Source organism: Thunnus maccoyii, chromosome 14 (assembly GCF_910596095.1).
Source record: "Thunnus maccoyii chromosome 14, fThuMac1.1, whole genome shotgun sequence".
In the NCBI taxonomy this organism is placed as follows: domain Eukaryota; kingdom Metazoa; phylum Chordata; class Actinopteri; order Scombriformes; family Scombridae; genus Thunnus; species Thunnus maccoyii.
Window position 1 is genome coordinate 27,910,866 of NC_056546.1, and position 60,948 is coordinate 27,971,813.

Here is a 60,948-nt window from a genome sequence, read left to right on the forward strand (position 1 = left end):
TTAACCCTTTCTCCCACTGCGCTCCCAATTGGTAAGTTCTCCCAATTTCATTTCACAAATCAAATGGGTGTTTCTCAGTTTCTGTTTGGTATATGTGTCATGGTACCTGGCTACCCAGCCCAGAGGCAGAGGTGATTATGCACCAACGAACCTGCCTGACATGCGCTACTCGTCACTGTGCTCGCTCAAGCCCTCTGTTCCACTCAGTTTGCCACTGAAAATGGATGAAATAGTTCCTAAGAAAAAGAAATACAGACTTGCCAACATGCCTGTTTTCCCCGGGTTTCTCCCGTATTCTCACCCTCTTTCCCGCTGTGATCCCGTTTTGTTGTTTCTTCCGGGAAACTCCCATAATCTGCATGGTCCTCAACCTTTATTATGAATAATCGTCATACACGCAGATCCATAAGTTTTGTATGTTTGACTGACGTTACCCAAGTGGTCAGATCGTCTGTGAAAAACACACATATACACATCTACACACATAATCCACACACAACATACAGTTTCAACCCATCTGTCACCACAACCCAGTTCAAGGGGCGTGTGCACAGCTGCACATTCTGTGTAGGCAGTCTTCCCTCCTGTCCTCTGTCCTCCTCCCTCTGCTGCTGATGTGATTCACTGCCTGCAGGTACTGCTGGTAGAGAGGAGGGGCTGGTTTGTCTCAGCCAGCAGCTAAGTTTACAAGAATTTGCCAAATTTTAAGATACATGGCGAACTGAGATAAAAAGTTAGGCTACATACAGATAGCTTCTGTGTTATTAGCTAAACCAGTGCGCTGTGGTTGTGTAAAATATACTGACGACAGATGTGGAAATATCACTTTTATACATGTTTATGCTTGTTGAACAGGTGGTGTGATTCGAAGCTATTGAGCAGAGTTTCAAGAACAGGACCACACCTCAACCACGCCACTTCCAGCATTCCTATAAATACCACCTAACCCTCTCCTCTTCTTCCACTCTCGTATTCTGCACCCCCCCCCCCTATTTTTCTCTTCCTGTTTCTTCCTGATTCTTCCACTCCTTCGTAGGGTCCTTAGGGGGTCCGCTGTTGCCTGGGCTTCCCCAAAACGCAGTCAGCAATCGGAGGAACTATGCATATCTATTGTTTTCCTTAATAAATCATCCAAACACATTTTGTTGATGGTGTGGTCCTTGCTAGTGAAAAAGTACTATTTAAAAAAAACTACTGTACCCCTCCCTTCTGGGAGACAATTCCTCCTGACCTCTGTGTTGTAAGGTAATGCCTCCATATATTGTCACCATACATTAATCAACTACATCAGTGTTTTGTGTATTATTTCGTGAGTGTTGGGGTTTGCAGGCAATTTCCACGACAAGATGAGTTCAGAAAACCGTGAATCTCAGCATCTGCCCAAATAACTGTGGGTTATGTAACCATTTGCACCCCGGCAGCTATTGAAATAGTTTTTTAAATTTGTATTTTAAACATTAGTATTAATGCAATGCCCACTTCATGCAGGTATAATTAATATGTTTCTCTTGGAATTAACAATTAATCTTCTTTGAAACATATCAAATTAGAATTTCTTGTGGTAGCAGAGACTGCAGCTTGTCAACGTACGTTTCTGATGCAAACTGACAAGCTGCTGTCTCTCACACGCCTACACAACCACCCACACACACACACACACACACACAATCACAGTAAAACACACTAAAATGCACACTCCCCTAAGCTGAGAAGCTGTCCTGCACCATAACTTGCTGCTCCCTCTGAAGACATGACGAGGGACAGAAGCACGGCATATCTCACATGGCATAATGCAAGATGATGTCACTATTTTGCATCCCATCATTTGACATTCAGGATATAAAATGTGATTGAATCTGTATCTTTTTTTCTGAAGACACAACCGCCTGAGAAAAGATGCACACCGTTTCTCCAAGTCAGAACTGTTTTCTCGTCGGCAAATTATTTGAGTTTTAGGAGCAGTGGCATCTGGGAAAATGAGTTTTCACAATCCAGGATTAGTGGAGCCCAGTGACTGAGACTAAACTAGTGGAAACACTGATAATCACATCATGGCACGGGAGGAGAGTTTAGGTCTGTTTCCATCGTGACAGGGTCATGTTAGCCAGTAGTTGTTCATGGCTCAGCAGACAATTTTGTAAGAACAAGCAGGGTCAATGAGGCAGAGACGAGTGTATATATGTGTGTGTGTGTGTGTGTGTGTGTGTGTGCATGTTCCAGTGATGTGAGGGACTAATGTGCGCAGGATATATGCCTACATTTAGCTTTACTCTCTGCGTCACTGCCCATTGCTCACTTGTGACTGCCCATTCAGAACAAAGAGAGAAAGAAAGAGAGCAGTATAAATGACATCAAACTGCCCACTTCTCCAGATCTGCATGCCAAAACCCAAAATAGGCCCTCAGCCTCAGGGCTTGCAGTAGGAGGGCCAAGCAAATCAGTGGCTTACACACTTGTAAACTAGATTCAAATGTAAGTTGGGCAGTTGGCATGCCATATTTTATTATATCATAATGTATATAGTGCTGCAATGATTTTGGATACAAGAAACCCCTCATATTTGTACTACAGGTCTTTGCAGTTTGAACTTATGTAACTCCATCAAGACCCTTCAGAAACCTTGAAATACTGAATGATTTTTTTCATGTGACAGTGGAAATATGGGATTTTATTGCAATATCATGTTATATATGGTGTTTGTAAGTGTCATATTAACATTAAACCCACCTGTTCACCAAGGTCAACTCTGTCATCCACAGCAATCATTGCTATTATTATTTTCTGTTCTTGTTCTATTTGTTTTGTCTGCCTCACTGTGTAAATTGTCCTTGGGTGAAAGGTGCTACATAAATCTAAGTTTTTGGGGTTTTTTATGCATGCACCATATTTTCATATAATAGAATGTTTAGTTTATTGTGTTCCTCATACGGTGGTGCAGTAGTGAGTGTTTGATGAGAGCTCTGATGCTGGCAAGATTCAGGTTAGCATTGCAAAGCAGAACAACAAAGCAGAACAGAATGGCTGCAGTTCTTGACCGGTTGTAATGTTGAATGTGAATTACATGTGTGTAAGAATAACTTAGTTATGGTTCAGAGCAGTTGCTGTCATCCCTCTGGATGAGACGGCGGTTGCCACGGTGCTGTCAAAATTAAAAACCCCACAAAAGTAAAATAAAAAATAAATGATTACAGTTATGATTTCCATGGGTAGAATTCTCATCTTCACAACATGTAACATTTTAAACCCCCTCTAAAACAAACTAAGATCATTTTATATATTGTGTGATGGTAAGTGTGATACTTTTGCATAATAATAGAACAGACAAAACGACAACTGCCAAGATGATTTGTGTTCTCCATTACAGTTTGTCAATATCGCTGGTGAACATTTCCCAGATAATTAACACTGACATCCATAAATCTCTTGTTGATGTGAAAAATCTCAGGTCCTCATTAGTCATCAGCCTCTTTTGGCTCTCTCTCATTTAGTAGACCACAATCTAAATATGTTGTTCCCTAGTGAGATATCAATGACTTTATTAAGACAGAAGTGATTTGTGTTCAGGACTTTTCATTCCTTTATTTAGAGAATTTACCAGAAAATTCCCTTGCTTGCCCGTGAAGAGGATGTTGCTGCTCTTCTCTCTCCCCTGCTGGTGTCTTTCTTTTTTCTCACGAGGCTGAATGAGTTGTAGGTGGTTTTTCCATCAGTCCTTCACTAAAAGCTTAAACTTGGGAGGTTTGCAGGTTTCCTGTCCCAGTTTGAACCGAGCCACTCTCCCACCCTTCCTCTAAACTCACTCAGTGACTAAGATAACACAGGGAGATCTTTTAAATTACAGGCTATAAGGAATGATGAGATGTGTGGGTGTTGGGAGACTGGGACAGAGACAGACAGTTTAGCAGACAGGGTGAGTCACACATACACAAGTCACAACGGAACTGGGATAGACTGGTATACTGGCATACTGACAGAAGAACCAGGAGCCCAACACTGCTGCATTGCAGAGTGAAGCTACAAGTGTTGTGTGCTGTACACTGTGTGTGTGTGTGTGAGAGAGAGAGAGAGACAGAAAGTGAGAGCTTGTATATTCTGTATTGCTAACAGTGACACACCTTAATAAGAAAGTCACTGCTTCTACTATGTGTGTGTGTGTGTGAGTGAGTGAGTTAGTGAGTGAGAGTGAGAGAGAAATAAAGAAAGAGGGAGTGATGGGTAAATAGGAGAGCAGGTTTGCTATATTATGCTGCTTGTGTGTGTGTGTGTGTGTGTGTGCGTGTGTGTGCGCGCGCGTGCGTGTGTGTGTGTGCGCGCGGCTGAGCGCTGCATGAATTGCTCATATTTAAATTTGTTTGATCCCTCGCCATCGCAGCTAATAAATAATAGGGGACCATTTCCTCTGGCAGCTTTCCAGCCAGAAATCAATCTGTTCACTGTACGGAGAACACACACACATACAGAGAGATACACATACACAACTGCTATAATTGAATGAATAAATAAAGAATACCTGATCTGCTTACTGTACACACACACTTCAAGTGATGTTATTGATGGGGGAGCAGTGTGTGCTCCACAAGCTAACTCCTACATTGCCACAGAGCAGCGAGAGTCAGCATCATAAACTAGCACATAAATGGGTCCTGAATTGATCAGGTGTTGATAAAGAGCTGTTATGCCATCATGTTGATACCAGAATTGATTCTGGAAACTTTGTTCTTAGCATTATTTAACTGGAGGTACAAATGGGTGATATTTTGTGCCAATACTCCCTTTTTTAAATTCAGTTTTCCCTTAAGCTCTTCTGAGAATTTAAAAGCTCTATACCAACCAATACTGGGCCCAGATACTCACAAATTACTCACTTCTAATATTTTAGGACAATAACAATACTTTTATCATATCACAGTTTAGATATGTTTTATACCTGAATACCTATACATTACGAAAATATAATGTTCTGAAGTATGTTCTATAATATTCATAGAGAATGACAGTGTGGATCTTTCTTTCTGATCTTGATCCCGTGTATTGGCTAAGGATATCCTTATTTTAACTTCAGAGTGTAGAGACAATTGTTACTCATTATTGGCTTTGATTGAACCTACAGACTACTAGGCTACATGACTGGAGTCAAAGATGCACCTGTGCACATAATACTTATATCCTGGTTATAACCCTATCCTGGTGTGGATGATATTATGATTTTTGCATGTAACCTAAGTAACCTCATGACATGATACACAGTGCTGTGAGCAAATGAAGCACAGGGCTGCAAAGCAACAGAATATTTCTGATCCCACAGTTTCACTGAAGTCCATAAACCATCAATAAGCTAAATTAATCAGATGGATAGCCTAGTCTACGAAACTATGAGTGATACAGAATCATAATCAGGCATTTGTGAGGTCAGCTACGTTTCCTCTCCATGGTTGGAATATCCACCATCACCATGAGAAACAAACAAACAAAGGTAACCAGTTAAAAGGAAAACCAGTTGATTTGTAATACTGGATAGGTGGCTTCACCATCAACTGGTGAGGATGGAGACAGACTGAAAACTCTGCACTGCAACAAACTTTGCAGTGCTTTGGTAAACCTGACTTTGTTTCCTGAATAACTCTGAACACAAAATAGCACATCAACGACTGTGTTACCTGTAACCTGCAGCTGCATCCAGCTTTAAGCACAATCTGGTCCAGCTCATCGTTGTCCAAAATAAGTAAAAGAAACAGTGGTTAGGGTTAGAAACACCAGTATGATATATCCAGACTCCAAGAGGAAAAATGTTTTTTAAATAAACTTCAGTAAAAATATATAACACTGCTCATTTTGTCTTTGCTAACTGGCTGGTTGTAAACACACTGTGCGTAGCTCACTGGGAGCTCATTGGCCAAGACGCATGCAGTGCATTCTGGTTGTTGTAGGATTCCCCCTTAAGAGTGGTATGTAGAGTGGCTACAGCCTTTTTCACAGTTTTCTCTAGCCAGAGCTCAGATCAACAGAAATGTAAAAGCAACAATTTGTGGTTTCCTTGAACAAAAGCCAGGTGCAGTGACTGTGTATAGCTTCCCAGAGTCTGGTTTTCCCAGTCGTCGTAGTGACTGTATGGATAAACTGTTGTTTACTGTTGTTCACTGAACAGAAACCAATTAAGCATAGTTCCCAAAATGTTGAACTATTACTTATGGAATGATTTCCTACATCAACATACAATCTACAGTGTATATTCCTGTGTGTGTAGCCAATAAATGCATAAAGACACTTTCAGCAGAGGAGTCGTTTTTACATAAAGACACTTTATTAGTTTCTACATACGTCTCTGGATATAATAATTAGTTATATAATACCAAGAAGTCAAAAATAATAACTGTAGTTATATATTTATAAAACTAAGCAGATATACTACTCTTGACTTTTTAAAAACATAAAGGTCTTTGATAATATATTATAATTCCTGTCTTGTTGTATCTGTCATCAAATCTAAAAAAAACCCTCACAAGGTAAAGAGGTTATACATTATGGGTTGGGGATAAACGTATATGTGTGTATGTTGTGAGTCACTGTGTGTATGCATTCCAACACATCAAATCATCCAGTTTTATTTGGACAACAAATCTTGATTATTTCTCCACATGGTAGTAAAGATCCCGCTAACACTGGCATAAATAACCCCCATATCCTGGTGGAGACAGGCATCCCCTCACACTAATCCTGCTGAAACTGAGCTTCCTGTCATGAAACACACAGGCAGCAGTGGATCTTTGATGGAAGGCTTTGAACACATTTCTGACACAAACCTCAAGTTCTGCTTTGCTAAGTCAGGAAGTCATTTCTTAACTGTTGACCTTGGATTTGTTTCATTTGTGCTCTCAGTGAGTTCCTTTTCCTCTGTGAAAGCAATGCACAAAGCACAGAATTTGGAGGGTGTGTGTATGTGAGAACATTTATTCATTAAATCCAAGGTCTCCACATACTCCCATCCAATAAAAGTAGGGCTTTAGTTCTGTCATCAACTCAAAAGATGCTTCTATGACTTAGAAACCTTAGAACCAGTGGGATACCAGAAGTTGAAAATGAATAGTTTTTATATTGAAATTGGAATTCGAACAAGATCAGTTTATATTTATTTTATTTACTATAATTTTCCACATGAAGCCATTCATCGGCTATAATGATAACTGTTGTTGGTACATTCACTCAGCTGCAGCTAATTAAAGGGGATCTATTATGCTAATTTCCAGCTGTATATTTTTACTCTGGGACTCCACTAGAGTAGCTTTGCATGATTCATGATTCAAAAAACTCCTTATTTATCTTATACTGGCCTTTTATGCAGCCCCTCAGTTCAGCCTCTGTCTCTAACAGGCAGTCTTAGCTCCTGTCTCTTTAAGGTCCCCCTCGACATGAGCCCACTCTGTTCTGATTGGCTAGTTTTCTGGATGCAAACCCAACATTTCCTGCTTTACTGCTTGAAATTAAAAGCTATTAAATGACTAAATAATGGGAATAATTTTTATTGTGAAGAATTTACAGGAAATGAAATGTGTTCCTCACTGAATTAGCAGAGCAACACAACAACATATGGAGATATTTGGAGCTCTTTGTTGAGCAGTTAGAAATAATGCAGTGAGGAATAGTACAAGCAGAAACAGCTACAGTGATGATGAAGCGCTGCAGACGACCAGCACACCTCCAACAGGTAAACTTCACCTTGCTGTCGAGCTGGCACACTCACAGTATGCCAGCTTGACTCGAGTCATGGCTCAGCGTGACTACCCCCACAGTAATGGCAAAATGCCATAATGTTAGCAGAGTGGAGCAGTGAACTTGCGCCCTGTGCATGGAGCAGATCAGAGACCACATAAAGAAATCCGTCAAGAGCCGAAATTGGCTTGGGCTGAGAGTATAAAAAAACATTGGAAACCGAGTGTTCAGAGCAGTCTGAGGCCGGTGCTTTTTGCTCACAGGGATTACTTCTACATATATTAACCTCATTGTTTGACTCTTTGACCATGTTTAATATGAACATCTGACATTGTAATATTATATATATGATTGAAAATAAGGAAAAGTATAATAGGTCCCCTTTAATGAAATTTTTTTAAACCTGCCAAACAAAAGAGATGCATTCTGTTAAATGTTGAATTTTACTTGGCCAAATGGGTTTTGTGGAAGAAGAAACACCTCTCCTTTGTTGTGTGAAAAACGATTATGGTTGTTCTGTGTCTTTTTGCTGCTCATAAAAGACCAACAGAGTGGTGAGTCTTTTTCTACTGTTGGTGATGGCCGGATGTCAATTTTAGACTTGCTAACTGGTAGCTCTACAGTAAACAAGAGTAAATGACAGCTGGTGGACAGAGTTGTCAGAGTCTCCCTTCAAACTTTTATGCATATCATTTTGTTTTAAGCTTGTCACTTTAAAAGCTCAGAACGAGACCTCCAGGGTAAGTGTGAGGTAGCTCATCCTGTAAGTCTGTGAAGCTAATGTTAGCTTAAGCAGCTACAGTGCAGAGCTGTGAACATTTTCGTAAGGGGTCAATATCAAAACATTGCCAGAAGTAACAATTTAAATAAATATAATGCTACTCTTGAAGTGGAATTTTATTAAAAGGGAAAGTACACCACCAATGTAATATACTGATAAATGTGAGCTATAGCCTACTGTTCAGTTTTTCTTTAGGGCATTAGCCAAGTGTACTCAGAAGTTGACTTTTATCTGACTTACGGCAAGTCAGATAAACATGCTGGGAGGAACTTGATAGTAACTGTATCATTTTATCTGAATCAATTAATGTGGAAACAAGATAATATATTGTGTAAAACTATGAAAACCACAAATATAGGCCTGTAATAATAAAAAATAATTTCAAATTCAATTGCAAAAAGTGGCAAGTAGATGTTTTACTGAAACTGTTGAGCCCTAATCTAAGGTTAGCTCTCCATATTTAATATATTATCAGAACTCTTTCCCACTATAGACTCATAAAAGAAAATATGATTAAGTGATTTCAAACCTTGAGTTGTTAAAAATATTGAAAAATTGAAAATAGTGTTGAAAGTTAATATCCACTGTACAACCCACGTCCTTTCCTTATCTCTCTGTGTCAACTCTTCATCTCTTTAACATGCTGTAATAACATGCTGAAGGCATGTTGTCCATGACCAGATACTGTACCTGGGAGTGTGGAAAATGACAAGCACACACACAGGCACCATATATATGACTAAACGCTGACACAAGGTTTAGAATACTATAACACTGTCGGTATAGGAATAGACCTTGACACAAAAGCTGAACGAGGAGCAGAAAATTAGCAAACCTTTTCTTCTCCTCTGAACATGAACATATTTATATCCCCCCTCTATTTGTTCTCTCTGCAACCCTTTAAATTACAGCATCCTGGCTAAATGCCTCATAACTACACTGGAAAGAAAATTCACACAGAAGCTACACATACTTCCAAATATGGCAACTGGAACTTGTTTGCTTCTCTGTTAGCTTATTTTCTTCAGACAGGAGGTAAATGCTAGCTGTGCTGGTAACTGCTGTGTCAAATTTGAGCAATTTATATTAACTGTGCAATTGTAATTTCAAACTGATTGTATGCTGAAAGAAGAAAATTGTTTGCCAGACAGGGTCTTAAAAGGATAATTACTTTATTATGTAGTTTTGGCCAGCATTCTTATCCATAACACTATACTCCCCTTGTTGGGGTTTAAGCAAACTCTTATGTTAGCCAAATTACGTAAGGCAGAATTTAGATTTTTTTTAAACAGTAATAAGTCTGAGGCTGCAACAAATAATTTTTATTATTGATTAATCTGTCAATTATTTTCTAAAATAATCATCGGATCTGTATAATGTCAGAAAATGGTGACAAATATCCCATCCAATTTCCCAAAACCCAAGGTGACATCCTCAAATGTCTAGCTTTGTTGGACAGTCGCAACAGTTTGAAATCCACTGATATTCAGTTTGCAGCAGTAGGAGGACTGAGGAAACCAGGAAAAAGTTGGGACAAGGAAATTTGGCATTTTATTAAATCAATACTCAAAATGAGTGATGGTTATACCACATTTTTGCTGAATAATTTTCAGTTGATCAACTATACGACTAATAGTTGCAGCTTTAGATGAATGCAAGAACAGGAACACGTGGGAGTGACACTAAACTCCAAACCACATAGATGGACTTTGTTGTGGCAATGTCCCATATCTCAGCAATTACTTTGGTGAGTACAGTAATATTATAGTATAGTAATTATAACTGCTAAGAATGCTGGCCAAAACTATGAAAATAAGACTCAAGTTGTATTAAACTGAAACTATTCTTTTGTATATCTAATAAAATGTTTCCTTTAAAGTTAAAATGACTAAGTAACAGCTTTTGTGCTTTATTTCAGGTCCACAATGACTTTGTAAAAGCAGTTACTATTATCATATGTTGAGTATTAAGTTTTAAAATGATCACTGGCATTGTGATTTTGCAGAGAAGGGGCTGTAACCTCCGGTCTTACTCTTCCATATACAGCATCTCTCTTCCAGAAGGTCACTGTCTTTCCAAAGAGGTAGGACTATTTTGTTGGCAACACAAAGATTCTCAGCTGTCTTAATATTTTTCCCTCTCTTCATTTTGGCAATGCAGGAATGAGCCTCTGTCCATTAGAACAATGACATTCAGTCTTTTCTGGCAGTCCACAGGAAATGCATAGCAGCAGCAGCAGACAGGGCAAAGAGAGTGTTCAAGTGTTTCCAGTGTTATGCCACTTTGTTGCCTTGTTTCACTCATCTGCTCCCTCGCCCTTCATTGCTTGATTTTGAATTTCATGATCATTTATCCAACGAGTTATGCATCGATCCACTTATTCTTCCATCCACCCATCTGCTAATAACCTTCCTTATCTCTCTTTAGGGTGTGTGTTGTTGCAGCAGCATCTGATCAAGAGGCATGTCATGGTCAGGAGGCATCAAAGCTGGAAGACAAGAGGGAAACAGTGCAATTACTGCATGTGTTTATGTATGTATGTATGTATGTATATGTGTTTTTATATGTGTGTATGCAGATCCTGTGCTCAGCAGCATGCAGGGATCTGCCCTCTCCAGGAAAAGTTGGAGGCTGATTTATTCACCCATTAAGTACTGCTTTATCATTAAATATTAACTCAGCACCATCACTCACCCTGCGGCCAATGCATTAAAGCAGGGGTCACACCAGGGTGACCTCTCATAAAGACACACATATGCGAAGAGTCTTGTCCTTTACTGCCATGGATGTATTAAGACAACTGGATATGGCGCTGCCACTCAGCCTTGCTGCCAAGTTTTTATTTATAGATTATTTTTTGGGCTTTTTTGCCAGTGGCAGACAGGAAACAAGGGGAGAGATAGGTATGACCAATGGTGATTCTAGGGGGTGGCCTGGGGTGACCACAGCCCCCCCCTGAAATTTCACTGGCCATCCAAGTGGACACCACACATCTGATAGGTTGTTGGTCAAGTTCATCAACACAATAAGGCAGGACAAACGCAATCAATGATGACAGATGATCAGCTGATATAGGGACAGTTTACCATTTCTTTCTGTATACTATAGTAATGGTATGACTGAGGCAGTTAGAGCTGATCTCTAGTCAGCAGACTTTTGACCGTGACTCAGAAAAAAGCAGGTCTCAAAATTGGAAGTACGTGCTGGCCATCAGGACTCAGGACTCTGGTCACAGTGACCATAAGCTGAGCTAACGGTTTCCATTAATCTATTTTTATGTGCATTTTGAAGTATCGCATTAAAAAAGGCTTTATGGAAACACCAACATTCGAAAAAACTTCCTCAATTTTGCAAGAAAATTTTTATGCTTGCTTGAGGTGGATTGTGGAAATGTCAAAAGAGTTTATGCACAAAATAGGTAATGGAAATGCATTTGTTGAATAAATAATGACATAGCGAACATTTAACTCGCATGACTGATCAGCTGTTTCCGCTCTTAGCATCTTCCGGCATCTCCAGATAGCATGAAGCATAGCCAATACTAGCTGACATGAAAGAACAATTACTTGCCCAATTGAAACAAATTCCTGCTCTCCATTTTTCTCTCATCAAGGCAATATAAGAATTTGTTTTGTTTCCAGTTGGCAACCACTACTTCTACGCTGATTACTGGCGGATTATTTAAGCCTATACCGCCATCTTCTGATGAAACTATCCGTTGCATAGCTTAGATTATTTGCAACAGCTTAAAATTCTCTTGTGAATCTAATGGAAACACGGCTAATGATATGAATAATAGCTGACAACCGTTTTAAATATGTTTCGGTAAAATAAGTTTAATGAGACTTTTATGGTGACAACATAGAGTAAACTCCAGTAAGTGTTGTGGACGTTGGTTTGGGGTTGCACACAATGTGAATTTGAATGTACATGTGGGGCCAGGATGTGTGTATACGCTGGAAGCATTAGCGTTTTGTGCTAGTGATTAGCATTAGCGATTAGCATATGTAATTCACAGACTAATGTGTGTTAATAGATAGCATTAACAGCCATTTTGAGACAACAAAGCCTGTGAAATGTTTAGTTTATCTACACCCACCACAGTAAGTTTGTTCAGTTTAGTTTAATAGCATTTCACTGTGTCATGTAGATAACGTTATCTGTAGGGGTGTGCCTGAATACAAATACGTTATTCGGCAAAGCACAAATAGTGGGTTTTTTACGAACATTTATTTCATACAAATATTTTAAAAATTATTTGTTTTTGGGAAGAAAAAAAAAAGGTAATACCAGCGTGCAGGTCGGTTACATTGCTATCTCAGTCTCTCTCCTCTGTTCCGCTGTTACGTCTATCAGCAGGTCTCAACTAGGGGGGCCACATCCACCTGCTACTTTACAAACATTTCCTTATTTGGACAACATTTCAAGAGTTGGGGGTGTTCCCCAGAGATGAATCTGAGCTACTGACACAAGCGAAGTGCTCTCAAGGGACTCTCCATAACCTGTTGTTCCATTTCTCCTTTCCACACAGTTAGGTTGTAAAAAATAGATAATAAATAAAAACTGCAAAACAAGAATCTTCTTTGAAGTTCTTCTCTATGCATTACACACTGTGCTGTCTCTGTGTTATGAGTGTATAAATAAGTATAAATAACCACTGCTTCCCAGAGACTATCTATCTGTGCATTGGTAAGCAATGTGATGCACTGAACATCTGTATTTACACATTTTGATCACCTGCCCTTCATTAAGGTGCGCTACGCCATGGCCACTCCACACTAGCTCTGTCCCATCTTGGCCACCCCAGTCACTATGTCCTGGATACATCACTGGGTATGACGTGCAACACAGGTCCCTGGCTGGAATCAAACCAGGGACATTGTGCTTAAGTGGCATGTGCAGCAACCATTCAGCTACCGGGGTGCTCCAGCCTTGCTGCCAATTTTTCCCAGTGGCTACTTTTGAGCATTGCAGTGAAAAATCCCCTGCGGCCTTAAAAGCATTTCTCCATACACCACCATTATAAAAGAGATGTCTGTCTCAATGTAAAGTATATGGGCCAAGCAGGAATTGTGGGTGGGCAAGAAAAACACACCTGTGCTATTCAGTGGGCTGCACAGTGCAGAAGTAAACCTGGAAATTCAAAAAGAAAATTGGCTTATGCATAATTAGAGTGAATAGCCACCTTTGGGCCTGTTATCGTTCCTATAATACATCCAATTTACTGCAAGCTACCTTCACCAGGTGTGCCCCATCTTGCCCCAAAAATTGCTCCATGTGTCCATAGCAACCACTGAGGCCATAATCTCAGTATTGTATCTGGGGAATTTGGAGGAGTTAAAAACCTTAGGATGAGTTTATATTCTAATACTAATGCACATAAATTACACACATTTAATTTTTTAAGGCTGTTTCTAATTAGTTTTTAGAGTCAATATTCCTGTCTGCATCACTTCACCAGAATTATATTCTTGTCATTGTGGAAATAGCTTTAAGACAGCATTTAGACCAACATGTAGAGAGGTACATTTTATAGAAAATATATTTTACATATTCTGTGCTCTCCTACAGCCAGCCATGCTAGCAGCTCTATGAAGCTGCACTTAGCACATTGGTGCACTGAGCTAAATGCTAACATCAGCATGCAAACATGCTCACAGTAACAATCTTGCAGATGTTTAATGTAATTAAATATAGTGTTAGCATGCTGTTAAGGCTGATGGGGAAGTCATTACTTTTGCAGGAATTAATCATAAATCAAAGTATTGGACAAATTGAAATTTGACTGATGATGGCGCTAGATGAAAAGTCAGTAGCTCATCAAAGTTGTTACAATTCATCCTGAAGGGAACATGAATGTGTGTAGTTAAGTGAGAGACTCATTTCAGTTGTTGAGACATGTCACTAAAAAACAAAAATGTCAACTTCATGGTGGCACTAGGAAAAAATTAAGGAGATCACCAAAGGATGAACCAATGAAACTACAAAGCAGTCCATTCTTGAGATCTGGACCAACCAACCAACAGACTGACATTGCCATCAATAGAGCTCCGCCATTAGCATGCCTAAAATTCTGTACTTAAAAAAAGTAGAAATTTAGGTTTTAGATTTTTTGGTTTCATAATTGTGCAATAAAACAAACATCCACATAGTAAAACTGCATTGCTAACATCGTATTGTAGCTTTCCAGTCTGTCAGCTGTAGTGCTGAGAGAAAAAGAAGCATTTCTGACAGTTCCCCACAGACCATATCTTTCCTCTTCCTTTTAATAATAAAAATATTAACAGTGCATTTAATAATCACTTTGAGATTATTTTGTACTGCAAAAAGGAAAATTAACTGTGATTTCAATTTGACTTAAACCATTAAATGGATATAGAAAATGCAATGTGTGTTTTTGGTAGATAGTGACAATGTGGCAAAGTGCTGGAGGTATTGGGGCTTGTGACCACTATCTCTAAAATCCTGGCGACAGCCCAGTCATGTGTTTATTGTAACATTAAAGAGATAGTGTGTGCACATCCCATACCATATTTTTAGGTCAGGTGCAGGACAACAAATGAAATGAAGGAAAGAAAGTGTCTGCACACTGGATTGTAGCTCCCAGTCTTTTTATTACTGACTGAAAAAGGCGACATTTCGATCCCACTGGGTCTTCATCACTTGCCTGATGAACATTAATCATAAATTAAAGCTGCACTACTCATTTTTTTATTACAGCAAAGGAGCACTCCACCACACAAAGGTCAATTTATTAGTCATGGTTTTCCATCATGCTACATGCAGATTTCCCACATCTCCCGCAATTCAGGTAGCATACTGTTAGATAAAGGATTATTTAAACTCTTTTCAGCATTAATGTCCATAAATAATAAATAAAATAATCATTTCAAATAGAAAATGCAAATACTGTACCTCAAAAGGATAGGCTACACATAATTTCAATTCAAATTCCTACAGGTAAAAGCAGTGGAAAATCTGGATGAAAAAACCTGTAAGCTTTTAACAAGTCCTGTTTGACATTCTACTGGCTAAAATACCTTAACCTGAGTCATCAGCTTGGAACTGGTTTCAAAGGGACAGATTATTATTGCATTTAATAAACATGACCTCACTTTCAGAAACAACTGTTTAATTAAATACAGAACTTTGCTGATTAAAACACGATATTAACACTTTTATCAAACTCCAAAATGGGCTGATTACATTATCATAATAGTAACAAAACATAATAGTGCAGGATGCACACACTGTGTGTTAGGAGTCACACATGCACATGCACTGGCGTCTGCATGGCTGAGCTGTACTAATCACACACAGACGCGCATACATACACACATGTGGGACTATTAGTAAATAATTACATGAGTGTATGTACGTGCGTCTTGTTGTCCGTGACTCATTCCACCCCCCACAGTGTGTGTGTGTGTGTGTGTGTGTGTGTGTGTGTGTGTGTGTGTATGCATGTGACTCACCTGTCCCAAAGCTTTACACTCCTACAGGAGTTGGTGCAGCAACCAGCAGATATCAGAGCTGCAAAAGATATCAATAGAAATAGTCAATGATCCGATCGATGGCACCACTCATAGCCATGTATGTGCGTGTGTGTACATGCATGTGTGAGAAAGTATTTGTATGTGACTTTCAACCACTAGCTGGTGGCTAGGCAGTCTTTTAATGAGCCAGATTTCTGCTAGTTATTCCAAACCAACACACACACACACACACAGTGTAACACCTCACTCTGAACTGCTTCTGACTCTTTTCCTGTCAATCCCCCTTGATTCCTGTCATGGATGGGCAGGCACTGGCTCCACTTCCTGTTACTCATCATCCTCCCCTCTGCTTTCTTTTTGGGACAGTTACCATTGATATGTCAGTCTGCCTGAACTAGTTCCAGCTGCAAACATAAAATCTTATGCATTAGTGAAAGAGAGGAGCTTCACTGTCAGCTACAGACATTGATAGGCTTCATCTATGCTGTATATATATATATACACTCTTAGGACAACTCTTGTATGCTGACAAGAAAAAGTGGCTGCTGGTTTTCCCTCTGTTCTGTGACCATTTCTGTATTTCAGCAGCACACCTCCAGCTGACTGACGTGGCAGTCGGTAAGAAACATAGCCAGTCACGCCAAATACTGTCACTGTCTACCACACACATAATTACACTGATTTATGAAAAGAGAAGCTGTAATCTTAATTGCTGGAGAATTCTGCTCTGCGTCACTGCCAGCAGCTCTTTTGTTGAAGCAGAAGAGGAACAGCGTCTGAGACGAGGATGTCGGCTCGGTTTGATCAGGTAAGATTACGTTGACATTATCAAACTGCTCGGCAATCTACACATCACATAAACATTTCTTAATTTAATTTATACATCGGACCAAGTTGTGATATTACTCAGTTGGTGCTCATAACAAACATCGGGCGTGTCAAGGTACAGTATAGGGGTGAGCCAAGAACTCAGATTTTGCAATAAATGTTTTTTGGGGCAAAAGGAGGCTATTGGTCGAGTGTTGAGGATTAATATCTGAAATCAGAAAAACAAGCTCCAAGTGTGACAACAGCCCGAGGAAGAAGCCAAGGACAGTCTGATGACATGTTTTAATATCACAGAGATGAAGATCAACTCAAAGCACGCTTTCTCTCTCTCTTTCTCTCTCTCAGTGACACACAGGATACACATTGCTCTGTTAGACCATCAACTTGAAAACACATCCACAAAAAATCCACAATGAAAATCAGATTGTAGTACAGTCATCAGCTGATCAGCTGATCCATGCATAGTAGTAGCCTAAATTGGATCAGAGCTCAGTACTGATTAATATCACATTATGATAAATGGAAAAAAAACAGCTGTTTAACAAATTTAAAAAGCCTCACTTTGTCTTTATGTAAGAGGAGCAGATAACAAAAAGTACAAACACTCTCCAAAACATCATCAGTATCAAATCTATCATTTAACAAAACCTCCAAATCTTCACAACAGTCCAGACAGAAAACAACCTCCTAATTTTCACCTAATGGATTCAAATTCAGCAACTGTTAAAACTTCTGCCTAAAGTATTTTACTATGGAATCATCATTAAAAACACTGTGGCGACCTGCAGTCTTTAAACTTTTAAAATTTTAAACTTCGCCACCCTTAAATCCACATGTAGGTGAGCAAAATATCCAAAACTTCACAGAGAAAAGTCTGCAAAGAATAGAACTGCCTATCTTCATCAGGTGGCTGAAAATTTGGCGACTGTCAGACTACCTACCTACCGTACCGTCTACCTACAGTATTGTACAGTTATATTTACAGACTAATCATCCAAAACACAGCCGTGAGCCTCTTGTGTTTCACCTGTCTGGGTCGTAAGTGTGGGGGCGGTGCAGCTGTAGTACAGTGAGACTGTGATCAAATTACTGCTCTTCTAGGGAGTTGACGTATGTCCGCAATGGGAAAATAGGACAGTGCTGCATCCTGACACGTCAATTCGCTGTGCAGGCTTACATAGAAAACAATGGATGCGTGTGTTTTGACGCACATCATAAATGTGTTACCCTTGAATGACAGCATCAGCTCGCTGGTGGATGCAACTTTGAGAGCAAAAATCTTCAGCACTCCACCGGAGAAAAAAAAACAGCACCGATACTGCTGAGAAACACTAAAGCACATAAAGAAATACTGTTTAACAACTGAGACTCTTGTTTTTTTTGTGTGTGCCTTACAGAGGAGCAGGCTTGATGATGAGTTGGATTTTTGGGGCTAAACAAGTGATGAAGACCATGTAAAATGCTAGAAAGTGCTCTGTCTTTCTCCGTCTCTGTCTATTTTGTATTCATATTAGTGGCTTTATCCACCATCTTGGTTTTAATCTATTACATCACTATGATATTATAGTGTCCAAATCAAAATGCTCTCCAGATAACAGGGGGCAGATCTGTCTGCTGCATATTCGCCCTGCAGCAGTCAAAGCTGGACAGTGTAGGTGGTATATTCATAACACACACACACACACACACATCAAGTTTACCACATCCAGCATAAACGGGAGAACACACACATTGCTGCAGCATTATTGGCTGCTTCCGCCAGCTTACCACGGTGACACAGTACAACTTGATGTGAGCATGTGGCAGAGCAGCTGTGAAGAGGAAGAGAAGCTGACCACTGACTGTGATCATTTATCAACCCTCAAACACACTTCAACCCGTCTGTGTGTGTGTGTGTGCGTGTGTGTTTGAAGGTGGTGAATATTCTAATTAAAGCCAAACACAGACATTTCTTTGGATCAACCAGTGCTACTCCACCTCTCTCTCTCTCTCTCTCTCTCTCTCTCTCTCTCATACACTCATACTGCCCTCGTTCTCATGTTGACCTGCTTACGCCTCTGGTTGTGTCCCAGTGGTCCAGGCTGTCAGAGAAACACACACACAAACACACACACACACACACACAGAGGGAAGGACAGGCCTCTGGGCTGGTTCACAGCTGTGTGCTCTGCTTCGCTTCAATGCACCTCACTGTGTGTGTCAGAGAGAATGATGGACGGAGGAAAGGAGGGATATGAAGAGTATGTCAGGAAGAAAGAGAGAAGAATAGTCAGTGTGTGTGTGTGTGTGTTATTTTCCAGCATTTTATTCTGCAATTTTGTTTTTGTTTTTTATTGAAGAAAGCCGGAATAGAAAGAACAGAAATGAAGGATCTCTTTGAACGAGAGAACTGGCCGTCAGTCCACCATCAAAGGGCGCGCACACACACACACACACACATAATTGGTGTTGGTACAGAGCAGCTGCTTTTCAGAATTTAAACAAAGTCTAATTTCTGTGGTGCACAATCAGAACCACCCACGCTGCTGCTACACACAAACATACACACACACAGAGACAAGGTGAATATGCTGCATTTATTTGAATACATAACACATAAAGCAGGCTTGGAGCCGACACCTGGACGCTTGTGTTTCGGTGTGTGCACAGTTCTACAAAGGAGTTTTAAATACATGTGTGTGTGGTGTTTGCATGTGTATGTGTGGGTGTGGTGGTCAGTGTACTAGAATATAAGCTCCATTAATATGCAAAATGTTCCTGTGTTGAAATAATAGGGAGAAAAAAAATGGCTTCAAAGCTGACTGGAGATGAATTGCCAGGGAAGCAGCTGTTGGCCTAGTTAGCAGGCCTGTCCTTAACACAGGACCTCTGATCACACACACACACGCACACACACACACACACACACAGCCTTATATTACACAAGCTTGTGCATGCTCACACATGTTTACACAAATAGCCCATACTTGCACACACCAACACAAGCTGCCAGCTTCAGCCTAACTTTGCCAGAGACCTTCCCTGACCTCCCGGACTGTCTCAAATCGTGTGTGTGTTATTATGCATGTATGCATGCTTTCATTTGTTCATCTGGGCCCATGTGTGTGTGTGTGTGTGTGTGTGTGTGTGTGTGTGTGTGTGTCCCTGATCTTGCTGTACTATACCATCCTATAATCCACCAGGCCCTCTGGTCAAGACTTAATGACTTTCCTGCCAAATATTCTAAGGCTCCACCACCTTCTGGACCTACTTCCTCATAAGAATGGAGGCCCCACATTACATATCATATACAGTAAACCTACAGCAGACAACATCTTTATGTGAAAATTCACCAGTTCTATCAGCCAACATCATGAAGTGAATGCTGTAAAAAGAGAGAAGAGTCCTATTTCACCTAATTGAGATGCAGTGGATTCATTCTGTTTGGCCTAATTAATTCTGGTGTTAAGTATGGTTACTGCTGGGAAATGTATTCCATCCACAGGAAATGACAAATTATATTTTACATGCAAAATACAAAAGCAAATTAACATCAGTGAGCTACATCTGGATGGCTGAACTATGTCCCATCACTTGATGTCATTTCTGGCTAATAAAGTCCTTGGATAGCTATTTACACTTTAATAGCTTGGCGGCAACTCCAAGACCAGTCGGTCTATCTTAAAAACAAATCTGGATTCTCACATCATTTATATGGTCCTTAATTATACATCAGTGTTTGTAATAACAAAACTGAAAGCCAAATCAAGATAACACTTTGACTGTTGATGATGAATCAGTCAGATGAATGATGAATCAGCATTTTGTTTCCTAATAACTGAGTTGTTGTGTAGTGTTAGTGCCTGTATTCAAGGATCTGTAAGTCCTTTTATAGCAGGGTTTAATCTTCTGCTTTCACTTCTGTTTGTCAGGATGTCCTTTAGTTTGGATAACAGACTGTGCCTCTAAAAATATTTACAGAACAGTACATCTAAACACAGGAGGAAGTCAGACCTTACTTGTTCTGCCTCCTGGTTCAAATGTATTCATGTCCCTCCATCACCTGACACCTGGGCCGCCTCTGTGTGTTTCTCTTTCCTCCTTAAACTGCTTCTTTAAAACTTTCTCCTTTTTTTTCTTTCAACACCATTAACATGACATCCTGCAGTTCTTCCTCACTTCTGTCTCCTCTCTCCTGATTCCTTCACTCACTCTGGAAAAAAGTCTGACAGAGCATGAAGCAGAACTTTAACTTGTATGGTGTTAATTACAGTAATAGTGGACAAACGACACACAGTGGGAATACATCAGCAGTCAAGTTATCCAAACTATCAAGCTACAGTAACATTAATGTAATGTAAAGCAGCAGCAGCAGCAGATAAACTGGATGGTTAAAATAACACGTCAATTTAACAAAGCATGGAGGGTTCGTTTATTTTAAACACCCACGTAGCAGGAGCTGGTGGTGGTTTGTTGGTCCTTGTTAACAGTAACAGCCGTATCTGGGTCTCAAACAAGCATACAAACAAAACAAAATGAGCGTCCCAGAAGCTACAACAGTAACTGCAGTAGGAAGCCGGTCTGAGCGAACAGCTGTAAAGTGATGAAAGTCTGCGTTACACAAGTTACACTATTTCTGAATTTGAGAGATGGCTAAATGGCATCACACACACGCTTACGTGTAAAATTTTATTATAGGCTACACTCAAAACATTCACGGCTGAAGCCCCAGCAAAATTACCTGGTGACACTGATGTGTATAACCTGTTTTTCTGAGTAACCTGGTTACTTAAGTACATGTAAACGCACTGATTGTCCTCATGCCCTCAAAAATCTGTGTCTTATCAAGGGCAAAAGATGTGACAAACATTTATTTTTTTAGCTTATGCCAAATGTGTCAAATGTACTTGCTGAATAAACAAAAATACAATAAAATACATAGTGAATATGCCTACTTGAACTTTTAAAGTGTGTTCAGGATGAATGTGAAGCAAGTTTTGGAGGCGGTGCAATCACATATACTGTCAATAAAAGCATGCAAGTGGAAGTAAACCGGCACACAATCGCTCTGGGCAATGTGAATTTAGGAAAACTTGTGTCCAACTCATGAATGTACAGTCAAGAAGAGAGTTCTGAGGACGTCAGAGAGCAGTACTCTGCTAGCTAAGAGCTAAAAGTGTTGTCTGTAGGCTGCAGTCTATATATTAGTTGTTTGTTGCAAATAAACACAGACTGCAAGCAAGGTTAAAATATGCTTTACATTCAATCTGAACTCTATTGTCTGTGTGGCCCCGCCTGTCCACCTGGATGGAACAGCTGGTCAGGTCTAGCTGCCCCTTGACATCTTCAGAAAAACAATTTTCACAGCAGATGCATCAAAGTGTTTTGACGTATCACTAAGGGCTGCCTGTTCTTCTGGGTGCAATTAAGTTAGACATGCATTAAATTCACTTTTTTTTTAAGGGGATCTACTGGTACCGTAGTGAGCGTCCTTAACCACAGTGAAATACAGTACAAAGAATGAGCAGGTAGGGTAATGAGCATACCATACCATACAGAGACATCCTGCTGTAATCTTCGTTGCTGCAAATGTTCGCTCTGATATTTCAGATCTGATTCAGGCTCAAACATGTACGGATGGATTTGAGAAGTTGACATTTGGACTAAACAAAGAGAAAAAGTGAAACTTCTACTATAGTTTGTTTACGTAGCCTCCAGAGCCGAAGGAAGCTTCCTGAAGCTGGCCAATCAGAACAGAGTGAGCTCATCGGGAGGGGGGCCTTAAAGAGACATGCTAAACGGCCTGTTTCAGATAGAGGCTTAACTGAGGGGCTGCATAAAGGGCCAGTATAAGATAAATAAGGATTTTTTTGAACTGTGAATCATGCAAAGCTATTCTAGTGGAGTCCCACAATAAAATATAGTGCTGAAAATGAGCATAATAGGTCCCCTTTAAGAAAGAGTGGCTATAATACTAGCAGGTTGAACTGGTTCAAACCAAACATCACTGCTGTATGAACCTTCACACAAAGTTGCTGACATATGCATTAAAAGGTACATTTTATGCTGGAGTTTGAGAAAATGCATTGTAGTGAATACTGGAGTCCACAGAGGATACTGTGCATCAGCTCCACTCTCACTTTCCCTTATTAATCTGTCTTTTCCTGAATGTAAACTGCTCCTGACAAACTGCTCGCCTGTATCTCACTTCTCTTTATGTGGTAATTACTAATAGGCTTGCTTGGATTAAGTTACACAGAGGTAAGAAAGTACCAGTGGAGCATAAACCACTGTATACCACACACACACCCAGTGAGCCTGTAGCAGGAAATTAGAGTGTTGTTCAGCCATGAGCATACCCCCACATAATGCATTCACTACATCGCTCTCTCTCACTCAATCTGCATTGATGCTACTGTCAAATTAATTGTCCCTAGGTAATATTCCCCTCCATTAGCAACAAAGCAACTGTGTTTCTGCAGGGTTTTCACAGACACACACATACACACATCCATACATACACACATGCGCAGTACAGCAGGCTGGATAGAACAGGATAGTGACAATTAATCAGGTGTAAATTTACTAAAAATAAATTGGTATCGGTAAGTGCCTAATAGCAAATGCACCTAACTATCTACTGTAATGATGGGCTTTTAGAGATGATGGTATGAATGTTACTCTCTTCAGTGCTCTTCCACTGTATTGATTTGTCAGCGTATTTCATCCCTGCAAGCGATTGCAGTGATTCCATTGAAATGAACTGATTCTGTGAAAATGTGCTGTTTTAAGTGTTGGCGTGGCCAGGCCCTATGACTGGGTTTAGGGTTTAAGATTAAAATTAAAGATTTAAAGCTGTACTCTATTTTTAGCTTTGGGGCATGACAACAAGCTGTAAATTTAACCTTATTGTCACCTTATGAAGTCGATATGGCTAATGTGTTAGCAAACACTTGCCTATTTACACATCCAGCAGACATGTAGCAACATTAGCATTCATTTGGAGTTATGTTTCTTGCCACAAAGGCCAATATTCACTGTCCTTCTAGCTCTGTTTTGGTGTCAACCAACTCTTGAACACTCCACTATGTTGCTAACTTTGTACAGTGGGTTTATCAGAGCTTTTTTTCTGAAAGCAGCTGGAAATTAGGTAAATAAGAGTGCTGAGACTGAACCAAAACAGTGAAGTTGTGGCCATCAACTTTGAACCAAAACAAAGCTGAAAGACATTAAAACACTCAGTAGAGTTGAGGGGAACTGTGGTTTCCTCACTTCAAATCAACCCCTTTCACATTACACATAGTTTGATCCATTGATAACATAAAAATGTTGATTGGTGCAGCTTCAGTTGTACAGTGGTTATGTTTGGGTATCTCGTTGAAAGTTGTTACATAGAGGTCAAGGTTTAGTGGACCTCAGTAAGGTTATGCATATGGGAGGGACTTCTATCTCTGCCTGTAACTAAATAGGGACTCATAAGAACCAAGCAGCAACTACCATGGGTTGAGGCTGAAGCTGATGCAGAAGTACTTTAAAGTGCAATGCCACTGACGGCCGCTAGATGCTGGCTCCAAAAAAATCCCTGCCTCCCATTCAAAAAGCATCAGCTTCTCTCTAGAAATACTATGTCAAATCATTTTTTCCAACGACTCATTATGGTCTCAATCGTCTAACAGACAACATCACATAACCCCATTTCTGGCATCCCTCCGCTGGTTGTCAGTTCATTTTACAACTGATTTTAGAATTTCAATTACCACTTTTAAAGCTATTCATGGGCTGGCCCTTTCATACACTGCAGACCTGCTGACTCTTTATGAGCCAGTGCACAGCCTCACATCCTCTGGCAGGTCTTTACTTACCATTCCAAAATCCTGATTTATAACAAATCCTGACCAGGCCTCGGTCAGGGCTCCAAAATTATGGAATACCCTGCCAGAGGATCTGATGCTTGCAGACTCAGTACACACAAAAGTGATATATAAATAAAGATTATTATTATTATTATTATTATTATCATTATTATTATGATTATTATTATTATTATTATTATTATTAAATTCAGACCCTCTAATAAGTGTTCTGGTGGTCACTCTGGAAATTATTGCTTTCATTCATAAGATTTGAAGACTTATAGTAGCTTTGATGTCTGCTGTGTGGACGTTGATTGACAGCTGTGATTGATATTTTGCTCTGGGACTCGCACTGAGCCTGACTGTTGTCACAATATTTCTCTAAGTTTAATGTTGATTACGATACCTGTCCTGTTAGTACAGTTTAGCTTAATTAGCTAATGTTAGCCAAAGTGTACACCCCTCGGTGTTCCCACTAAGCTAGCGGTAGCTTGGGTCGGAGATAGCAGGTCGTGTTTCCAGAGCGTGAAAGGCAACACCCTGCACTCCTTACTTGGAATTTCCTGGCTCCGAAGGGAAAAGATGGCACCGACCATAAGCTGCAACTCTGGCCTTCAAACTGGCTCCAATTAAACCAACAGGTGACATCACACTTTACTATAGTCTATGGTAAGAACACGTGCTTGACAGCAGCTGACTTTGCAGTTGCCTAGCAACATCAAAAGAACACTTCCAGTGTCACCTTGTGTGATGGGCCCTTAACGTGTTACAGTAACACACTAAGCCCAGTTTAGAAATATTTCTTGTTATGTATATCCCAATGGTTGTATCTGCCTTTTGACAAGAAAAACTATAATTATGTATCTGTGTGTTAAACAGGCGTCATATGATCTTGAATGCAGCACATTCAGCCATGCTCAACTGCGCTGTACCAACACACCTACAGAAGGAAAGCTGACTGACAGTGATAACAGGAAGTGAAAGGTGTACTGAAGCCTCCCCCGCACACATCCTTGTTTCACAGCTTTGCCACTTTAGCCAGGCTCCAATCACAGCCTTAAAAATATCCTGACGCTATGCAGTGTTTGAAACCCAAGGGAATAAACTACACTCACACACTTACTGTTCACAAACACTCAGATGCATTTACTCAATCTCTGCCCGTCACTCATACACACAGATACGCACTCTGTTTGTGCTCCATCTCTGAGGGAGCTGCAGGCTGTACAGGGAGCAGATGCAGGTGTGTTTAACCCGTTGATGTCGAGGGAAAGAATGTTACATCATGTTCCAGTACAGTAGGGCTCAGGAACACACCACAGGCCATGTCATCTAGACAACATAATACTGAGAATCTACAACCAGTTTCTGTCATCAGCTAATTTGAATGATTAGTGTCTAAAATAGACTGTGTCATATAGAGTAGCAGGAAATTGACCCAAACACCAGACAGCAAGTCAAGCTATACTGAAGAGACTTCTTTTTTGAAGAATCACAAGCAAAAACACAAAGCTGGCTGACCGGAACAAAACAGAATGCTTAACGAGACTTGAACAGAGTAGACATAGAACAAAACAGACCAAAGGATCCTACAAAGACTGACTCCAAACGAAGACTTAAATACTAACTGAACTAATAAGGGAATGGGGAACAGGTGACTAGACACAAGGGCAGGCTGGGAGTGATTGGCTGGGAAAGACACTGGAAGCAAGGCAGGGCTAATGAGGATAATGCAAGGCAGGTGTGAAGGGACAGCAGATTGGGGAAGAACACAGGGCAACCAGAAAACCAAAAACACAATAAGCACAGTCCAACCAATAAAGGCAACTCAAATGACACCATGTCAGAAAATCCCTCAAAAAGGCAAACTCAAAACAAGCCCTCTCTCACACAGTCCAATCTTCACAAAACAGAAAATGTCTGCGGGCATCTGGTGGATAATGGCAACCAAGGAAAACAAAGATAGACTCACAATCTCTAGAGTCAATGACAGAACCATGACACTTTGGAATTAAAAAGAAAATCCAAAAGACTTGTCCTAATTATATGCACAGTACTGCTTTCAATGATAGCAGTATGCTGTCGTAAATGACTCATTTACAAAGTGTTGCAATGGGGGCAAATGTCAAAAAGGGAGAATTAAATGGAAACAAACAGAAATATGAGTATTATACAAGAATGCTGCCATCCTTATGAAAACATCCACTTCTGAGATGAAAAAAATAGACCGGGACAAAGGGCTCCATTATGCAAAGCCATGTGTGCTACAAATAAACAGATGCCTACCAGTCAATGTGATCCCTGGCCCTGTTTTCCTTTGCTGAGCTCCATTATCTGGGGGTCATATTTAATCACTTTAAGTTGCACCCAAGCTTCAGAGTGTTCACTTGTCAAACAAATGTGGGAAGGGCTGAGCATGTTCTTCATGTGCGAGAATATCTGCTCGCAGAGATATGTTGATCCGAAGACTGTCAGCAAATCTAATGCAATGTTCCTGACAGCTAAACTTCTCTAACTACAACACCCCCAAGCATGAACATGCCAATGTTTTAACCTGCAGAGACCACAGCTGTCCTTTTTTCAAAGAGCTACCACAGTGATGACTAGACAAGCTCATTGCAGAACTGACTCATTGAGCCTAAAGTTTGCCAGTTTTTAGTCTACAATCAATTCTTTGGGAACTGCACTAACCTGGAAAAAACATAACTAGTTTACAGTATTCCATTTAGTATTCAGTGTAACTTCATATTCCATGTTTATTATTGTTACTCCGTATTTCACAGCATTCAGTTTAACTCAGTATTCAATGTTTCACAGTTTTTAGTATTTCAGTGTTTAATATTTCAGTACTTTCTGAATTCAATCTAACTCTGTTTTACTTCACTGAAGGAGAAAACACACACAGGCTCTTCAGTTTCATCCACATTCACTTTCAGACAGCACGTCTTCGGCTGAACGTATTCGCTATATTGCGTCACCTGACCTGAATACTGTGTACTGATTCGCTGAATGGATTGAATAAACAAACTGAATTTGTTTAGTAAATTATGCAATGTGATTATGTCATAATTTCTCTTGTGTTGGCGCTGACGACCATGGCACGTTAGGATGATGGTCACCAAAAGCTTTCAGCATCATTCTCAGGGAAAGATACATATCCACAGCAAATTTCAAGGAAATCCAGCCATTAGTTTTAGAGATACCTTGTCATAAACTTGTTGTTCATTAGAGGGAAATTTTGGACTGATGGTTGTGCTAGATTAAAGGTCACAGGGGACAAAAAAATGATTAGAAATCTTCCTGTATAATCTGAGGTTTATAGCTTTAAATTAAATTGCATTGCAAATACTGTTTGTACAACTACTATACGTGCTTTATTCAGCTGTATGTCATTTATCTGTGTATTTCTCCATGAACAAAACCTATGGCTCAGGAGGTAGAGAGGTTTGTCCACTCATCAGAAGATCGGCAGTTCAATTCCTCCAGTCCACATCTCAAAGTGTCTTTGGACAAGATAGCGAACCCCAAACTGCTCCCGATGACTGTGCCATTGTTGTGTGAGCATGTGTGTGAATGATTAGATCCTTCTGATGAGCAGGTTGGCAGCCCCTGCCATCAGTGTATGAATGTGTGTGTGAATGGGTGAACAAGGCTTGTAGTGTAAAAGCGTTTTGAGTGGTTGGAAGACTAGAAAGGTGCTATATAAATGCAGTCCATTTACCATTTACTCACAGTGATCCTGAAAGACGCAGTGACCTTCATCTTGGCACATAGTTGTTATGACACATCACCAAGGTAAATACTCACTGCTCTTCTACACACAGCCTGCGTCAGCCTGTCAACATGCGTCACACACATTGTTAGTTGTCCTGCAGTCCTCTATTCTGTTAGATCCAATCCAAAGGTCTCAGTGGTTGAGTTGGAGGATGACATATTCTGTCTCTGTTGGTGTAAAACAACGAAGCCACACACACATACACCACCATATTGACACACTCACACAACAAATTAAATTTTTTATTTTCATTTTTTTTCAAACACACACGCAGACAGTTGTCACTAGCTGGGAGAACAGATTGTGGGGGCTTAGCTGGCATTGGCATTCCAACCCCCCCACATGGCATCCAAACTAGGATAAGAGCCAGTGAACTCTCCCTCTGTTCTGCCCTGCTGGACCTTCATCCTAACAGACCACTGCTGGATGAGACACACACACGCCCACATGGTGGAGATGAGATGAGATCAGATGTAAGTTTAATGATGCCCGTGGGGAAATTTCATCATTACAGCAGCAGATTTTACGTAACTATGTTACTATGAAATCAACAAATTGAGACAAGATAGGAATGAATAAACAAAGGAAGAGAATTGGATACAGTTAGAAACCTAAAAATGGCTTCAGTATATCTTGCCTTCATCAGGGTAGTGTCTGAGGTTGTTTCCAGCCTCCTTATATAAGGGAATTTGCACTGAGGTTCACACTAGTCTGCACCTCACTGTGTGTGCCTTCTAGAGTTAGAAATGGAAGGCTTTTGATTTGAAATAAACAGAATAAAAAGCTTGCATACTGCAGGGCTGCAATTTGCTTTTCAGTTTTCAGTTTCTTTGACGGTAACTTAACTGGGTTTAAAAAAAAAACGGCAAAGTAGAAGCCAACAGAATTCATTAGTAAATGAAAACAGTTGTGTTAAAAAGAGAATGTGAGAGCAGCGGAGTAGTGAGCATGAGATGACTCTATTGTTGTACTGATGGACTGTGAAAATGTTCTTTATGCTGAATTTACCATGTGATCTGTTACTGTGTGTTCAGAATTGCTGTGCGATAGCAATCAAAGTCAATAGACAGAAGTGATTAGACACAAATGTGTCCAGGTGGCATGAATTGACGCAAATAAGCATCCACGCGAGTTGAAAATGTTTCAACTTGAGTGAAAATTTTGTGTGCATTCTGGGGCTTTACGAATCTGTTTCATAACTGTACAGAGATGAGAGGAAAAAGTAGAGACTGAAAGACGATGAAGAGGAGAGTTTTGGCGAGCTTTAAGTCCACTCTGAGAGGCTGAGATGTCACACAACCACACAGGCTCACTGCAACAGACGGTCGATGCGTCTGTTGCTAGCCTGCAGTTAATGTAAAGTTGGAACATCGGCTGTTTGGAGCGAATAAAAACACCAGGGGTCAAATATGTGCAAAAGTATTATTTAAGACTAAAGGCCTTTATACACTGGGGACATTTTTTTCATGTGATTAATTAAAACTGTTGTTTTTGTCATGAGTATTTGCACACAGAACACAAATATTATGCAACAAAAAAAGCAAAAAAAAATTTTTTCAGAGTGAGGTTGATTTTTCTGAGCTTTTGCACAGCGAATAAAGGCATCAACCAATCACAAAGCGTAATCTGCACAGACAGCTGTTTATTTTGAAGGCCCACGTAGGGTGTGGGGCTGGTCTGCCATAATGGCCAATGGAGGGTTCCAGAATCCATCCATGCACCCATTATCTATACCCTGTTATTCTGTGCAGGGTCATGAGGGGACGAGTAAGAGGCAGGGAACATCTTGGACAGGTTTCCAGTCTCTCACAGGGATGGGCTCTAGAGTGTTTCTGCAGAAACTGTACTTTATGAGCTACTTTTCCATTTCAGGAGCTGGTTTCACCAAAGGACACAAATGACAATGGTGGGTCTTCCAGAGGACCAGAAGGCCCAGTTGATCCTGAGCCATAAATGAAGCATTTAGGGGTCAAAAAGACCAAAACTAATGATGTATTCAATTGATCCTCATCAACTTGTTCAGTCAACAAAGTATAAGAACCATTGGAAAACAGGGCCTTGTCAGCCATTTATGGCATGTTTAGTCTAGATATCCAGACTTCAGAGGATCCAGTCCCTGAATGAGACAGAGCAATATTGTTTTATGTACAGACACAACTGCAACATTCAAAAATAGCGTCTTATCTTTAGCCAGTGCTTTGTGTCTGCCATTGTTTTCTAGGGGACAAAGCCAGACATTGGCTTTGTCATTACAACATGATTTCGAGCAATCATTTTTATGATGGCAGAGGAAAATGCTGTCTCAGACGCACTTAAAGAAATCCCTCACTGCTGGTGAAGCCTTATTGATGAGGGCATCATCATACAGGTCTTGACCCCATCGAGACAGGAATGCATCAAGGGAGGAAGGTCAGCCCCAGAGTCATTATACTGGTAATAATTATTTATTTAAGGAATTTTATTTCAGGCACCAGGGACCCTGAAATACTATAGAACTAATTTCTATGCAGCTTTGTTTCCATTATTTTGAAACCATGTTAATCTCAATTATAAATACACTACATGTCTACATGTAGTTACGCAGTGAGGAAAATGTTGAGCATATAAACAACAGAATGCCTGTTTGAGAGACGAAGGCTGTTGTGCAAGGCTGCGGTGAAAAGAAAAAAAGTGCCTCAGTGTCAGTGTCTTGGCAAGGATAGGCACTAATGAGAAAGGAATATGGAGCGTCTTGTTTCAGAAATGTTGCTTGGCATTTTCTCAGTTCCAATGCAACAGTAATATTCAGACAGAACACATGAAACAAAGCACACCTGAACATGTTATCATGTATTCGCATCTCTAAGATAAACAGCAGCAGCACTACTTCCACTGCATACTGTGATATGATGTATTGTAATTGAGTGGACTGAATAATGGTATTCAGTCCTCTCTTGACAACTCAACCTTTACATGTAGCCGAGGATGTTTCTTTAAGTTTCTTTAGGCCAAAGGTGCCACAGTTTTGTTCAGTTGTCAGTCTCATATGAGCTGTGTTTGTATGTTTAAAAACGTCTTATCATCATATCATTTTTAGCTGAAATCTTTGAACCTGTATGTGTGTTGTGTGGGTGGGCTGAGTATGGGAGATTGCCATAAAAAAAAAACCTAAGAAAGAGTGCTATGGTTTAAAAAGGTTTGGTAACCACTGATCTAAAGTAACTAGGACACTGTTTCTAGAAAGAGATTGCTGCTGTGCTGTCAGGAGCATAAAGTTCACTTCACTTCCACTGAATGGAACAAATAAGACTATAACTATCCGTATGGATAAATGCCACTAGAGATACCTATGCTGTGGGGTTTGATTCATAGTTCAGCATCTCATTTCATTTGCTGATAGCAACACTACTTACAAAATGGCAATCAAGCGATATTACGCTTTCATTCACTTTGTGATATACAGTAATGATGGGAAAGTTTGCCTTGTCACATTTGTTATCTCTGTAGCCCTGACATGTAGAAACATTTTTAAGGAGGTCAGCTTTGGTGTAGGCTCTAATGCTATGCTGTAACCCTTTCAAACACAACTATAAATCCCCCCTTTTGCTGAGAAAACATTTGTGATTTGGGTGAACTGACCCTTAAAGCTTAAAAAGTCGGTTTGCATTGGAAGTGCCCTCTCCCTGTTTTGTACAGTAAAGCCATCCAGCAGAATGTAGAACCTGGACAGGCTGTCCAACTGTCTGTGGTAATAACACTAATATCTCCGACTTAATATGGAAATCACTTAGTGATGTGAAAATGCCACATGTGACATTTCAAGTACCAGACAAAGTAAAGCAAAATCTGCTTAAGTGGTTCAAATGGTCACAGCATCTCTGAGTATGTTTGTGCTCAGGTTTATTTCAGTGACAGCCCAAAAGCTGCAGGTATCCAGAGGTGTGATGCTTATGTTTATTAATAGCAGCAGCAGTGTAATGTATTATGTGCTCCCTTGACAGAAACTAAATGACTGACTGTGTGTGTGTGTGTGTGTGTGTGTGTGTGTGTGTGCTTTGAGTTCGCCATGAAGATACTTTCTGCCTATACACAGTAATGTGAGCTCAGGCCAGCTGAGCCCAACAAAAACTGCTGTGTTTTCAGTTGCTCCGAGGGCACTGATGTACAGTTATACACACACACACAAATAGAAACACACAAAGACTGTCATACACAGACACACACACATAAACATGCATGCAGGCCATCTGTTGCAGTAAACACCATACCTGACCCTTGTAAACGTACAGCAGCACACTGAGAATGCATGCACTCAATGCCCACATGTGCCACACACACCTTCTTTCCACACACACACACGCACACCCACACACACAGAGCCAGGATTTAATCGAGGAAGGTCATTTTGAAACTGTGCACAGAGTGTGTGTCCTCTCAAACCGATGTGGTGCTAACGTCAGTGAAAATGTGCAAATGTGAATAGAACCAGTTTATTTCTGTGGGACTTACACTCAGTATAAAAGGTAAAAATGATAGCCCTTTGAAGAGAACTGAGCCTGTATAACTGCAGCTCCATTAGCAGATGAATGACGACAAAAGAGGACTTTCTCATTTCCTAAATCAGCTGTCAAACTGATACTGTCTGGGTGTGATGTAAGAGCCACAAATCCTCTAAGCCATTTGCTGGAATTTTAGATAGGCAAGGATGTAATGCAATAACCAACATTCCTATAAATCATTACCTTTTGGTGACCCTACTTTACCTCCTCACCGAGGCTAATGGGTAGATGCTGAATACTGCTGCACAGCATTTGTAGGAAACAACCCAGGAGCAAAGAGGCAGAAAGAGCAAAAAAATAAATAAATTAACATAATGCTTCCAAGAAGTGGGCTTTCATAAGCGCAACCTTGCAAACACATGGTCACAGAAATCTGGACTTCTGAGAAACTTATTGCAGTTTCTGAGACTGTAATGATGGCAATAAAACAGAGCCATCAAAGGGAGGAGAGCTAGACAAAGAAAGATGGGAGTGATGTAGTAGCAACTACTCATACTCAAAAAATATGAGAAAGAATGGAAGGCAAAAAAAGAGAAGATAAAACTACATTTACTGGTTCAAAGCAAGTATAAAAAATTTAAATTCCTTAAAATCTATACTGCTACTAATACTGCTACTGCTACTAATAGTAATGTCAGGAAATGAAGAACCAGACATCTACATGTATAGTAGAAATTTTGATTGAGGAGACTGATTTAAACATTTAAATTAATGATTAAAACATAAACATTTAAGTGCAAACATAGCTCAGAGAGGCTTCAGCAGATGCAGCAAAGGCAGCGGAGAGTAACACAATAGTGGATGTAAAGGAGTGGTAGGACCCAAACACTATGACACTGACCCAACACTGTAAAATACAAGCTTAGTATTACTACTGTTGCATGCTCTAAATGCTCTAAATGACCTTCAAAAACTCTACACACAAACTCTATATGCTTACAGTTGATTTCTGTTATATATATAGAACATATGTATATATAGAATAATAAAAAGGTGGATTTAGTGTTCAATTTAAGAGAACCTGCGGCCTATTGCCAGCAAAATGAAAGTTTGGTCTTAGGTTTGAGTGTAAAGTCAACACTTTCATACTAAACTTGCTAATTTGTTCACCATACTTGTGCTACAACTTCATGATCAAAACATTGTTGCAGAAAGTGATGCATCTAGTGCATTAGAGATGTTTTGAAACTGACTAGTTAGAACCTACTGTTCATTAGACTGATGCTAACATATGTTACAAGGTCTCATTAATAATTCAGTGATTTTAAAGATTATTTCAGTTGCTTGTGTTTGAGACTTCTAACTAACTGTTTTTACTAAGGTGAGGAGAGCTGTGTGTGTCACACATTAATATAGAGTAAATAACAACCTTCTGGAAAACTTCCATCACAAATCAGTTACAAGTTTCTGTCACGAGCAATCAGGTGGTGACAGTTCCCATGTCATGTGAACGCAGCATGAAATCACCTTGTCTTATCCAAGTAACTGTAATGCACAATACTGAGTGTGTATGTCAGTGACATCATAATTGTAAGGGGATGTAATCTGTCACAGACAATGACTATCAGTGTAAATCTTTATATTTATCTTAACTTCATGTTGCAACTAACATGTATGGTGCAAGCTGTTTTTTAAGTCGAAGGATGATGACTTTAATATGTTCAAACTAGGGCTGCAGCTGACGATTATTGCCATTATTGAATAATATGCCGATCAATCCCTCCATTAATCATTTATTCAATGAAATGTTAAAAAGTAGTGGCATTCACAATATCTCAGAGCTCACGGTGATGTATTCAATCTGCTTGTTTTGTCTGACTAACCTAAAGATATTTCATTTACTGTCATATATGATAAGAAAAACAGGAGATGTTCACATTTGAGGTGCTGGAATCAAAGAATGATTAATGATTAATCAAGTATCAAAATAGTTGCAACTATTAGTTATTGACTAACTGCTGCAGCTCATACTAATGCTAGGTTTGTTCTTACACATAGCTGATGCATCTAGCTGCCAAACATTATAAAGCCTCACAAAGACAGTATTTATTGAAGCTATTGAGTGTGACTGCGCTTCAGAGTGTAGAGGTACATAATAAATTGCTGACTCTGGAGCCTCCTCTGTGTGCAGGATTAGGGTTCTTTATTGCTCTGAGGTCACAGCAGAGAGGTGCTTGAGCTAACTAGAGTGACACTCGGAGAGCTCTTTGGCTGCACAGAGCAGCACTTGGGCCACTGATGTAACTGATTATATATTATGTGTTTTTTTCTTTTCTTTTTTGGGCAAGAATGTGGGGTTTAAATGCACTGCCAAAGTGATGGATAAAGGTACCAAGAAAGAAGATAGAACTTCATATAAAGAACTATTGAAAAATGTGGAAAGGGAGATGATTTATAGAAAAGGAAATGATAGGAGGAGGAAGGATGAGTGAGTGCAGGATGGATGTGGTGGATGGAAAATGTCAGCGGGTAGACAGAGCCAGCTCCAGCCCTCCTTCAATCTCTGGAGGGCACAAATTACATTCCAGTTTGACACCAAAGCAGCTGAAGTTCACATTATGCACTGACACACAGAAACACACACACACACACACACACACACACAAATCACAATCATTTCAGTCTGGAGCAGACAAATTCAATTAGAACAGCACTGACTAAATGGGCTTATCTGAACAGCACAAGCTTGTTACATGCATGGAGCCCTTCAGCTCTATGACACACAGAGAGAGAGAGAGAGGAGAGAGAGAGAGGGGGGGGGGGGGGGGGGGGGGGGGGGGTATGAAATCACAAAACCTGAATAGGCATGAGGGCATGTTGTGTGTCAAATCTTCCATGCTAATAGGAAACCATGAATGGAGAATGATTCTGTCCATTTACACATCAGAGTTAACTGACTGGCAGACTGAGGGTGAGACAGCAGAACCCAACAGAATACTGATGACCATCTCTGCCTGATATAGAAGCATTATGGCTGTTTATAGAGCTGCTGTTGTGCTTACAGATGTTACAGATGCAGAATTCATTTCCAGTAAGATACTAAAATGACTGTCTTTTTCTTACACATTCAGTAGCACTGCATGTCTTAGTTAAGAATATGAGTGTTTCAGGAATATAAGAACCAGGTGTAATTCTCTATGTTATAAGTCTATAATTTCAGAATAATTCCCTAATAATTTTGAAGATGTTTGCTGGAACTTGGTACAACAAAGAATGTTCAGTTGTTACACTTCCAGTTGATTATTTTAAATTAATTGCTAGTGTAACCTACAGAGTATTTTAGTCAGTGCAAAAAAATAGCAAAACACACTGTAACATTACAACAACAAAAAACAATTTGCTTTAATTAGCATCAAATTACATAGTTCTTTCCAGGAACTGATTAGGTAGTTATTGGCCAATAAAATGAGAGAGGGACATAATGTCAAATCAATTTATTCATGCTGTAAAACAAAACAAAAAAGCTAATTTTCATGGGTTTTGTCACTCATTGTTTTTCTCATTTCTGGGATAAACATGTTCAAATTTTGGAACTACAGTTCCCATAATGTGTGGAGTGAACCATGAAGTGTAATGTCACCATGGAGTCAGTTAATCAACATGTCCCAAATCCATGCTACACACTAATTCTAAGCAGGTTTAGAGTTTGTAGTGTGTTCACACTGAACATGTGAGAAAATGAAGTGTACTCAAGCCAGACAGCATGCTACTAAATATGGTTGATTTCTGAGTGTGTTAATGATGCATACTGTTCTCCCACAATGCAGTGCATCAGTATTAAATTGTAGGAAAAATATTTTTCTGCATTTGTAAAGTTTAAGTCTGATTAGCATGCATATATATTGGTACACTTGTAGTGAGTTAGCTGTGAGTTGTATCTGAGCTGCACTTTTTTAAGCAAATTTCTTCACGTCAATAAATCTGCACCATGGAAAACCATGCTGCATTAACTACAAGCAGTTTCAGTTTGCACAACCATTAATGTCTAGACAACAATTAACCAGTCTTGATACTGAGAGAATGTCTAAATGTGATGATTATGAGGAAAGTTCTTAATTTTTGTAATTTGTGGATGTTTATCTGGATTGGAGACATTACCGCTGGAAAGAGTGAATTGTGCTGACTCCAGTAACATTTGTATGACCCCTGTGCACTCCAGCCGAACTGAGTTATGACTCAGCAAAGAACAGATGTGATTTCTTACCCAAAAAACGTCAGTCAGGTTAATTAGTGTCCAAGAAAACTGCATTTCACTTATTGTATACAGAGTCTCTGAACAGAATATAAACGCAGGTAACACCTCACTCTATTTAATATCCTCACACTCGCCAGTCTTAAAACAACTGCTCACTCTTTAGAGACGTGTGATCACCATCTCACAGCGGCGACGGAGAAATGATGATACTGAAATGAGCCTAACAGCGGCAGACAGAGTCGAGTCACTTCCCAGGCTGAACTCGCCTGGCACGAGAGGAGCAGTCACAGAGACGAGTCACAACCTATCACATCCTCACCCATCTAATGAGCACCCTGGACATTGGTACGGTGCTTTCCCCCTGAGGAACCAACGTGAACATGTGTGTGTCCAAGTGTGTGTGCACATGCTGTTGATGAGTACACCAGGAGTGTGTCTATATTGCATGTGAGTGTGCTTGCGTGTGACAAAGCTTTCTCATGTGCATGCCTCCTTGTGTGCATTTCCAAAGGGTTTGCATGTGTTTACATAAGCTTGTATACATATGTAATGTGCGTATGTCACTGACTCTGCCCTGCGTGTTTCAATCAGGTGAGATGTTGGGCTCCTAATGAAGCGCACAGAATCTTCTGTTCTCTTCTTATGCCAGAACAAAGACTTTATCCCAAATCAGCAGTCATTGGTACTGGAGCCTGCTTTGGGTTCTTGGCTGTGTGCAAAGCCTAATGAGTTTTGCAAACTAATTCTTCCCATCTGATTCAGCACATATGCACCAAGGGCTGGCAGCAACGCCAGCTGGGCTCAACAGAGCAGCTTCACCACAAAGAGGAGAAAAACTAATAGTAAAAAAAAAAAGTTATGCTTCTGAGTGAACGCTGCTGCAAAACACACAATCAGTTTACTAGTCATGCAAGTAGAAACTTTTGTACAATATCTTCTGAGGCTCTGGAGGAGCTTTGTCGAACATGAAAAAAAAACATGATGACGTCATAGTGATGTCATCTCACCTGGAGGCTTGCAGACTAAAAATTTATAACAGAAAGTCTGTGTTACAAACTGGAGGTGTGGAGTTTGAAAGGTGTGCAGGTTTACCAGATAGGGAGCATCAAATAACGATACGCTATCGGTTGCATTATGGGAAATGTAGGACTGAACAGATACACTTCTATTTTAATCAATACAGCTGTCACAGCCCACATAACTGCTCACATGTCACACGCTCTACATGTGCATAACCATGACCTGAAGCATATTTTCATGCTTCAAATCTATTTTCTTCTGTTTTATGCGCATAATACAGTGATTTTATGTTGGCCACCTACACAACACTGTACCTGAACTCATCCTGTTTGAAGCATAAAAATATGCTTCAAGTCATGGTTTCGCACATGACATGACACCACATGACATGTGTTCACTCCTTCAACAGTATACATGAGGGAGGCAAAATATTAGGATCACTTTTCAATATAATGCACTCCAGTACAGCAACACCACCCACTACCTCCTCAATGATAAACATAAAGTAGAATTATCACCTTTCTGACAATGTCAACAAAAACTGAAAATGTATAAGCTTCTTATAAGTAGAATTTATGGCAGAGCTAGCACTGTTGAGCCTCAAGACAAATAGTGTAACCAGCTGTCATCTATGAAACGTTTTGACTAAAAATAAAGCTTTCGTGCAGTTTTTAATGACTTAGTTTTCACAATTCCAGACATTTTACACATTGATCAAAAACAAAAGTTTCAATTAATGAAAAAACTCTAGTCCAAAGTGTCACCACCACACCAGAACCACCACAGAGCCCTGTTGTGTTCTGCAGGTCTGTCCTTCGTTTGCTGATGACGGTACTTCTGACTGTGTGATGGTTCCCAGTTGGCATGAAAACACAGCAGCCACAGCACTTCTTGAAATTGTTGACTACATACAACAGACTGCTGTGTACAGGAGCTCTCATTCTGCAGTGTTATGCTGTATATACATGTATCGTATCTCATGATGCACAGGTATCTCATGAAAGCTCACAGTTAAAGTCAAGCCCAGTTAAACTCCAGCAGACAGCCTGAGGGTCACATTAGTTTTGGAAACAGCATGTATTGATACCAGTCCTGATATAAAAGGGGAAAATCACCCAGGGCCTTTTCAATTATTTAGTGCACTAAAGGCTGCAGTGCAGAGAGCCCATTGAAGTTAATGACCTCAATTTGTAAAGGTGCTGGCCCTTGATGGAGGAAGCTTAATGAAGATTTACACTGGCTGTGAGCAGGACAGCAACATGAGATGGAGAGCCGTAAAGAAAAGGTATTACATGCTGCTGGAGACGGTCCAGAGATGCGGAGTAGACAGATGTTAGCAGGAAGCAAATGGAAGTGAAATGAATGAGAGGTGGAAGAGACAGATGAAGGCAAGGCAGAAGATGAGGTGGGATGAGGGAGGAGCAGGGGAAAGCTAGCGACTGCAGAGAGAGACAGCGAGAATGAGCTACAGAGAGAATTCAGTCATTTACAGAGCAGATTAAAGAAGCAAAGGAAGAGCTGCGACTAATGATTGTTTTCATTATCGATTCATCTTGTAATTCATTTTTTGATTAACAGATTAATCGTTTCATCCATCAAATGTCACAACATTGTAAAAATATTCATCACAAGCTCCTAGAACCCAAGGTGACATTGTTAAATTGGTTGTTTCATCTGACCAACAATCCCACATCCAAAGTCAGTGTGTTTACATCAGAGCCTCAGTCAGGAGTTTAAATACTGAGGTCATGAGTCCCCACAAAACACCTGCTTATACATTCAACATCGCTACCTTAGCTCTAACTAAATAACTGTTTCCAAAGTTGGCTCAGTGTATGTCCATGTAATGCGTATTAGTAAAATTTTCCAGATAAAAAAAAAATTGAATTACATTTTCTGAGTTTGTATTTTTCGTTCCTCAGATCAATATATAATTAAGATTTTGCAATGGTTTATTTTTAATTTTGCATTTATGGACTGTTGGAAAAAAGAATAGAAATCCAAAAATCAAAACATTCAGAAAATCAGAGTGCTTTTATTTCTACTCGTGTCTTGGGTTGCCTGAGTCGTGGGGGATCGAGGCACCCGACTCAGCATGTGTCTGTCATGACGGGGCCGCCCATCATCACACCTGCTTTCAAGCATTACATCTGGTCTCCTGACAGTCACGGCCGCTTATAGACAGCTACTGTAGGTGAGTTACACCATTTTTTTTTCCAACTAATTGCATACTGACGATAGGCACCAACTCACATGAAGGTGTGCTCATGTAAATAAAGACATATACCATGTAGCTTGAGAGCTATATATTAGGGATGCACGATATTATCGGCATGTCATCGGTATCAGCCGATAAAAGCTCTAAAATGAAATATTGGCATTGGCGAATTCTGCCAATTATGAGAGACCGATATGTCGCCTTCTCCAACGCCGCCTGACTGTGCGTCCCTCAACGGACTTTGACACCCTACCGGTCACTCAGCTGCCCGTCAGACTAGCTGAGAGGCTAGCGGAGCGTTAGCTGCAGCACGGCCTGAGGGAAGCACAGTCAGCTAGCCTCCCAGCTAACGTTAGCCCCGGCTCTCCATGTGGATCCAACCGGAGCACCGAGCCCTGGTTTTTTATTCAAGTTAAAGTGGGAAGAAGCAGCGGGTCTGATGGGCAGCTTGAGTGAAGCGAAACCTGCGGAGGAAACACCGGGACCGTCAGGGAGAAACAGTCCATCGAGGAGCTGCTATGTTCAGCTGCACAGATAGGAAACACTTCGGCTGACAGGATGTACCACTCTGTTTGGAAAAAGCTTCTTCTTTTTGGTTTATAACGGCAGTTGGCAACCAGCGTATTAGGTGCATGACCGCCACCTTCTGCTCCGGAGTGTGAACCAGAGATTAAATCCTACACATTAATCCTGTCTGTCTAATAAACTCAATGAAAACTCTACTGCTCCACCAACTTGGCAGGTTCATTAAAGTTTTAATGCTGAGCTCCTGAACTCCAGCCTTACTAAGTTCTTCCTTCATATATTATCTTTCTTGATCATACTTACTACAATCTATGATTGCATGCATAGCTGGAAAAAAATATGTGCATATATTGGTATCAGCAATCGGCCACAATGAGTTGGAAATAACGACATATCGGATATCAGCAAAAAATCCAATATCATGCATCCCTACTATATATGGTGTATATATAGCTTTATATATTGTATATATTGGCTGGGATGAAAAAGCTAAATACGCTGGCCTATTTTTTGCCATGTAGTTTATCCATACCTAATAAACACTTGCAGGTGCAGCTGCTGGCACCAGAACAAAATAGCACAAACAGCCATTCAGGTTATAGCAATTCACTATAAAATTAATTAGCCTCCATAAATGCCTAGCTAAAAGCCCCCCACCCAGCTGAGATCACTGCATGCTGTAAGTCAGACTGCAAGTAAAATGTTTCTCCAGCAGCTCAGTGATGTCTGATCATAGCTGGTTAAATCCAAATCTCTCTGTTCCTTGACACGTCTCCTGTGGCGATGCTTGCCAGTCCAGATGTTTTGGTGCAGCTGCCTCCTGCAGATGCTCTCATCTCAACTCAGGACATTCCCTCAGAACTCCTTCAGCATTTACACCGGTCTTCATAAACATGTTTCAGTAAAAGTTTGTCTCTGCTCAGACCTGTGTCACTTTGTTCTGGAATATTAAACAGTGACAACAGTGTTATATCAGAGCATCTTGAGGCTGAGACGATCTTAGTCCCATTGTAACTGTATGGGCTACAATCATCTCAACCTTAAGATGCTTTTGGGAAACAGGGCAGGGGTTAGGAGGTTAGAGAAACCTGATTTCCCAGATACATTTCTCCAGGAGAAAGACAATCCCTTGGTGATGTATGTATCACTGGGTTTTTACATGTGATCCACAACAAGTATGTCCATTTCAAAGGCCTCAAACAGGGAACGTTTCCCTGTGATACCAGAGGAGCAGGATGAAACGAGACATATTACACTTAGCAATACAGCTTTGTATTTTAAATCATTTAATTCAAAGGTCGACAGAAATTTAGGGCTGAAGCTAATTATCACAGCCGATTATTTTTTTGATTAATCATTTGACCATCATAACATCAGTACAGTACAAAATGCCTATCATAACTAACTAGAGCCCAAGATGATGTCATCAAATATCTTACTTTGTCCAAACAACAGTCCAAAACCCCAAAATATTTAATTAACTACAATTTTAAGACAAGGGAGAGCAGATTGTGAAACAAATTATCACATTTCAGAACCTAAACAAGAGTATCTTTGAATTATTTACTTTAAAATGACTTCTGCCGATTTATTTTCCATCAACTAACATTGAGCAAAAAATTAAAAACTCACACAAAGTTGCTTCTAAATAAGTTGGCTTCTACAGCTGAACTTTTGACTTTTTGTACAAGTCAGACACAGAAAATAGTGTGTATCAGTCCAAACGGTCTGAAGCACACACACACACAAACACACACACAAAGAAAATCTGGAAGCAGTGTCTTGGATAACTAATACACTTCAAATACATAAACCATGATTCTAAAATGAGGTCAGGGGTATATGACCTGCTACATGTATACACAGACTTACAGTAACCATGTCACTGCACTGCATCTTAACACATTGTCCAATTTCCTGATTTCTCCAAGTAACCTTTGTAGGTGTAAACACACCGACTAATGATTCACTTACTATCCACAATCTAGCCCCTTTGATATCTACTACATCACTAATATTAACAAATGGAACAGCTTGCTACTGGAAGATATACTTCCTGATCTCATTACCTGCTGCTGATGAACACTCGCTCATTCTAGAGCTCAATTGATCAGTCTGGTTGCAACTGATCTTAAAAGTCATGTTGTCCCTCCCCTGTCTTATATAAGTGATGGGTGAAAGTAGAGCTGCAACGATTAGTTGATCGACTAGTTTAAAATTAATCACCAACTATTTTGACAATCGATTAATCGTTTTGAGTCATTGAGTCATCAAGAAAAAAAATTCTCTTGAACCGACTTCTCAAATGTGAATATTTTCTGGTTTCTTTGGTCTTCTTTGATGGTGAACTGAATATAATTGGGTTGTGGACTGTTTGTCAGAGTAAAAGACGACATTTGAGGTTGCATCTTGAGCTTTGGGAAATGGTTTTTCACCATTTTCTGAGCCCTAGGTGAACGACAAAACAAGACTGACAGAAGTGAGGAGAGTGTTCGGCTTGGGTGGAACCTGTTGCTTCTTTTAGTATCAGACAGGAAAAGCTCACTTTCTGACCAAGATTTTTATGCTCTAATAAACCCTTATTTTCCACCAGGGTGGAGAAGAAGAGGAGGAGGAGGGGAAATGGCAGTGTCAGGAAGAAAAAAAAAAAGATTGATTGAGATGGGTTTTCTATTCAACAAAAGAAAGAAGCAGATGTGTTAATATGTAGACTCTCACCAAACGCTCAGCTACAGCAAACTGCTTGGATCCATCATCTCTTCGTTTTAATGATAAAACTCATCATATTTGGACTCACTGGAGATAAGTTGTGGCAGGTGACACATCTTATTAAATTCAATGAACTTCCATGTTACTGCCACCCACAGTGTTCCAGAAGATGCTAATTTCGTCCTCTGCATCCAAAAATTTCAGCTCCATGTGACATCCAGTGTCTGAACATCACAATTTAAACTGTGCTCCATGTCAGCAGGGCGTCAAACGAATCTATTTTTCACTGAACCGCACAGTGTTTTCTTGCAAGAATCCCTCTGAGCGCTACCAACCAGAAAAAGTGAGGAGAGCTGGGATTTACTCCACTTTTAACTCTTAACAGCAACTACTTAAAGCATGTATCACCTGGTAGTAAAATGCATAAAAAGTAAATGCATCATCTCAGTTTACCGTACAGTACATCCAGCTGCTATTGTTTCCTGGTAATAGCTGAGTCAGGGATCCTGCGTCCACCTACAGTAAGGTACAAAGCTATTTCCCATGGCCTCAGCTGTAATATAGAGCGCTTCCACTCAGCACTATAGAAATCATTACGGCTGCTGGACTTCCACAGTACAGCTCCGACACGCTCAGATTTCAGTAATACAGACAATTGGGCTCAACTGTAACCTCCATGTGCAGCTGTGAGTGTTAGTGGTTACAAAGATTTTCAAAGGTGCAAAGAGCGTTACATCATTCAACATACTGCAAACTAGTTAAAAATGCCCTGTTCAGTTTGCCACCCAATAGCATTCCTGAATTCCAACATTTCCTCCCAGCTTACTGTTGCTGTTTCAGATTATCAGCTTCACTGTGCAGAATGATATATGTGCAGAGTTTGTTTTCACATTCCACTGCTGAAAGTGGAAAGTTTCTCTGTGCTCACTGTTTGGAAGCCAGTCCTGGTCCAATATTCAATCCACACAAGTGTTATGTGGAAACTTGAAGCCTCCAGTGCACAAACACTGAGAATGGAGCTTACAGTGAAGGGTTAGGGTTGGAAATATCTTGTGTCCAGCAATTGAACTTTTGAAATGAACAATATTTGCATATTTACAGATTTTGGATTTTTCAATGATGGAGAGGGAATAGATGGAATTTTAAGGTTTTTAATGAGATAATGGTATTTTTTGAGGAAAAACCATATTAGACACACATTATTAGTCCAAAAGAATTTTTTATATATCTTACAACACTCCTGAAATTTACGTGACACAAATGTCTAGAGAGAACACTTGCAATTGATGAGTCAAGTAACAGAGTGGAGCTTCTTTCCCGACAAATGATATTTGGTTGAGTACAGACACCAGCTGCAAAGAGCACACAAACCCATGAAGTTAGTCACAGAATTAACACCAACAATAGTCAATGTTGACATTTGTCATTTTAACCGGAGGAAGCGATGGTCAGCGACAGCTAAAAAAGAGAAGTTGCTAGCTTAATGTTTTGTACATCGGAACTCTATGCCAATGAAAAAGAGAGAGTGTTTGGTGAATCTGTGTATTTTGCCAACCAGGATGTCAGAATTCAGAGTCAATCTTGTGTTTAAATAATTTGCTCACATATCAGCAAAATCCTGCTTGTAGGTTGTTGTAAAGCAAAGCAGTGCTGCAAAATTATCAGGCTGAGGTGGACAAACCACAGTAAATTAATGAAATGATCTGGATTTAATCACCTTTATTTAAGCCGATACTGATTCTTTAAAATATGTCCAGATCTGCCCTGATACAGGTCCTGAGGATCAGCTCAGGACATCTCTAGTAAGTACAGTAGGTCAAAGCAGGAAGTCAGTCAGGAAGATGTGATGGATGCGATTTGACTGTCCTACATAAGAAATTACTACTGACAGTCTGAAAACAAAACAGGTTGCCTGTTTAATCCTTAATTTGCTACATACACTGTCAGTTACGGTACACCACTCATTGGCAGTAAAAATGCCAGTTTGCTGGCACACAGCTGCAATTCTTGCTGAGCACCTGCATAAAAATAGAGCCATTTATAGTTTTTTCTTTTGTCATCCATCTGTACATCACAGTACTAAATTTAGTGAAAAACCTCAATTATATCTTCCTGCTACGTGGATGCACAATGCCTCAGTCTGCAGCTGGTTGCTGTATGTTGAACTCGTGTAATGAATGCACGCTAGATTTCCCTTACGCAGGGTTCTGGAGCTCTGCAGTATGATAGTCCCTCTCAGCTCTGCATACTGCAAAAAGTATTACATACAAACAGCCAATGATCACAAAAGAAGGCATGAACGAAGAAATGCACAGAACCTGCTCCTCCTAAACACCTGATATACTAACAGCCTGTTTTAAGTAAGTCTCCTGTGTGATCGCAGCCCCAAAAAACAGCACTCAATTAAATTCTTTTCCGCATTTCAAAAGATGATTAAAGTGAGTTGAGGCAGTTTTACCCTCCACAGTGTCCCCGGACACAACACATTAATTCAGTCATGCTCGTCACACTCAAAGTAAATGCTTGGAAACACAAAAAAAAAACATAGCACAAACAGCACAAGGGAGCGCTTTAGAATATTTAATAGCAGCAAAATTAAGTCAGGCTTAAAAGCCACACAAATGTATTTATTTCACACCCTTTCTGCCATTTCAAAACACAAAATGTGTATTTCGCTGTCATATTGGAGCCTTTTAAAGGGTGCATGTAGGAAAAAATCTTGAGCAACTGTCAAATGTGAACTAATTAAAATGAGTGGACAGCTCACACACACACACAAATACACACAAATACACACGCTTCATGTGTGTTATCTACCCGCATGTCGACTGTAACCTGCTCGCTGTGCTTTCACCTTTGCTTTGAACACTACTCCAGCTCACCTATGTAACCCTGGAGACTTGCATCACCCATGTTCCCCTGCTCACAAACACACACAGATGAGTACACCTCTCACACTCTCTTTCCAATATTGCATGTACTTGTGAATACGTGATCATAAATTTTACTCCTAAACTGGGTCTAAGCTTAGTTGAGATCTTGAGACTTTGTGTGAATGAACCTGACTTTGTGTTTCCCTTCCTTTATTAAACCAAGGTCATCCACAACTGCAGCTCAACACTAACAGCCTAAATCAAAACCAGAGAGTTTGATGGATGAAGGTGTAAGTGTAGCTTTACTGTATGTGCATTTACTAAATTCAGGGATTTAGTAAATGCACATACATGCAAATGTGGATAAAGAAAAGTATAAAGAAATTATCTGAATAAACATTCATTACACATATTTTCACAGCTACCCAAAAACAGCTTACAGTATATGTTTAAAATAGCATAGCAATGGCCTCAGTGGCATCTGGTTCCAAATCAGTGAATGCAAGACCCAAGTATCACATTAAAGGAAAATTCTGGTTTATGTCAACCTGGCATGTTTCTTATAATTGTAGCCATTGTGACTCTGTGGTTTATACTATGGGTGAGCTTTGTGATAGAAATTCGGGAAACGGAGACTTGCACAAAACATCATATGTCAGAGCAAGCTGCTGAGCCCCCTACAACTTTCCAAATAAGCATAATTTCTACATGAATCATTTCAAACACTGTCTCTGAGTCAGACTGAAAGCTAACTCAAAGCTAACTTAGCCGCCTGGAACAGCAATCACGGCCAACTGCATAGGGATCTACATCCACGGCAACTTGCTGGCTAACCTGTTAGCATGGATGGGAAATATGTCAGGTTGAAATAAACCAGAATGTTCCTTTCACATATCAAAACAACTAGCATAAAGATTAAATTATATTAATGGACTATTCTGAAGTTTTGAACTGAAAGCCTGCATAACTCACATTTTATGACATATAGAACAAACATCTAATTAAAATTTGAAAGGGGAATTATTATGCTTTCTCTTATTTTCAGTCATATATATAATTTTACAATGTCAGATGTTCATATTAAACGTGGCCAATGTGTCAGTTAATGAGGTAAATGTATGTAGAAGTAATCCCTGCAAGCAAAAAGCACCAGCTTCAGACTGCTCTCAACACAACAATGTTTTTTTTCTACGACGGATTTCTTTATATGGTCATTATTTCAAACACTTGTCTCTGTGACTAAAAGTAAACACTGATTTACACTGAATTATCCACCTGAATAAGCTATTGTAGCTAACGGCATGGGTATAGACTGCCAGGGCTACTCGCCAGCTAACCAAACTAGCTGCCTATTCATCTGTGTATGCCTATTTGTTTAGTGCACGTGTGACGCTAGGGGTCACTGTCAATTTAGCATTTGTGCTAGAGTGGTAGTAACAAATAAGATTTATTTAAGTTATTGTCTTTTAAGGTAATTCACATAAACAAAGTGAAATACCCCCTGGACTAGCTATTGTAGCCGACTAACGGGTCACACTAACCTTGCTACTTTCTTTGTTAAAGAAAGTAAACACAGTAACTAGAAGTTAGCTACAAATGCTAATCCAAGAGGCTACTTCCTGTGTTTACTTTTGGTTGAACAAGACAAGCTTTTGAAATTATTTATGTAAAAATTCAAGTTTACTTAGAAAATGTCAAGTGCTTCACACTGCTTGCCCCGATATCTGTTGTTTTCCTTAATCACACCTTATAAGTCTCTACAACAGAGGTGGTAGAAAGTTAAAGATAAGTAAGTTAAGGATCCCCGGACATGTTGTAAGGCATATAAAGAATACTCTGCTTTGAATAATTATATGTGTCTAATATGGTTGTACAATGTGCACTGGAGGCTGCAATTTTCGACATCACACTGGTGTAACTTGCATACTGGAGCACAATAGCTTCCAAACTAGTTGTGATGTCACAAATCCTGCACATAGGCCTACCCCTTAAACTCAGATTTTTAATGAGCACAAAGAAACATTCCACTTTCAGCACATTAATGACAACACAGTCTTCTAGTCTGAAACTCTGCAAATACATCATTCTGCACAGTGAAACTCAATCATCCAAGTGAAGTAAACACATTTTTGAGTGGGGGGGGCCGGGGGGGGGGGGGGGGGGGGGGGGGGGGGGACTTTAAAGTTAGCATGATCCATAGTCATAATAGCCACAATTGTGAAAATAAGACCTGGGTTGGAAAATATTGGAATTTTCCTTAAATATAAAAAGCCTTTAATTTGAGGTACATTTTCCCAACTGTCATGAAGAATAAAATCCCTGTATTATAAATGTGTAAACATCTCATATCTATCATTTTCAAAGCCAGATAAACTAATATTCTGGTGTAACCTTCTGTAAATTTAATAATGTTCTTATTTGTGGGTCATGAATGTGTTATGATTTGAAATACAACATAAGAGTTACCCTGTGCCTACCGTTGTACAGACTCTGGGGGGCCATCTCCTCTCCTGCTGCCCTCCTCTGAGCCCCGTCCCTGCCAGAAGAGACACTGCTATACCTCCCCTTGCCGTGCTCCACCCCAGGGCTGTGATGATAGTGGTGGTGGTGGTGCCGTATAGACTCTGGACTCCCCACGATCACCCGCCCTTTCCTCAAATGCTCAGGCGTGCCCATCACTGCATGCTTGGCCTCGGGACTCCCACAGCCTGCCCCCGCCGAGTTAACCGATCTCTGACTCAGCTCTGGGCTGGACTTGACCGAGCCCTTCCCACAGCCTGGTGATGCTTGCCCTGAAATGAATAGCTGTTTCTGGGCCAGTAGGTCAGAGCTGCAGGGTTTGGGGTGGGAGTCACATGGTAGCCTGGTGGGGGACTTGCTGTGTTTCTCCGGGCTGTGTCCTCGGAGGCCGCGAGGGTCCAGGTTGGTGAGGGACCCCCCGCGGGGGCGGCAAGACTGCGGGAAGGTGTGGTACTCTGGGGTGGAGCTGTGCCTCCTGCCTGTGGATTCATACACGTCTCCCGGTTTGTGGGGGTGGTCCGAGGAAACACATCTCAATCCAGATCCAGGGCTGGCATTGGAGCCCAGGGGAGGGGGTTTGTGGTGGGGGTTGTCGGGGCTATCTGTGCTCCCTGCACTGGAGGTGCTGCTCCCATCCCCGACGTCCCGCAGCAGGCCGGGTGCCGGGACACCTCCCCCCAGCTGAGACAGGCTGCTCTGACTGTCGATGGAGCTCCTGCAGCCGGGGCCTCCGTGCCCACCCACACCACCTCCTCCTCCCCCTCCCCCTCCTCCTCCGGCTACAGCCACAGCCCTCTCCTCCTCCAGCATGAGGCACACCTCCTTCAGCTCCAAGTTCTCCCGGATGACCTCCACCTGCCGCTGCTCCAACTCCTTCAGCTTCTGCAGGTAGATGGCCACCTCCTTCCTCATCAGGCCTGCACTGTAGCGGCCCAGACGCTGCCACTCACGTGACACTCGCTTCCCCTTCTGCCGGTCATCATCCAGGAAGCAGCACAGGTCCCGCAGCTCCTGGTTGTCCTCCTGTAGTTTCTGGTTCACGTCCTGGTTTACATTAGAATGCACACAAAGAAGCACAGTGAGGGATTACACGTACATGCTGGCTGTGACTGATCATTGTGGTGAATGAGAGGAAAAATATTCCCATCATGCAGCTGCGTGTGTGACGTGTTTCTTGTAGAGCTGAAATCAATTAATCAATAGTTGATCTAAAGAATATTGACTCAGATGATTAAGTGATATTAGTCGTTTGAGTTGAACTTGCTGAACATTCACTGTTGCCAGCTTCCTCGAATATGAAGATTTGCTGCTTTTCTTAATATGATCGTGAATTGAATATTTTTGGGATTTGGACTATTGGTTGGACAAAACGAGACATGCCAAAATGTCCCCTTTTCTGACAATTTATTAAAAAAATAAAAAAAACTCAGTTAATCAATAAAGTAACCTCATGAAAATAACGGCTAGTTGCAGTTTCTTGACACTGTCACAGAACTGAGAAGACTCTTGACATAATTGATTTGTCGTCAGTCCAAATCGATCTGGTGACTACATCAATAAACATTCATTTATGTTTGGACAAAATAGGGCGAAAAAAATCATATTTTTTATAAGCCAGGGCATGGCCATTTCATCCAAATCACATTTTAAATTCAGTAAGGGTATTGCAAAGTAATTTACAGTTGCATGCATCATTCTGTCTTTCATATGCAACAGGTTTATTTATTTATTTATTTATTTACTTATTTGGCGACCATTTTGACCTTAACTGAGAACCTGTAATTTTGGTGAGAAGGCTTTCTATCAATGAAATCCTGAACATCACACAGTTCATTACAGCCTAAACGTTAGTGTAGCCTAAAACCTCAGGGCCCCTGGTAGATCCCGGCTCCCCGGGGTCCCCACCCATCTCACCTTCAAACTCCGTATCTCGTTCAGGTGCTGCTGGAGCCTCCGGTTCACCTCCCGCATCAGATTGCCGTGCTCCACTATGACGCTCCTCTTCTCCGCCTCTGCCCTCCGCAACCGCCGCACCAGCTCCTCTTTGCCCCACTTCAGCAGCTCCTCGTCGGGTATTTTGGAGATGTCGTCCGCCGGACTCTCTGCGCTTTTGGAGAACTGCGGCTGATGCGGTGCGCCTTTCTCCATCCTTTTAAACTCCAGTGGAGGTTGAATAAAAGTACTGTGTGTGGTGAATTTCAGAGAACAAGACACTAAAGCAAACCTTCAAATACAGGGACAACACTTATCCAAACGCTGCTCAGGTTCCCCCCCACCCAACCTTCTCATGTCCGTGGAATTACATCGCTTTCATTTAGGCTGTGCCTCTCTCCCACGCCCATGCTGCAGCTCCGATATCCACCCGGTGCCCTGCTGCTATATCCCTACTGTTAGAGCATCAGTCTGCATGCTGCTGTGTCTCCGGCTGAGCCCTTGGCCGGCTTGGCGGGGCGGTTTCTCTCCAGGTGCATGCCGGCCGTCTTGCGCACTCCCGCTGCTCTGTGCGCACTACCGCTGTCCGACCGCCGGGGTGGAGGACAGCAGGAGGAGGAGGAGGAGGAGGAGGAGGACTGGAAGGGGAGGTTGCAGGTGCATACCCGGAGAGCCAGGATGATAAGGTGCGTGAGTGTGGAGAACAGATTCTCTGTCTCTCGCTCCTTCACCCGCTCCCTCTCCTGAAACGTCTTTGTGTTATTGCGCCATCTGCTGTGGCTGTAAGGTATCAGGACACTACTGCACAGCTTATTGCTCAAGGTGATAATAACATAATAACAAGAAAAGTTTAAAGATCTCCTCCAGACATGTTTTAAGACATGTAAAAATACTCTTCTTTGACTAATAATTTCTGTCTGATATGTTTTTTTACTTTCAAAAGTTCAATTACCTCGTTAAAATTCATAAAATTACAAATGATTCCATCTCCCTCATTGAAAAATACGAAACCTATGAATATACAAAACTCATAACTAGGTATCAATGAAATTATGACACATGACAAAAACTGATTTATACAAATATACAGATGATATGGCCCTTGCTGGCTTTTTGTATGCAGCTGATGAGAGTTGGTGTATCTGAACCATGTGACTGCCGTCCTCACACTGGAGCTGCACTCAGTAAAACAAAAGAACTGATGATGTGCTCTAAACAGGACACCAGCCCATCATAATCAATAGTCCACCAGTGGCAACATACAAACGCTCCTCAAAATCCTGTAGACAACAGCAACATCAAACAGTTTTTAGAAAAACACTCTAAAAAAAGACCAGACCAACAGTGTGTGTGTGTGTGTGTGTGTGTGTGTGTGTGTGTGTGTGTGTGTGTGTGTGTGTGTGTGTGTGTGTTTCACAACTGTGTGAAACTATAACTTTAAAGGACAAGAAAGAACAAAGCATCACTGCTCAAATAAAATAATAAAATGACCATTATGAGCAATCCTTCTCCAGATAAAAACACTGAAAAACAAGATAATAACATACAGTATCTTTATGTACGACTATATGATTTAGAACATACTGTACAGTGCAGTCTGAAAGTAGTAGAGATATGTGTCATTACTTTGTCTCATGGCATTGAAAAACATTTCTATTTTCCACAGACCATTCTATTCTAACAGTTTTCATAGGGACCATTTCTTTTAATATTGGAGGTTTCTTTAAAAATCCCCTCTAGACATGCATTAAGACATCAAAAATACTCTACTACAACAAGAAGAAAAACACATTTTTGAGTGGAGGGGGACTTTAAACTTGGATGAAAGTTGGAAACTGGTAATTAACTAAGATATGACATGAATGCGGCATTAGATCAGGGGCCACTTAGCATACACCACAGAGGGATTGCGTTTATCAGCATATTGGAGTTTAAAAGATAATTACTTTGCCTAACATTAAAGGGGACTATTATGCTCATTCCCAGTGCTATATTTTTATTCAGGGACTCTACTTAAGGAGCTTTGCATGATTCATAGTTCAAAAATTTTTTGAACTTATTTATCTTATACTGGCACTTTATGCAGCCCCTCAGTTCAGCCTCTGTCTCTTAACAGGCAGTCTTAGCTCCTGTCTCTTTTAGGCCTGCCTCCTGATTAGCCCACTCTGTTCTGATTGGCCAGCTTTCCAGAAGCCGATGCAAACCCAACATTTCCTGCTTTACTGCTCCAAATGAAAAGTTTTTCAATGACTAAATAACGGGACACATTTATTGTAAAGAATTTAAAGGAAGTGAAACGTGCTCCTCACTGAATTAGCAGAGCTTCATTATCGGCGCTAAAAAACAGTTGACACAACAACATATCACAGGGATTACTTCTTCAAAAGTTTACTTCATTATTTGATACATTGGCCACTTTCAACATGAACATCTGACATTGTAACATTATAGATATGACTGAAAATAAGGAAAAGCATAATAGGTCCCCTTTAACTTATTCACTCAGCAGGAATGTTGACAAGCAGTTACTGTCAGTCACTGTCACTTCCCAGACCTTCAAGGATGTTTCAGTGAACTGGAGCTAAAACTAAGACTGAAAAGTCTTTAGTAAGATGAAATAAAATCATACACTAAGCCTTTTAATTAACAAGATTAAGTAAGTAAGAGTCTGCAGCCATGCTGCAGCTCAGTAGCCTGGGCTTAGTAAAAGCTGTGTTTTAAGCTAAATGCTAATTTCATCATGCCAACTGGCTCAGAATGACAGTGTTAACGTGCTGATGGGTAATATATACAGTATACCATGGTCATCATCTTAGTATAGCCTGTTAAAGAATGCTAACATTTGTTAATTATCACTAAACAGCGCTGCAGTTAATTGGGATGTTTTGCAGTTTTGTAGGTATTTGGGCATAAACTGTAGGCTACTAAAAAAAAGTATTTGACATGTGAAAATTTGAAAAATGGTGTAAATTGATGATGCCACTTGATAAAAAAGTTATTACAATTTATCCTGTGGGAAACATGAGTCTATGTACCAAACTCCACTGCAAATCAACAAATATTTGTCATTTGACATTTCACTCTGGAACAAAAACCAGCAGCCGATCAACTGACATCGACCAACTTTGCAATCCCCAAAGGTGCGCTGCTAGTATGGTTAACAAGACATGGTAAATAAAAACAAAAATCCTGAATCTGAAATAAACATGAACAGTTTCTCTTTTCAGCTGTTCTTTTTTTGCCAATTTCCTAATTGTGACTGTGCACCATTATCATTAATTGGCCTTAATCATCTATTAATATATCATCAATACACTGGTCTCCACTTTGCACATCCGAAGCCAGCTCTCTGCCAATATGCACATAGAGCAGCTAATACTGACACACTCCAAATAAGCATGATGTTAGACAAAGTAAAACTTTAATTAACATTTAAAGAAGGATATAATAACAATAACAATAATAATAATGTTAAAAAATTATTAAATTAAAGGTCAGAATTAAGCATAAATAAAGTTGTTGAAATTTGTAAAACTATAATTCTGCTGTCAGTTAATACCTAAATGCAGTGATATGTTGTGAACTGATGAAACAAACAAAAGATACACATACAGCATGTCTGGTTCACTTCTTCCTGTAGTACTGTGTGCACATGTGCCTACTCTTGTATCATATTGGCCTTGATCTTACTTAAAGTAAGCATGGCCAAGATGTCACTACTTTGAATGCCTGCTGAGGCTGTGACAACCCAAGACTCCTCACTGAACACTAACAGCCAGCAGATGGTGCAACAAGTTCCAGTCCTCACAGACCTGAAACATGTGCATGAAATCAAGAAATCATTCAGATAAAAACACATGCAAAACATCATTGATTTCATTTTTTCACCATAGGGGTGGCAGTTAATCATATCAAGAAGATATCAAAGAACTGCATGTGAAGCTTCGTGACTTGTGGCTGTGATAAAGTTCTCTGTCTGCCTTCCAAGAGGAAGAACAATGTGGGAGTGTCTGTGTGACCTGATAAACTGGTAACTTGAAATGTGACATTATCATTCAGTTCTTGTGGCAGCAGTTGCATCTGTGGTGTTGCTCTGAGGAGTCCAGAAGGATGGAACAGCCGCTGTTCGTGCTCGTAGCTCTTTTCCTGGTGTCCTCATGCAAAGGACAGAGTTGGACGGCTCCAGACTTTTGCCATCAGCAAAAATGCCCTCAATTCACAGTGGTTGAGGCAAACCAGGTAGGTTTCAACAGTTCTCACACACACACACACACACACACACACACACACACACACACACACACACACACACACACTGTTGGTCTGGTCTTTTTTTAGAGTGTTTTTCTAAAAACTGTTTGATGTTGCTGTTGTCTACAGGATTTTGAGGAGCGTTTGTATGTTGCCACTGACTGGATTACCACCAAGATAGAAAGCAGTGACGATCGTGATGTAATGGCTGCACATTCAAGGCTGAAGGATTACTGCCAGAAACAGCAGAAAGCAGGTATGAAACCAACTGCTTCAATCATACGGTAGATAAGTTTTGTGATGCTAGGGGATAATTTGAACAGGATATTAGCAATGTGCTGTTGTTTAACAGGTGAAACAGGGATATCACTTGAATAACAGTTTTATAATGTTGATCATTAATGAACAAATTCCTGTTACAACATATATGTGAAGATCAAAACATCAGGTGTGAAATGTCACTGCATAGTAATTAATTATCTACTGTATGAGATTGTGAGACACAGCAAAGGCAAACAACAGTTTCTGTTTCTAAACAGTTTCTGTTTCACTTGTTCTTGTAACTCAAGTAATGAGAATCTCATCAATGGATGACATATATTACTGACAGGAGAACAAAATGGTGGAGAAAGTAATAACAAGCCACTGAAATAAAGTCCTACATTCAGTTTTACACTCAAGAAATGTTTAATTTTGTACAAGTTTTAAATTCTAGAAATATTTAAATTAGTAGAAGCTTTACCTTCAAGAAATATTTGAATTTCTACAAATGTTACATTAAAGAAATGTTTACATTTGTTCAAGTTTTACATTCCAGAAAGGTTTAAATTTGTAACATTTATACCTTCCAGAAGTGTTTAAATGTGTGAAGGTTTCACCTTCAAGGAATATTTGAATTCGTACAAGTTTTACATTCAAGAAATGTTTAAGCTTCTTAAAGTTTTGTAACTGTTGACAACAAGATCAACCACATTCTCTTGAAACTTGCTTGGATTACTGCAGTGACACAAAATTGTCTATGTAAAGATCTTACCATCTTGTACCATGTTTGTCTCCTCCAGGTTATGAGATCAGTGCTGACACCTGGCCTGGGCTGATCACCGTCAAAGAGGGTGAAGATGGCTCTGCTTTGACGATGTCTTGGTTCGTTCCTCCTGGTACAACAAAGCCTGAAAACACTGATGAGTTAGTCACACTGCAAAGCAGACCTGAAGCCACTGTCTATGTCAGGTGAGCAGCAGCTACTTTCATCTTTCAACTCAGTGTTCTCCTGGAGACCCAAATGGGGTTTCATTAAACACTGTTATATTTGAAAACAGTTCACAAACTACCAAAAAGTAATAAGACAAAACAGATTAAAAAAAAAAAAGAGTTTGGATGTAGAAAACGAGAGAAGACAAACAAAGACTAGAGTCACACAGAAGAACAGATAGAATGACTTTGACAAAGTATTTGTTGTAATCTGAAACTAACTGTTAATCACTTTGTTCTCTCATTGTTTCATATAAAAGGGTATTTGGTGGATTTCCAAGCATTACGAAAGGCCAAGACAACGCAAAGTTTCTCCGTGACGCCTTGGCTAAAGCTGGGAAAACCTTTGATCCCAACACTTACTCTGGTGCTGGGTATGATTCCTATTTTTCTCTTACTCACCACAATGAGATCTGGATCTCTGCTGCCTGAAGTCAGCAGACGCCATCAGTCTAACCCAGTACCTGGGTTATATAATCAATACTGGTCATACAATCACTGTGGTTCCTCTATAGTGTCTTTACTGTTTCCTTGTTTATTAGAAATCCAAATATAATGTAGCACAATCATTGGTACTTTTAACATGTATTGCACTTACAAATTCTGTATTCTACCTCTCTGCAGTAAAACAAAGAGACATATTGTACTGTAGGTTGCTAGCAGACAGACATCCTTGGATGCTTCTGTTGCATGATAGAAGCTGGTTTCAGGAATGTTGTGAATCTGCCAGGGTATTTACCAGCAGCCTGTCTTCCTTTTTACATACTGGTGATGATGTTTTTGTTGTCTGATTATGTTTTATTTTCCCAACATATCTGCTGTAAATCATAAAACTTGTTGATACACATCTGTCCTTGCCTTAAGCAAATAATAAATTGTTGACAATTTTATCTTTGTTTGCATGTGTTTGTGCAAGCTGTTCCTTCCTGTATCTCTGTTGAACAGAGTGTTCACGACAGGTCAACCTTAAAGGGGCTCCCTGCCAAAACTACAAGTGACCTAATTGGCCAAAGGCATGTCTCCCATGACACAGAAATGTGATCATTATCTGCTTCTCCTTCCTGGTTTAACTTGTTTTTACAAAAACAAACATCTGTCACCCAAGACAAAAAGAACCCAACTAGAAAAGAGAGGAGCTGTGGAGTTCTCAAGTCAACAAAATGATCAGAAGAAATATATTTACAGAAACTGATTAATTCCTGCACTATCTGGCTCACCTGGAGTGTGGTGCCACATATTCAACACTAGATGGGGCTGTAGGTATGGCTAAGAAACTTGTCACATGCTGAATCACATCATTTGTTCAGTCAAGTACATTCAATCTCATGTCCTAGCAATCTCATGTATGAAGCTTTTTGGGCAAGTCAATCAATATATGACATTGGATCAGTTGTGAAGTACGCTTGCACTGTATATAAAGAGGGCTAAAAAAGAGGCCAAAACAAACATGTCTGTAATTAAATCACATGAGTAATGTTCTAAATGAAAGAGGCACTCCAACAATTTAACACATGAAGACGAGTTTGCTAGTCATGGGGAGTACTACTTTCTATTGTCTCCCAAAAGAGGAAATGGTCTTGGCTTGAAGGAATTTCAAGCACAAAAATGTTACAGACACTTAAAAATATTTAAATATAAATTTTTAAAAATCCACAGAAACACTGGCCTAAATTGAAATAACACTATTCACAAAAACATGTACACTGTTAAAATTACAAGAGTTATAAAACAAACATATTGGGTTAAATTAATGTGTGTAACATGCTTGCATAAGGGAATCCTGTACCTGTGACAGAATGGAAACAGGCTTTCTGTTGAAAAATGTTTCTCCAAGTCCAGGTTGAGATAACCCTGAGGGCATCACCATGTCCTCGTCGGATTTATTTTCTCAGACTTGACAAAGAATTCAGTAACTTATACTCACAGTTCAACAAAAGGTCCAATAAAGTCCTACTGGTCTGCCAAATAACTGTTACACAGGATGGACTTAATGTTAGCTCAAAAAAATGAGAATAGTATTCCTAGAAATGGAGGCACTATATGTGCACAGACATTTGCAACATGCAAAGACATTGTCAACAGTATGTGGAGCCCTACCTATTTATAAGAAACGACCTGTCTAATGTCATGACCATGGATGGTAACCGGGCTATGATCTCCTGCAAGGTTTTCTCAGTTTTACAGACAATGATGTGCAAATGACTTAATTGTGACTCTGAAGGAATTTTGTCAACTCCTGATGACTCTGATGATGTCATTAGCGTTATGTCACTAAAGTTGGTGTTCTCCCTGAACACCTTCATCAGGTCAAACTTTTAATTTGTTCAAGACTTTGTTTTATGATTGCAGAATTAATGACATTCCCATCAGTCTAATATAATTAGCAAACATTTGCAAGCTAACACCTTAAACAATATGCCAAAATGCTAGCATTGTCATTGTGACGTTTGTATTATTTAAGTACAGCCTCACAGAGTCACCAGCATGGCTTTAGACTCTTAGTATTGCTTTAATCTGTCTTTTGAAAATGTGTAGTCTTAATTCCAAACAATAACCCCTGATGAAATCATCAAGAGTGCTGTCTCCAGAGCCACATGATACAACTGCAGCTCACAGGCCGAGTAGTATTCCTCATGACAAGTGAACTTGAAGCGTAAAATTAGTGGAGTGATCCTTTGACATATTAATATCTCAGCAATAGGAGAGTCACAAAAATCCCTCCATTCAATATCTGCATCTACCATTAAATTAATGATGTGGAATAATCTCTTTGGCAAAATCCAAACGGAAGCCTTGCTCAAATTTTTGAAGCACTAATGCATTACCTCACAGATGGTGACTGTAGAGGAAACAGGGCTATATACCATCGACAGTAGCCAGCTATCATCAGTGTTAGCGCGTTGAGTGTGTGAGAGCAGGCTGGGGTTATCAAATTGTCTTCTCCTATCATGTACAGTATGAGTCATTGATATAGACCTACAGCATCTCCACAAGGCTCAGAAAACTCTGTTCTGCGTTCAGCTGTGTGGCAGGTTTCTCTAAGGGAACAGAAAGTAACCTTGAACCAGAGCAGCACATCACTGTTTCTCACCACAGGACCTTCATCCACTCAAAGGACACACTCAGTCACCACAGCAACGGTTTCTATAGCGGGAAACCAGGCCCAGTGCGTCAGGTATGTAATCACACTTTTATGGAAAGCTGGAATAAAAGTGGAGGAATGTGACTGTGTGACTCATACTTAATAAGGACTTACTCAACCATCAACCCTTTTACATGCCTATCAACTTTCTAAAGATGGAAGGAACATTCAGATTGAATTGATTAAACCTTTGAGATGAGAATTCAGTACATAGAGGAAATATATTAATTTTGCAGAACTTTAATTCAAATCTACCAGATTTACATGAAGACTAATTTTTACACAAACACCCTTGAAACTGTGTATGCACTGCTGTGTGTGCTGCAATGCACTACAAGCATTATCTGAAAGACATCTGACAGAGTTGACATCACTCTTCTGTGAAATGTAGTGCAGACAATACCAAGAAGCCCAACATATGTATATGCTTTTTTTTTTTTTTATTTGAACTCACTGATAGCATCGTAAAGGAAGGGTTCACAATTTTTTAAGTCCATGCTAAAACAATAATCAGGAGCCCAAATGAACACTGGCATGTTTTGGCTTGCTATAATCATTCCTCCTGTTCATACTGACCATTAAGAGATCCCTTCATAATGCACTGTCAATGTGAGTGATGAAGGACAAAATCTACAGTCCTCCTTCTGCGTTAAAAGGGGATTTTAAAGTTTATTTGAAGATAATATGAGACTTCAGCCGTCCAAAGTAGTCAAATCAAGTCAATAGCTTTCAAAGTCTTTTTAGTGTCAAATTCCTTTTTTGTTACTACCGCAGCTAAGCAGGGCGACACTTTCCGTTTAAACACAAAGAGAGAATAGTCATTAAGATTCATTCCCTTGGAATTTTGAATATCTGACTATCAAATTTAATGGCATCCCATCCCATATTGGTTGAAATAATTCAGTCCGGACCAAAGTGGTGGCCTTACCAACAGACCGACTGATTCTGTGCCTATACTATAAACCAGCAGCCAACACAGTATGCAAATACAGTATTTATGCACACAAATTGGGCGTAAGACTTTTTTAATTTTACAGTACAAATGATACTCACTTAAATTACTTCCCAAAAACATTACTGATTACCTGATACCTGCTTGTCTCTGGATAGTCCAGGTATGGACAAAGGACTATGGAGGCACTGGCAGAAAGTTAAGTTTCTTATTTAGCAGCTGTCAGACTGAAATAGACCACATATTGTTCCTTACACAGCTGCATATTTTTGCCTTTTATATATTCATATATTTACTGAACTACTTTTTCTGCCACTTACAATAAGTGCAGTATAACATTACATTCAATTGAAAGTTGCAGGTACTGAACGGTGTCTGAGACAGTCTGTCACTAAAACAGAAA

General features: G+C 40.1%; 2 protein-coding genes across 8 annotated transcripts; one reads left to right on the forward strand and one right to left on the reverse strand.

The window, feature by feature from the left end:
• Positions 1 to 9,858: 9,858 nt before the first annotated feature.
• On the reverse strand, positions 9,859 to 51,166 carry LOC121911866 (coiled-coil domain-containing protein 85C-like). 4 transcript variants are annotated; one of them, XR_006099964.1, is made up of 5 exons: positions 50,932 to 51,166; positions 48,975 to 50,061; positions 16,227 to 16,388; positions 15,964 to 16,021; positions 10,952 to 10,976 (listed from the first exon to the last, which is right to left on the reverse strand). XR_006099964.1 is itself a non-coding variant. In XM_042433764.1 (4 exons), exons 1-4 carry the CDS (start codon positions 51,163 to 51,165, stop codon positions 10,961 to 10,963), a joined length of 1,395 nt encoding a protein of 464 aa, XP_042289698.1. In that variant the 5' UTR covers position 51,166; the 3' UTR covers positions 9,859 to 10,960. The 4 variants fall into 4 exon arrangements, 1 of the variants encoding a protein (XP_042289698.1); XR_006099965.1 differs by having other exon boundaries at positions 10,958 to 10,976; positions 16,232 to 16,388; XM_042433764.1 differs by lacking the exon at positions 16,227 to 16,388 and having other exon boundaries at positions 9,859 to 10,976.
• Positions 38,032 to 57,323, forward strand: soul2 (heme-binding protein soul2). 4 transcript variants are annotated; one of them, XM_042433767.1, is made up of 5 exons: positions 38,032 to 40,366; positions 55,009 to 55,188; positions 55,330 to 55,456; positions 56,262 to 56,430; positions 56,712 to 57,323. In XM_042433767.1, exons 2-5 carry the CDS (start codon positions 55,060 to 55,062, stop codon positions 56,881 to 56,883), a joined length of 597 nt encoding a protein of 198 aa, XP_042289701.1. In that variant the 5' UTR covers positions 38,032 to 40,366; positions 55,009 to 55,059; the 3' UTR covers positions 56,884 to 57,323. The 4 variants fall into 4 exon arrangements, with proteins under 4 accessions (XP_042289701.1, XP_042289702.1, XP_042289699.1 ...); XM_042433768.1 differs by having other exon boundaries at positions 55,021 to 55,188; XM_042433765.1 differs by lacking the exon at positions 38,032 to 40,366 and adding an exon at positions 51,590 to 51,635.
• The last annotated feature ends 3,625 nt before the right edge of the window (positions 57,324 to 60,948 follow it).

Excerpts from the sequence above, each read along its gene's own strand:
- soul2 (XM_042433767.1), top strand. The coding sequence starts at position 55,060 with ATGGAACAGCCGCTGTTCGTGCTCGTAGCTCTTTTCCTGGTGTCCTCA. Across the intron at positions 55,189-55,329 it reads CAGTGGTTGAGGCAAACCAG|GATTTTGAGGAGCGTTTGTA; the intron begins GTAGGTTTCAAC and ends TGTTGTCTACAG. Across the intron at positions 56,431-56,711 it reads GAAGCCACTGTCTATGTCAG|GGTATTTGGTGGATTTCCAA; the intron begins GTGAGCAGCAGC and ends TTCATATAAAAG.
- LOC121911866 (XM_042433764.1), bottom strand. The coding sequence starts at position 51,165 with ATGGAGAAAGGCGCACCGCATCAGCCGCAGTTCTCCAAAAGCGCAGAG. Across the intron at positions 50,062-50,931 it reads ACGAGATACGGAGTTTGAAG|GACGTGAACCAGAAACTACA; the intron begins GTGAGATGGGTG and ends AATGTAAACCAG. Across the intron at positions 16,022-48,974 it reads CCCCCAGAGTCTGTACAACG|CTCTGATATCTGCTGGTTGC; the intron begins GTAGGCACAGGG and ends TATCTTTTGCAG.